The 72,089-nt window shown below is 42.1% G+C and overlaps 1 protein-coding gene and 1 pseudogene across 1 annotated transcript; both read left to right on the top strand.

The window, feature by feature from the left end:
* Positions 1-39,624: 39,624 nt before the first annotated feature.
* Positions 39,625-53,268, top strand: LOC141799448 (voltage-gated potassium channel subunit beta-2-like; annotated as a pseudogene).
* A 1,665-nt stretch (positions 53,269-54,933) lies between these two features.
* On the top strand, positions 54,934-63,047 carry LOC141798994 (tumor necrosis factor receptor superfamily member 5-like). Its single transcript, XM_074681005.1, has 8 exons — positions 54,934-55,050; positions 59,027-59,120; positions 60,076-60,201; positions 60,387-60,542; positions 62,333-62,420; positions 62,491-62,684; positions 62,780-62,816; positions 62,926-63,047. The coding sequence occupies exons 1-7, from the start codon at positions 54,934-54,936 to the stop codon at positions 62,803-62,805; spliced, it is 801 nt and encodes a 266-aa protein (XP_074537106.1). The 3' UTR covers positions 62,806-62,816; positions 62,926-63,047.
* The last annotated feature ends 9,042 nt before the right edge of the window (positions 63,048-72,089 follow it).

Raw genomic sequence — 72,089 nt, 5'->3', positions numbered from 1 at the left:
TAAACCCCAACAAAAACCACATCATCTCCATCTTCATCTTCCTCACCAGAGGAGATGTAGATGGGACCTGGGTGGTCATCCAACATAGGGCCTTCAGGGACGCCGTTGTCCTCAGGAAGCTCCATGATGTCGTCAAGGCCATCTAAAGAGAAGGAGTCAGAGCGTCAGAGAGCAGGATTCAAAACTCTGACTCTTTAAACAATTAATACTTGTTAGAGTTAACAAGGATCGGAGAGGAGATGAAAACATTTCTGTCCACGTGGACATGACCACACGTGAGCGTACCATTGAAAACGGTGAACGGAGCCATGAGACAGTGAGCACAGGCAGAGCTGCAGCATCAGCTGCAGGCTCCAGTGCTGTTAAAGTTCACCCACCTGCTGGCTGCTCTGAGCTGACACACATCAATACTATCTACTGTAACCAAGAAACCCTTTTCACTCCCTCAGATTTTTCTGGAGAAAAAGGAGCTTATGCCCAGTTTACGGTTATCTTTAGAGAGAGAGAGAGATGATGTTTAAAAGGCTTTAACAAAAGATGGTCTACACACAGAGATGCTCTGCTACTTTAAGAAGCAGCACACAATGTGCATCAAGCAAAGACAAGCTAAACAAAATGATCAAGGTCTGACTGATTTACAATGAGCTGTGTTAGACACCAGTCCTTACGCCTCACACTGGATTATGGAAACATTTAGCCCTGACATAAAATACTGTTTAAAAGTTCACCATGCTGACTGAGCCAGCAGCGCGGGTAACCGCAGAGTGCAGATCAAACAGGTCAAAGCTGATCAGTTGGTGTTGTTGGTGTTGTCGGTGTTGCTGTAGTTTTACAGGCTGCTGTCATGGCACGTGATGGGCAGGGGGTCATCCTGGAGCTCAGCGTGCGCTCATCCAGACAGCACACCCACACCGCGGCATCCTAAAGCGGTGTAAAGCCCTCCAAAACTAAAAACCCCGCTGAACGAGCAAAGACCATGCGGTCAAAACAACAATGGCAACGATTCAACCAACAGCTCAAGTCCAAAACCAGTCTAGTCAGACATGTCCACTGGTTTCTCTCACAACACCAGCATCAATCTCTGGGATTATTTTCACTTTAATAAAATATCATAAAATCCTTAAAAGTGATCAGGTTTTACTCTAAAGGGGAAGATGAATTTTGATTTGATCAAATCCAGATACAAACTGAAAGTTCAATGGTGAAAACAAACCATCAAAGCTCCACATCTACACGGGTGAACGTGCCCACACCTGACTTCAGTCATTCATCGTCTCCATGGAGCTCAACTAAAGTACTCTTTTAGCAGTTGTTTTGTTTTGATTGGAATAGAAGACTCAACATTCAACATTCTTTTCTAACCAATCCATGAAAATCAAAACCAAAATCAAAACGTTTTAAACCACCACACCGACTGTCAACAGGTTCCCCTTTGTGTCCCGGGATACTTTAGACACTCAACCACCATGATTTATCATTTCACGCTAACAAAAAAAAAAATTAAAAACAACTACTACTACAACTACTTCAAAAGAAAGTCGGAAAATGGTCTTAAACTCCATAAACTCGCCCCACAACGGGGAAATTTACAGAACTACAGTGGCAAAAGACAGTAGTAGTATATAAGCTACTGCAAGTGAAATAAATATTAAGAAGAAAAAAAGTCGGAAAAAAATCGACTTTAACTCCATTTGATACCAGTTAGCATTCATTCCGTATGCTAAGATTTACAAGATAATGGAATTAACTCGCACTACAACGAGGACATTTACAGAACTACAGTGGAAAAAGACAGTAGTCTATATATTGGAACAAAAATATATAAAGACATAAAAACAATTAGTGTTAGAAGTATAAACGGAGCGATTCAACTAGAAGATATGAACGATCAAAATACTGGATAATACACGGTGCAAACTCTTACATTCAGAAAAGTAACTCAGACTTGTGAACAGATAAAGCTTTAAAGTTCTTTATTGTGCTCGATGAGCCCATCTTTTATGAGCCAAACGCAAAAAGAGACCACTGGTCGGAGTAGTCTCACCTGCAGGGTTGTCCTCCCACTGCTCGATCCTCGGCGGCAGGTGGTCCGGGTCAAAAGGTGATCTTCCAGAGGCCATTTTCGGCACCGTCAGCCGATGGTCGATCCGGAAGAGGGTTATCCAAGCAAAGATGAACTTTTCAGTAGCTTTTCCAAAACTTTGTTTTCCAAAGGCAAGATTTGTAGCAACTCGTTAGGAAATCCAAGTGCAAAAGGGGAACCCGGAAGAGTCAGCCGACCTTTTATAAACTCCGCTTCGGTTTCCATGACGACGACGCACGCACGTGCGTGCGTTAATGTACGTCTTAGAAACAAACATTTAATTAACCTTTTTTTATTATTATTATTTTTTCTCAAATTGAGGGTGAAGTTAATCTGTTTATAGACCTTTTTCACAAAAACCGGAAATGTGTAATCACTGGGGAACTTAGCTTCCGGTCAAGTGCAAACTCTTTTCACTTTCTTCAAGATGGATCGGGTTTTCAGTACATGTATCCAACATTTGCCCAGCATTTCCTTTGCTGATGTGGAAAGGGTCGTGGAAGAGAAATCAGTCACGAAAAAATCAAAAATAAAGAAAGGATACAATTTTTTCCACGAAAACTTCATAGAAAAATATGAAGGTAAGTAGAGAGTAAGCATGTTAGCCTAAGTGCTACTGAACCCTGATAGAGAATAACAAATCATTAGCGACTTTACTTAGTGTAACATAGTTAAACAGGCTCATTGTTAAATCCATGCTTAATGGTTCAGTAGTGACACCTGCTGTTCTAGATATGCAAGTACAGCTCAGCCTCAGGGTAAATATGGTGACGCATCCCGGGTAATTCCTCACTGCTATGGAGGAATTGCCGCAGGTAACTTGCCTACATCTCTCTGTGAGAATGATCAATTAACTTCACGTTAAAATAGACACACAGCTGAAAGTAATGAGAATCGAGTTATTTCTGAGTTTCTTAACTTTCATTTCACGATGTTTATAATGAGTTTACCCTTCCGTTTTGTATGTTTACAGCAATATAAACGATCGCTAGCTAGCGGCTAATGTTAGCAACATCCCTGTTTCAGATTGGAGAGTGTGTATGAATTCCCTGTGTCACCATTTTATCCTACATCTGTCTCTGTTCACACAGGTATGTAATTGGGCTGAGTCTGTCAAAATGTTGTGGGTTTTAAAACATTCACAAATGTTAATTTCATGTATTTTGCACGATAATAATTCATGATGTATTTCCAAGTTAAAAAGTGTTATGAGTTCATATTGTTGAAAACAGTTAAAATGAGGTAAAAAATCCACTATACGATCAATATTTTTGTTTTAAATAAGTATTTTATTTTTAATTTGTATTGTTCACTCACTGCTATGGAGGAATTGCCTCAGATTGGAGAGTGTGTATGAATGCCCTGTGTCACCATTTTATCCTGCATCTGTCTCTGTTCACACAGACTGACATGCATTAAAAGACATCGTGGCTTCCATAAATAGCTCCGGCGAATGACTTCTAGAGAGGACGGCCTGCAATATTACACTGGGTCACATTAGCACTTAAACATACTTTTTTATGTATAGATCCAGGTAACCATACTCAACCATTTAAGTCTCTTTTGCAGCATGATGCCAACCGTTTGTTCTGTTTATGGTTGTTTAAGTCAACTTCTTTTATATTAGACCAATGCTATCATTGATTAGCCCGACAGCTTTCTCTGCTAACTTGTGTTCTTGTGCGTGTCTTATCGTTATCAAAGTATCAAATGTATTAGATGGCCAGGTGACAGTGAGGGCAAGGTGCTACCGGTCACAGAGGAAAAGCGAGGAGCCTCACAAACTAGAGGTTTGACTATAGAGAGCATAAGTTCCCTGTTGTTGCAGGATTTCTCTCCACTGCTGTTGCAGCTCTCTCAGCTGACGTGCTGTCCATCCTAGCCTTATCTTGTACAAGAGCCTCAACTCCGCTCTTTTTCTTTGCCCTTATATTTCACCTAATTCCACAGGCTATAAGTCTCTTCTGCTATATTAACTGTTTCTATAATAGACCTGTGGTCAGTAGAGTGCATCCCCTTCCACCACCTAACCAAACCAACTTTTTGTGATGTATTTCTGTTGTACTGAATAAAGTCGTGTGTGTGTGTGTGTGTGTGTGTGTGTGTGTGTGTGTGTGTGTGTGTGTGTGTGTGTGTGTGTGTGTAAAAATATCATATTATAAAAGTTAGAGTTATTTGGGGAAAAAAAGGGTCCCCTTGCCATGAGTTACTGTTACTGTTACTATCTATTACCACTGACAGTGATGTAATTCCGTGATGCAGTGTTCATCATTCTTATCTATTTTTGTACAGATGACGCTAACTGTTGACAGTGGATGTCTGATGGCATTTTCCTGTAGCTGTGCAGCAGGAAAAGGGTTTTGCAACCATACTGTGGCCCTACTACATCAGACAGCGCATTATTCACAGTATGGCCTGCAGACCGTCCCTCCATCTCTGGCCTGCACAAGCAGTCTACAATAATGGCATAGACCGAGAACTCAGGTGGGTGTAAAATAAGGTAGTTTATTTCCCCTGTTGTCATTAACAGATTGTACACTGTTGTACCATGTGTAGTGAGTGGGGTGTATCTTATGTTTATGTTGCCTTGTTTGTTTGTGTCATAAAATCAATAGGAAAAAACACCACACACAAAGACAGTGTATTACCACAATTCTTGCAAAAATGAACATATTTCATCCTTGATTTCAGGGTATTCATCCAGAACCTGTGAGTGATGTGGTGGTGTGAAAGCCAACAACAGCTGGCAAGAGTGGTCTTCAGTCCACTTTGTACCAGGCATATGCAGGTAATAGGATTCAACATTTCACTTTTGCTACAGCTAAATGGTAATGCCTTTGTATAATGACAGCCAAATGTGACTACATTTTCCCAAAATAGAAGTACAAATAAGTAGGGCGGTATGTATCCTGTTTTTTTAGGACCGTTTCCTGACCCTGATTTGATGGCGGCTGGACCAAAGCTACGTGAGGAACAACCCCAGCCCCTCATTGCTCTTGTATGGGATGGCTTGTCTGAAATAGAGCTGGTTCCATCTAAATTTGGCCCTGTCCCACGTGGATGCCCCATGTCTTCCCTTTGTCCACCTGAAACATCCAGTGATCTTACCCAGCACCACTTGGCTTCTGAATTCCCAGTTCTTCCTCTTCCTTGGTCTCAGCATTCTCTCTCTAACTTGTTCTTTGTTCCCACATTGCACCAGCAATTGCACCTACAGTCATTGCAAGTGTCACTTCAAATGGCCGGTGAGATTGAGAAGGCAACCAGGCAACAATCAAAATGTCCTTTGTGGGTGCAATTACGTCATCCAAGGTTAACTGCCAGTGGTTTTCGAGAGGCCTGTGCCTCCTGGGGCAGGGGTGTGGATTCAGAGGCTTCAGCAAAAGCCCTTGCTGCTAAAATGGTAAGGGGCTCAAGCAAGCAAACAGCTGCAATGAAGCGAGGTTTGCAAATGGAATCAGAGATCCCGTTAAGCTACTCTGAATTCAAACGTGTTAATGTGCTGCCTGTTGGATCTGTCATTCCTCCTGAAGCACCCCATCTCGGGGCCAGTCCTGATAGTAGGGTCTACGACCCCTCAGAGTCACCGCCATTCGGACTTGTTGAGGTGAAGAGCACCACGAAATCTGATGCGTCACAGGTTGCACACCTTAACAGGGAAAATGGGTATACCCTGAGGCAGTCACACCCGTACTACTGGCAGGTACAGGGGCAGTTGGCTGTAACCGCCCTTGAGTGCTGTGACTTTGTAACAGATACTCAGGCAAATTTTTGTGCTGAAAGAATTTGGCGAGATGATGAATTCATACTCAAAATGAAGGAAAAATCAGACCTTTTCTACTACACCACATACATGAATGTGTACTTGCAGTCACACTGAACTGTTGTGGACTAACTGCATCTGTTGTAAATAATTGCTGCACTGCTGTAATGTGATTATTTTTATTATTTTGATATTTTATCACATATTTGTTATTGTTTTACAGTTTTGCATAGTGATCTAACATTGTAAATACTTGTAAATGCATACATGGTGATTAATTACACAGCTCATTTGATATTTCCAGGGCCCTGATTGGTAATAGTCTTACTTACCTTACTGTATAAAATGTATCTTTGGTCTCAGTTTAATTAATTAAAAGTTTGCTTGTTGTAGTGTGTATGATTTCACTTTTTCTTATGTGGTTGTGTGGCTAAATTCAAATCCTATCCCCAAAAAGTAACAATGACAAAAGAAGCAGTTACCTGTAAGACAATCAAACTTTATTTATACATCCATTTTCATACAAAACATTGGAGCATAAAGTGCTTTACAAAAATAACATGAAAGGAGTCATGACCCACATGTTCTCCACCCAAACTGGAAACACCGTGATCTGTACACACTAACGATTACATGCATCATAAGCAGGGCTGTAGTGACTCAAAAAGATGTCTCACAGCCAGTTTTCAAACATTGAATATCTAATACAAGTTGGCATGAATACAAAAAAAGAAGAAGGTATACAGAGTATTTCATGTATGTTTTGAAAGTGTTTCAGAAACCATGAGCTAATTACTCATCACTGGACAAAGGCCCTTGAAAATTAGCCATTACACAACAGTTGTACCAGATTTGGCTAACAGTGACCATCAAAGTGAGTGGTACAGGTGAGTCCCAGATGTGATTGGATTTTATTCTGCCTATTACTCTCTCAACCACTATCCTGAGACGGGCAATGGCCTGTGTCTTCTCAGTGTCCTCTCTGGTAAACTGGGCTGTATGCTTGAAGGGTGGAATGCTGAGTTTTGCTCCAACACCAGAGAGGAGATCATCAATGACGAAGCCTTTGTCTGCCATCACTTCATCGCCTGGCTCCAGCAAGAGAAGGATGCCACAAAGCTTTGTTATCTCTTTGTCAGAGATGCTGCCAGTGTACAGCTTTGAGAAGAATGACACAAAACCATGAGGGGTAACTCCAATAAGTGCCTTCAAGGTTACTGGCTGAAGATGGATGGGGATGGCAGGGAAACACTCTTCAATTTGGCTTCCAAGTCTTCCATGTAATCTGCCACCTCATCCAGAACACCTGTGGTGATTCAGAAGAAAGATTAATTCTGGTCTTTATACAATTTATTAAAATTAAAGACCCTGTTGAGACACACACACACAGACACAGACACACACACACACACGTACATATATTTATATATATTTATATATATATATATATATATATATATATATATATATATATATATAGATATAGATATATATATATAGATAGATAGATAGATAGATAGATAGATAGATAGATAGATAGATAGATAGATATTGCGCGCTCTCTCTCTCTCTGTATATATATATAAGGATTAAACAACGAGGAAGCATGCATATTATGGAATCAGATTTGTGCCAATAGAAAAAAGCAAAGCTTTCTAAAACTCAAAGGAATAATATGGATTTAATCAAAAATCAAATCTACTCAACCAAAAAAAATCTTGTCAAAAGCAAAAAAAATCACTCATTATGAAAACTGTTTACTTTTTTTCTGAATTGTTTCCATTGCTTCATTCTCTCTTCTCTCTCTCTTTTGGTTTTGTTTCTCGGTTTTTTGGTTTTTGATTCCAGCTTCTTTGGTTATTCTTCTGACACAAACCTGTCGTGTGGGCGGGTTCTATGATGGCCGCGTTCCTATTGGCTGATAAGTTTTTCAGTATGGCGGTATACCTTAACGTCACAGGATGCGGAAGTCACTGCGGTTACGCCCACTGAGTGGCAGAAAGTGGGAGACGAGAGGCGGAAAGAGGGAGACTAGTTGTATTGTTTACTGAAAAACATCGACAATGATAAAGAGCTGTTGTGCCATTGACTGCACAAACAGATATGATAAGCAGTCAGAACTTTCATTTTACAGGCTACCGAAGGCAAAAGATTAAAGAAGCAAGTGGATCGCTGCAATTCGCAGACATGACTGGAATCCAGGCAACGGAACGTGGATTTGTAGTTCCAGTTTCGTGTCAGGTAACGTCATTTTCTTCTGTATTTGGGGGGTAAAATCAAACCTTTCATAGCTCATCCTTTGGATAACTTAACTCTTCAGTAAAGCTCTTTATGTAGGCATCTTTCATTTGTGCACTGCTATGACTGTAAACAGCCACTAGGGGTAAAATTTTATCAGTTATTTGACCATAACTTTTCTTGTATTACAGCAAATTGAATGAATTTTGGGCAAGGAGCCCACATGCATTTTGAAAATACGATTTAAAAAATTTTCAAAGGGCTAAAAGTCACTGTGGACAACTTTACTGTACACTCTTACTGTTAAGGCTGTTTTCAGCCACTAACTTTTTGACTGCTCTAAAAACACATCAGATCAATATTTTCTTCTACTTTTTCACACAAATCTCTTAATCCACTTGTGCCCTGCTCAAAACTAGGGCTGCACGATTATCGCAATCGCAATCGCAATCGCAATGTCAGCACATGCAATTACATAATCGCAAAAGAGGATATCGCAATCGCAATCGCAATGTCAGCACATGCAATTCAGATTTTTCTCCATGATAACCAAGCAAATCTGTAGACTCATCATGACACAACCTTTTTTATTAAATCGCAAGCATAATCGCAATCGCAATATTTTCCACCTAATCGCAAATCGCACCTTTTCCCCAAATCGTGCAGCTCTACTCAAAACTTCCAAGCACTGAAAAATAATTAACAAATTTTAATACCTCAAGGGCAATTAAACTGATAGAACATCACAGATTATGGGAGGGTTAAAGAGGAAATGACCTATATAAAAAGCCATCAGAAACCAGAGATTTTTTTCGTGACATCATAGTCTTAGATATGTCAAAGATTTGTCGCATCATTGATTTTTAATCATTTCTAATTTTTTTGTAGCATCAATTTTTTTACAAAAAGTAACGCTGGTGCTGTTATGGCTGTTTTCAGCCACTGACTTTTAACTACGCCAAAAACCCATCCCATCAGTATTTTTTTCTACTTTTTTTTTGCTAAAATCTCTTAAGGACAGACGTGAGTCTGTCCTTGTCAAAATTACCAAGCATTAAAAAATTAATAAATTTGTTTTACTCCTATTCTATACTAGATTCTTTTCTGTGTGTGGTTTTTCTCTTATTCCCTTTCAGTACCATTACATGGTAGTAACATGCTGAGTCAGAATTCAACTTGAGGCGGTGTGTTTTGTTTGTTGAGTCGCGTTGGTGAGAAAAAAGATAAATTACATGATGGGTCTGACCTCTGTGAATTGATCCTGGAAAATAATATGAACATTTACTCCAGCTCTTAGAACTACAAAGGGTCCACTCAGACTAAACAAAAACAAAATGTAGAGGGTGCTTATGAACCTGCCACCTGCTTGCTCCATTCCTGCGCTCAGGTCTTTCACTCATCCTCATGATCAGTTTCTGATGAGAAGAGCAGCTGAAAGCTACATGGAGAGGAAACTCATCATCACTGAAGCTCTTGAGATGGTCATAGCTGATTCTTCTGACTCTGAGCCACAAAAATGGTCGTGTTACCTCACAATCCACATGGTGGCACTAATGCACCAATTCGTCGTTTTCTTTTTTTGGTGAGTGTGTGTTTTTGTGTTTGCTTTCTTTTTTGTCTTTGTTTTTATTTTTTGTGGCCTCAAGTTGAATTCTGATTCAGCATGTTACTACCACATTATGGTACCGAAAGGGAATAAGAGAAAAACCACACACAGAAAAGAATCTTGTATAGAATAGGGGTAAAACAAATTTATTAATTTTTTTAATGCTTGGTAATTTTGACAAGGGCAGAAGTGAATTAAGAGATTTTAGTGAAAAAAGTAGAAAAAAATACTGATTGGATGGGTTATTAGAGCAGTTGAAAGTTATTGGCTGAAAACAGCCTTAACAGCCCGAGCGTTACTTTTTGAAAAAAAATTGATGCTACACAAGATCTAAAAACACATTAAAGTCAACAATGTCACTCATCTTTGAAATATCCAAGACCATGATACCCCGTAAAAAATCTCTGGTTTCTGATGGCTTTTTATATGGAATATAGGTCATTTCATCTTTAACCCTCCCATAATCAGTGATGTTCTTTCAGTTTAATTGCCCTTAAGTTATTAAAATTAGTAAATTATTTTTCAATGCTTGGTAGTTTTGAGCAGGGCAGAAGTGGATTAAGAGATTTATGTGAAAAAAGTAGAAGAAAATATTGATCTGATATTTTTTTACAGCTGTAAAAAATTAGTGGCTGAAAACAGCCTTAACAGTACAAGCGTATAGTCTACTTAAGCAGTGCACAAGGGTTAAGCTTCCTTTTAAAATAAATGAAACGTTTTTGTCTTCGTGTGTGATAATGAAGCTTTTGCTCTACATGCTAACTTAAACTGAGGCTAACTGGGTACTCCAGCACAAAGTAGTTGTAGCTGTGTTGTATAAAGTATTCAAATATCAGGAGTACAAGAAGATAATGCATATACTCACTATTCACTGTATACTTTGAATTGACTTTGTGTCAGCTAGTTGTATTATATGATGATAACCAGCTGTTACAGTCATATATACACAAACATACACATCATAGACTGTATAGTATATATGTAATTGCAGTATATATGTATATGTACTGTATATATATATTTTTTACAGTCTATGATACACATGTATGTATATACACTCTGGGCAGAAATGATGAAAGCATATTTATTTGTTTCAGGCAAAAAGAGTGATGATCCCCTACACCCTGACTTTGTGCCAAGTTTGTTCAGTTTCACCTCCGCTGCTGATAAGACTCGGGCTGTCAACAATCTTGAAAGATATCTGCGATCTCAAAATGTGTTCTACAAGATTTGACAACAGAAATAAAGAGCTGGCTGCTGCAGCTCTTTTGAAATGACATCAAAGTCCTGTGTCAAAGGAGGAGGAGGTACATGCAGATCAACCAGAGGTTTAGACTGAAACTGGAATTCGGGGCACTGAGGTCTGGACAGAGGAGACACATGATGACATTGCCTCACTACATTAACAGATTGAATCTTTAAACACTGAATGTCAAACACTCAGAGATAAAGTTCACAAACTAGAAAATGAGCTTAAATATGGTTCCCTTGATGCCTCATTATTTGATGAGCGTAACATTAAATTTTTCACAGGACTACCAAATTTGCAGACTTTCATGTTATTACTTTTTATGACATGAATCTGGAACTGCACTTGAAAATAGTAGTTGTGTTGCCTGTTAAGTTTCAGTGTTGCATCTGAGGACGAAGATTTAACCAAGCAAAAGTCTTTTTCTTCTGACAGTTGGATCAGTTTTCAGCCTTTAGCTGTGTAGGGACATTTGATTAGAGGTGAGACCAACGACCTCTGTGATGGACACTCTTGCAGTCCTTGATGGTCAAATAGAGGAGGTGGCCCAAAGAAGATCAAAGAAATCCTTGAGGAAAAGGTTCCTGGGCCTATTTAGAAGAAACAGAGGAACCTCTAGTGATGGCCAGTGACCTCCTCACACAAGACCTGTCAGCCCCCCTGAACCCCCTTTGAAACCCCCTATGCTTCCCTATTGTTGCTCCTTTTAACTTTGTTTATTGTAATGCCTGTGTTTCATTGAGTGTGTAACCACTTGATCAGTCGCAGACAACATTACAATAATTCACATTCCCTTTAAATGTTTTAAATGTTTATAAATGTGTGTTCAGCAAACAAAAACAAAAAAAACAATAAATAACAACAATAAATGTGCTTCAAAATGTGATTTTTAACATTACAGTGTGTAACGTAAAAAATGCTGTTAAAGCAGTGTTGATCTTTTAACTGTTTATGTTGTATTTCCTATTTTTGCTCATCTCGATGTGATTGTTTTGTATTTAGGTTTGTGTGTGTGTGTGTGTGTGTGTGTGTGTGTGTGTGTGTGTGTGTGTGTGTGTGTGTGTGTGTGTGTGTGTGTGTGTGTGTGTGTGTGTGTGTGTGTGTGTGTGTGTACATGTGTGTGGTTGAGGATGCTTTAACAAAGCCATGTCCATATCAATCTGATTTTAAATCAGAATAACTACATTAGCAGAATGATCTGTTGGGTTTAGAAATGCATTGATGAAGATACTGAAAATCACTTTTTCTAAACAAGGTGCATCAGAAATGACTCGTTCATTCATCCATTTAAACCTTTATTTATTCTGGAACAAAGACGCTGAGGTTTCACTTGTTTTCAGTGTTGTTGAAAGTATTGATGTGACGTGTAGGAAACATTTCACAAGATCATTTTTTAAGAGCAGCTAAAGGTGATGTGACATTAAAAGTCCTTGTTTACTCAATCTCAACCATGAAAGTAAAATATTACAGTCTTTTTTTCTCTTGGCCTCCATACAGCTGCTAAATAGGAAGACAGAGATTTATTTTCAGTGAACTATTTCACTTTTGGTGTGAGATCAGAAATACAATGTGATGAATTCTACTGTAATATTAATCCACATCTTTTTAAAAGTTTTTCCAGTCAGATCCTGAAGTCACAAAAACACTGTTAAATCAGTCTCTAGTTCTCATGGTGTCTCTTCGTCCTGGCAGACTACCTGTGTTTGTTTATATCCGGCACCGCGCGCACGGACTGATACACTAAGCGGCGAGCGCCTCGTAGCCAGCTGTGGCTCTGCAGCGGAGGTAGCGCCGTTTTACGACACCATGAGAACTAGAGCCTTATTAAGCGGTGTTTTTGTGTGAAAGTAACGCGCTGAAATTTCTCTGATTAAAGCGTGAATGCAGACCTATATCAGAGTTTTTCGTTGGGAGTCCGTTTATTTGTGTTTTTGGTCAAGTAAAAAATTGGCCCCGTCTGAGTGCAGAGGAAACCAGCAGAGGAGCAGGGAGGGGGTGTTTGGTGTGAGCGCTCTGGGCTTCTGCTGCACAAAAACACTGCTGTAGGGGTCATTTCTGCCCTAAACCTTGTGATAGGACCCAACTTGTTCCATCCGGAGTATCACTTTAATGTAATGTCTTAGTGTAATGTCTTATCTGTGCTTTGAATGTGGCCTTTAGGATTATTTCTTCACCCTTTGTTGTCTCAGTCTTGCCTTTTAATGCATCAATTGCTTTGTGTCTGTTCTCATTTTGTGTGATAACTTGTGTGTCTCTTCCTTTTGTTTCAGGGCTTTTTTACAAACATACATTTTATGTATTTTCTTTTATATTTAATTGTATTTTAACTTTCAGTGATAACATTGTAGGCTGCCTATTTTACAACTGGACTACAGCTGGAAATTAGCCGTTCAGGCTAAAGCTGCCTCTTTTACTGCATAGTGAATCAAAGGGGACTGTCCACGAAACAATAAACAACTAAACTTAACTTAACTTAGCTAAACTAAACTAAACTATTTTCTGTCTCATAACTTTTTCAACGGCTGTAAAGCAAAGCAACATGTTCCAGGAATGTGGCTCTTAAAAGAGCCGTTTTGGGTGTGCTTCAGCACTGCACGCCAACTGCTGCGGGACCCTCCCTCTGAGGAGGAGATGGATGCCAAGGTCTCCCCCACCCTGACCGACTCCCTCGTAGACTTGTTGGCAACATCTGGTCCCAGGTGTTTGTGAAGTCTGACCTGGACTCATTTCACCTCTTCATTTTCCTTCCTTTGATTCTTTGCAGATGAGAACCTGGAGGCCACAGCAGAAAGATAGTGGGTCAGAAAGACACAGTCATTTAGCAGCAGCAGCAGCATGAAAAGCTCCTTTGCTCTACAACACACGTAAACCTGGCCAAAGGACAGCAGACGAGCCACTCGCTGTTAGCCAGGCGGCTCTGATCCATCAGCTCCAAACAAAGAACAATGAGATGCTGATGAGGACTGGCTCTGTAGCTGTCAGGGGACTGCCTTTAAACATGGACACTTACATTCACACGGACACAACACCTGAGTCTGAGCTGTTTAACCCCCTGTGGAAGGAAACTCAGAGAGAGAGCAGCAGCAGCAGCAGGACAGCGGTGGCAGGGCAGCAGCAGCAGCAGCGGCAGCAGCAGGACAGCGGTGGCAGGGCAGCAGCAGCAGAACCAGCTGCACCAGCAGCAGCACCAGCAGCAACAGCAGCAGCAGCAGCAGCAGCAGCAGCACGGACACAGTCTCCTTTGCTCTCAGCTTGAAGAACAAACTCTTATTGTGAAATGCTCTGTTTACTGGCTGGACCTACAAAAGGGATCGGATGACCTTTGACCCCATGAGCTCACGCACACAGTTTATTAAGGCTGTTATCAAAGTCAGAGTTTTTAGTGGGACGTTAGCTTGGATGGCATCAGATGATCCGCTTCAGTCCTGGTGTTGGCTTTCACTGTCAAATGTCAGATTCCTACTTTTGTGTTTGACGGGGTCATTTTTCACACTGCAGATGAATCTATGTTTTAGATTTCATGGTGCGTCCCACAGCGCACTCTTTTCTTTCCTATTTGATCCCACCTCCACCCCCTCTCATCAGACGGCTAAGCAACTTTATTTTGCATTCAGGCATTTGCACTGATCTTCCAACTTTGAGAGAGCATTCATATTCTAGTTGAAGCAGAGAGCAGTATCAAAAGTTTTTTCTCTTCTTCTTTTCTTTAAATAAACCATAAACTAACACCATGAACTCCTCTTCCTTTCTTTTGTCTCTTCTTTAACTCTCCATCTCCACCAAAGGTTTGACTTCTCTCAGGATTTTTGATCCTCTTGAATCAGGTGTTAAAATGACAAGCTTCATGTCCTAAACGGTGAAGATGACGGGGGTTGGTTTGTTTGATTTTCACCTGACGAATGTCACGTCCGGTTTTTAAAGGCTGACATTCTTGCAGTTATGAATGAGTCCTGAATTCTTCATTGGGAGCTTTCACTTTCATCACCTGCTTCAGTCCCTCTGCAGCTTTGGCAGAGCTTTGAGCGCCCTCTGCTGCTCACAGGCTGTAACCTACTACATGACAAAGATTTTCACTTCAAGTCTTCTCAGTGCTGTCCAACAGCCACCCAGGGGAAAAAAAGAGTCAATTTAGCTCTTCAACAAAGAGAAAGCACCATCACATGACTGCTATCCAGAGGAAAGAAATCACATTTCACCCAAGGTGAGAAACTTTCAAATGTTTGCCCCGTCTGATTGAAGCAAACTGACTTCATCAGACTGTTTGGTTTTTTAGTCGTCTTCACTCAGTGTTTTATCCCCCTCAGGATTTTTGATGAAGTCAATCACGTCTTTCATATCTTTGCTGTTCATTATTGACCTCTGGTTGGTTCAGCCACTCCATGCCAACATAAGTGGAGAGTCAAAGACCTGATCTTTTTTCTTTTTCTTTTGTTGGAGGATGGAGTTCATTTCACCCCTTTGGGAAATGACATATTTTTAAATAACTTTGCTTTTCAAAGGTCAATGTAAGGCCCTGGATTTACACAACTAGATAATACAGAGCCTGTGTCTGCAGTCTGAATCATCTTTCACCATGTTTTTTGTGTGTTTTTGTTTTTTTGATGTTTCACTGATTTTATCATGAAGACTTTCCAGACACTGGGTCTTTATTTTATGCCTCTTCCCTTATTTGACTTCAGTAAACGATTGTGTTTTCTCTCCTCCTCCTCCTCCTCCTCCTCCCCTCCTCCTCCTCCTCCTTCATGGCTCCTGACAAATGCTTCAACATATCAGACACCTGGGGTCCGTTTCACAAAGCAGTTTCAATAAACTCTTGAGTCTAATTCTGAACTGTGAGTTGATCTACTTTGAGACAGAAAACTCTGAGATTTCAGTTTCAGAACGGTTGATTTGAGTTGGTTTAATCAACTCAGAGTAGTTTCACCTGGAGTTAAGCCTGTGCAGCCGAACCCAAAAAAAGCCATCATCAATGGAGCCCTGATTCAATGATACACCACGGCAACAGAGAGGAGAAGGGACGCGTTTGTCACCCCAATTCAAGCAGAAATGTTAATGCGCTCATATGAAGAGGTCAAACATAGAAATAAAGACCAACGCAGCTGCAAGAGAGGGAGGCAGCATGGGAGAACATTGCTGCTGGGGTCAATGCGTTAGTATAAATGTAGTCCTTTGCAATCTAAAAAACATTACAGCTGTTTGAATTGTTGCATATTAGTTGAAGTTATTTAACATAAGTGCAATCCTGCAGGAGTGAAGCGCACATGGCAGCAGATAAGGATCAAATATGCGCCAGGAGACGAAAGGTTTCTGCTCTGGGTTTAAGTTCCCAGGATTAGGTGAGATCTTCATTCTTTTGTCTCTTATTCCTGGTATACCAGTGTTTTTGTTGATCCATCAAGTATTTTTGGTTTGGGCTGTTTTTCTGTGTGGGTGTATCTTTCCTCTCCTTGTGGATTTAATGGCGTTTTGCATTGTGTGCGTCAAGGACCAAAAACTGAGTCAAAGATCATTTAAAATAGCTTCAAAAAGGACACGTAGGTTATTTTGGTCAGTTTGGGACTTTTGTATAATTTGGGATTGAAAAACACTGAGACTGGGGGATTATTTTGCTTGAGATGTACTTTGGATTTGTCATTATGCCTGGGGTGCGCAGGAGAATGATGAGTTTTTGATTAAACAGGAAATATTTTGCTTTACAGCACAGTCTCTGAGAGATTCATTGGATACATTAGTTAACTAATATTATTTTTTGGATGATTATTGAACTTCTTACAGTCAGGGTTTTCTACTTAAACTTTTCTGGGTGTTTTTTTAACGCTGACTTGATAAAGGTTGTGTTGTTATAGATATTAAAAAACATTGTTCAAGCAGGTAAAATCTCAGCATAATGTCATTGAGGGGAGGGGGGCAGCTCATTTTGAACATGCTCTACACTGTAGAGTAAATATCAAGTGGCTATTTGACCGTGTAGTGGTTTTATTCCAAAAATAATGCTGCTTTCACACACGCAAATGGCTTTCTGATCAATATCACGTTCTGTTAAAGAAGTAAGCCCAATGAAACTAACACAGACTTCTACTCAGCCAACAAAAAGAAGAAGAAAACCACAAAGACTGGTAAAAACCGTTTCATTGGGGAGGCGCACTTTTCAGACCGCTCTGCGTACAGTTGCCTTACTTAAATGCTCAGCATCTCCGATATTATAGAAAAAACTTCTGTTTACAAAGAAACGCAGTGCAACACACAATATCTACTGAGAAGTGAGCGCATGACTGTGAGCTGTAATGTTTCAAATGTAAATACGGATTAAGTTGTGAATGCAAACGATTGAGACGGGAAACTGTGCCGCTCAATAAGGTAACTGTGTGGAAATGCGAGTACATGTGCCGTCTGATGATCAACTCCTGACGCATTTTTAATCCTCTGTGCAGTAATGCTGCACCTTCATCCACGGGGTCCTTGACAAAGGAACATGCCATGTCAGTAAAAAAATATTTGGTGACACCTACAGTGCCTGACCAACTACTGACTGTGATTTTTTTATGCTACGGATAATGACAGATGGCTAAAACAAGGCTACGCCAAAACTCACTGCTGACTGGATGAATGAGGAAATGAAATGGTGTGTGGCTCTGAAAGAGGGCAGAGACAGAGAAAAACTCAAAGTTCCGTGAGAAAAACCTGCCCCCCCCCCAGGTTAGATCCAGAGTTTCCCCTATTTCAGAGTTAATAGACTCCAAGTTTTCATTAAGCTGCTTTGTGAATGGGACCCCTGAACCTGAGGGCTGACTGAAAGTTGTTTGTGAAGAAAAGCTAAATCCAGTAAATCCTGGGTTTAAAGTGTGTTTCTTTAATTCACGGTGCCACCCATAGTTTGATCAGACTTCTGGAGCACATCAAAGATTTGTCTTCTCGTCATGGCCACGTTGTAGGTTGGTGTGTGTGTGTGTGTGAGGAGCGTCCCAAACCCTCCAGCTCAGAGAAGAAGCAGAGGCAAACAGCGTCCTCTGTGCTGGTCAGGTGGGGGCGCCCCTCCTCCTCCTCCTCCTCCTCCTCCTCCTCCTCCTCCTCCTCATTCTGTGGGCTGGCAGCTGCAGATGGTGGGTTGAGGGGCCTGGTTCAGCTCCACTCTGGGCAGCTAAAGAAGAACAAGTGATGAAGAGTTTAGTCACAGCTTCAGCCCCGGTCATTCTCAGGAGGACGTCTTAATGGACTCCTAAAAACGGCTGGATGCTGTAAGAGGGATCACTTACTGAGCGCGCTCAGAGAGAGGCTGCCACCGCTCTGCAGCTGGTCACTGATCCATGGTCCATCCTCCTGCTCTGGTCCAGAATGGTCCTCTCTCCGTGTCAGCTCCTCCTCCTCCTCCTCCTCCTCCTCCTCCTCCTCCTCCTCTTCCTCCTGTGGGCTGGCAGCTGCAGACGGTGATGTTAGGGGCTTGGAGGATGTCCGTGGTGGATCTGTGGTCTTCCTGTGACTGTCTGTTGGTTCAGCTCCGCTCTGAGCAGCTACAGAAGAACAAGTGATGAAGAGTTCAGCCAGAGCTTTGCCCCCCGTCTCCTCTGGAGGACGTCTAAATGGATTCCTACAAACGACTCTACTGTCACTGCTGTAGTGTATGAGGGGATCACTTACTGAGCGCGCTCAGAGAGAGGCTGCCACCGCTCTGCAGCTGGTCACTGATCCATGGTCCATCCTCCTGCTCTGGTCCAGAATGGTCCTCTCTCCGTGTCAGCTCTTCCTCCTCCTCCTCCTCCTCCTCCTCCTCCTCCTCCTCCTCCTCCTCCTGTGGGCTGGCAGCTGCAGATAGTGGGATGAGGGGCCTGGTTCAGCTCCGCTCTGGGCAGCTAAAGAAGAACAAGTGATGAAGAGTTTAGTCACAGCTTCAGCCCCGGTCATTCTCTGGAGGACGTCTTAATGGACAAACTGCTGGATGCTTTTCACTGTAATCTCAGCATGCTTTGAAATGGAGCTGATCTCTACTTTACCACTCTACTCTCACTGCTGTAGTGTGAGAGGGGATCACTTACTGAGCGCGCTCAGAGAGAGGCTGCCACCGCTCTGCAGCTGGTCACTGATCCATGGTCCATCCTCCTGCTCTGGTCCAGAATGGTCCTCTCTTCGTGTCAGCTCCTCTTCCTCCTCCTCCTCCTCCTCCTCCTCCTCCTCCTCGTGGTCTCCTCAGCTCTCTGTGAAAATAAAGAATGGAAAACGGCGTCAGATCCTCAATGACTCCAGGTGTTACAGTCAGTTCGATCAGACCATGGAAACTTGAACAGTTACTCACTTCTACTGCAGCCATCCACATTTTACACAACAACAACAAAAATCACTACAAAAATCTCAAAAATCTTTGCTTGTTATTAGTGTGTGAGCGTGTGTCAGTGTGTGTGTATACTTCCCTTCCCAGCAGCAAACAGAGTCTCTGTCTCAGTCAGAGTCACTGTCATCGTTCCATCCCGTGTGGTGAGATGGAACGTGCCAGAACCTGCTGTTTGCGCCAGAGCTGAGGCCCGAGGATGTGGAAGGAGCCGAGTCTTCCTGGCTCGTCCTCTGCCTCTTGGTACTTACCTGCTCCTGCTCCTGCTCCTGCTCCGGGCCGCTCTCCTCCCTGCTCCTCTTAAGAGAAGAGACGAGGCCAGAGGTGGAGGGGACACACTCGTCTGGCCTCTGAGGAGAGGGGGAGAGGGTGCCTGGAGGACTACCAGCAGGGGGACTGACAAGTACAGAGGGACCAAGAGGAGGAGAAACAAGAGGAGGAGAAGCAAGAAGAGGACTAATTGCACGCATCACTCGGTGCAATTCCTGCCAGAAGTCCTGTGGTAGATGCTCCTGGTCCTCTTCCTCCTCTTCGTCCTCAGTCATGGATCCATATCCAGAGTCTTTACTCTCCTCCCCCCATTCGTCACTGTTGTCTGTGTCGTTGTCGTCTGTGTCGTTGTCGTCTGTGTAGTTGTCATCTGTGTCGTTGTCGTCTGTGTCGTTGTCGTCTGTGTCGTTGTCGTCTGTGTCGTTGTCGTCTGTGTCGTTGTCGTCTGTGTCGTTGTCGTCTGTGTCCTCGTCGTCTGTGTCGTTGTCGTCTGTGTCCTCGTCGTCTGTGTCCTCGTCATCTGTGTCCTCTTCGTCCGTGTCCTCATCATCCCACTCCATGGGCGCCATCATTTGGTGATAAACTCCAACAAAAACCACATCATCTCCATCTTCATCTTCCTCACCAGAGGAGATGTAGATGGGACCTGGGTGGTCATCCAACATAGGGCCTTCAGGGACGCCGTTGTCCTCAGGAAGCTCCATGATGATGTCAAGGCCATCTAAAGAGAAGGAGTCAGAGCGTCAGAGAGCAGGATTCAAAACTTTGACTCTTTAAACAATTAATACTTGTTAGAGTTAACAAGGATCGGAGAGGAGATGAAAACATTTCTGTCCACGTGGACATGACCGCACGTGAGCGTACCATTGAAAACGGTGAACTGAGCCATGAGACAGTGAGCACAGGCAGAGCTGCAGCATCAGCTGCAGGCTCCAGTGCTGTTAAAGTTCACCCACCTGCTGGCTGCTCTGAGCTGACACACATCAATACTATCTACTGTAACCAAGAAACCCTTTTCACTCCCTCAGATTTTTCTGGAGAAAAAGGAGCTTATGCCCAGTTTAGGGTTATCTTTAGAGAGAGAGAGAGAGATGATGTTTAAAAGGCTTTAACAAAAGATGGTCTACACACAGAGATGCTCTGCTACTTTAAGAAGCAGCACACAAAATGTGCATCAAGCAAAGACATGCTAAACAAAATGATCAAGGTCTGACTGATTTACAATGAGCTGTGTTAGACACCAGTCCTTACGCCTCACACTGGATTATGGAAACATTTAGCCCTGACATAAAATACTGTTTAAAAGTTCACCATGCTGACTGAGCCAGCAGCGCGGGTAACCGCAGAGTGCAGATCAAACAGGTCAAAGCTGATCAGTTGGTGTTGTTGGTGTTGTTGGTGTTGTCGGTGTTGCTGTAGTTTTACAGGCTGCTGTCATGGCACGTGATGGGCAGGGGGTCATCCTGGAGCTCAGCGTGCGCTCATCCAGACAGCACACCCACACCGCGGCATCCTAAAGCGGTGTAAAGCCCTCCAAAACTAAAAACCCCGCTGAACGAGCAAAGACCATGCGGTCAAAACAACAATGGCAACGATTCAACCAACAGCTCAAGTCCAAAACCAGTCTAGTCAGACATGTCCACTGGTTTCTCTCACAACACCAGCATCAATCTCTGGGATTATTTTCACTTTAATAAAATATCATAAAATCCTTAAAAGTGATCAGGTTTTACTCTAAAGGGGAAGATGAATTTTGATTTGATCAAATCCAGATACAAACTGAAAGTTCAATGGTGAAAACAAACCATCAAAGCTCCACATCTACACGGGTGAACGTGCCCACACCTGACTTCAGGCATTCATCGTCTCCATGGAGCTCAACTAAAGTACTCTTTTAGCAGTTGTTTTGTTTTGATTGGAATAGAAGACTCAACATTCAACATTCTTTTCTAACCAATCCATGAAAATCAAAACCAAAATCAAAACGTTTTAAACCACCACACCGACTGTTAACAGGTTCCCCTTTGTGTCCCGGGATACTTTAGACACTCAACCACCATGATTTATCATTTCACGCTAACAAAAAAAAATTAAAAACAACTACTACTACAACTACTTCAAAAGAAAGTTGGAAAATGGTCTTAAACTCCATAAACTCGCCCCACAACGGGGAAATTTACAGAACTACAGTGGCAAAAGACAGTAGTAGTATATAAGCTACTGCAAGTGAAATAAATATTAAGAAGAAAAAAAGTCGGAAAAAAATCGACTTTAACTCCATTTGATACCAGTTAGCATTCATTCCGTATGCTAAGATTTACAAGATAATGGAATTAACTCGCACTACAACGAGGACATTTACAGAACTACAGTGTAAAAAGACAGTAGTCTATATATTGGAACAAAAATATATAAAGACATAAAAACAATTAGTGTTAGAAGTATAAACGGAGCGATTCAACTAGAAGATATGAACGATCAAAATACTGGATAATACACGGTGCAAACTCTTACATTCAGAAAAGTAACTCAGACTTGTGAACAGATAAAGCTTTAAAGTTCTTTATTGTGCTCGATGAGCCCATCTTTTATGAGCCAAACGCAAAAAGAGACCACTGGTCGGAGTAGTCTCACCTGCAGGGTTGTCCTCCCACTGCTCGATCCTCGGCGGCAGGTGGTCCGGGTCAAAAGGTGATCTTCCAGAGGCCATTTTCGGCACCGTCAGCCGATGGTCGATCCGGAAGAGCAAAGATGAACTTTTCAGTAGCTTTTCCAAAACTTTGTTTTCCAAAGGCAAGATTTGTAGCAACTCGTTAGGAAATCCAAGTGCAAAAGGGGAACCCGGAAGAGTCAGCCGACCTTTTATAAACTCCGCTTCGGTTTCCATGACGACGACGCACGCACGTGCGTGCGTTAATGTACGTCTTAGAAACAAACATTTAATTAACCTTTTTTTATTATGATTATTTTTTCTCAAATTGAGGGTGAAGTTAATCTGTTTATAGACCTTTTTCACAAAAACCGGAAATGCGTAATCACTGGGGAACTTAGCTTCCGGTCAAGTGCAAACTCTTTTCACTTTCTTCAAGATGGATCGGGTTTTCAGTACATGTATCCAACATTTGCCCAGCATTTCCTTTGCTGATGTGGAAAGGGTCGTGGAAGAGAAATCAGTCACGAAAAAATCAAAAGTAAAGAAAGGATACAATTTTTTCCACGAAAACTTCATAGAAAAATATGAAGGTAAGTAGAGAGTAAGCATGTTAGCCTAAGTGCTACTGAACCCTGATAGAGAATAACAAATCATTAGCGACTTTACTTAGTGTAACATTGTTAAACAGGCTCATTGTTAAATCCATGCTAAATGGTTCAGTAGTGACACCTGCTGTTCTAGATATGCAAGTACAGCTCAGCCTCAGGGTAAATATGGTGACGCATCCCGGGTAATTCCTCACTGCTATGGAGGAATTGCCGCAGGTGACTTGCCTATATCTCTCTGTGAGAATGATCAATTAACTTCACGTTAAAATAGACACACAGCTGAAAGTAATGAGATCTGAGTTATTTCTGAGTTTCTTAACTTTCATTTCACGATGTTTATAATGAGTTTACCCTTCCGTTTTGTATGTTTAAAGCAATATAAACGATCGCTAGCTAGTGGCTAATGTTAGCAACATCCCTGTTTCAGATTGGAGAGTGTGTATGAATGCCCTGTGTCACCATTTTATCCTACATCTCTCTGTTCACACAGGTATGTAATTGGGCTGAGTCTGTCAAAATGTTGTGGGTTTTAAAACATTCACAAATGTTAATTTCATGTATTTTGCACGATAATAATTCATGATGTATTTCCAAGTTAAAAAGTGTTATGAGTTCATATTGTTGAAAACAGTTAAAATGAGGTAAAAAATCCACTATACGATCAATATTTTTGTTTTAAATAAGTATTTTATTTTTAATTTCTATTGTTCACTCACTGCTATGGAGGAATTGCCGCAGATTGGAGAGTGTGTATGAATGCCCTGTGTCACCATTTTATCCTGCATCTGTCTCTGTTCACACAGACTGACATGCATTAAAAGACATCGTGGCTTCCATAAATAGCTCCGGCGAATGACTTCTAGAGAGGACGGCCTGCAATATTACACTGGGTCACATTAGCACTTAAACATACTTTTTTATGTATAGATCCAGGTAACCATACTCAACCATTTAAGTCTCTTTTGCAGCATGATGCCAACCGTTTGTTCTGTTTATGGTTGTTTAAGTCAACTTCTTTTATATTAGACCAATGCTATCATTGATTAGCCCGACAGCTTTCTCTGCTAACTTGTGTTCTTGTGCGTGTCTTATCGTTATCAAAGTATCAAATGTATTAGATGGCCAGGTGACAGTGAGGGCAAGGTGCTACCGGTCACAGAGGAAAAGCGAGGAGCCTCACAAACTAGAGGTTTGACTATAGAGAGCATAAGTTCCCTGTTGTTGCAGGATTTCTCTCCACTGCTGTTGCAGCTCTCTCAGCTGACGTGCTGTCCATCCTAGCCTTATCTTGTACAAGAGCCTCAACTCCGCTCTTTTTCTTTGCCCTTATATTTCACCTAATTCCACAGGCTATAAGTCTCTTCTGCTATATTAACTGTTTCTATAATAGACCTGTGGTCAGTAGAGTGCATCCTCTTCCACCACCTAACCAAACCAACTTTTTGTGATGTATTTCTATTGTACTGAATAAAGTCGTGTGTGTGTGTGTGTGTGTGTGTGTGTGTGTGTGTGTGTGTGTGTGTGTGTGTAAAAATATCATATTATAAAAGTTAGAGTTATTTGGGGAAAAAAAGGGTCCCCTTGCCATGAGTTACTGTTACTGTTACTATCTATTACCACTGACAGTGATGTAATTCCGTGATGCAGTGTTCATCATTCTTATCTATTTTTGTACAGATGACGTTAACTGTTGACAGTGGATGTCTGATGGCATTTTCCTGTAGCTGTGCAGCAGGAAAAGGGTTTTCCATCTCTGGCCTGCACAAGCAGTCTACAACAATGGCATAGACCGAGAACTCAGGTGGGTGTAAAATAAGGTAGTTTATTTCCCCTGTTGTCATTAACAGATTGTACACTGTTGTACCATGTGTAGTGAGTGGGGTGTATCTTATGTTTATGTTGCCTTGTTTGTTTGTGTCATAAAATCAATAGGAAAAAACACCACACACAAAGACAGTGTATTACCACAATTCTTGCAAAAATGAACATATTTCATCCTTGATTTCAGGGTATTCATCCAGAACCTGTGAGTGATGTGGTGGTGTGAAAGCCAACAACAGCTGGCAAGAGTGGTCTTCGGTCCACTTTGAACCAGGCATATGCAGGTAATAGGATTCAACATTTCACTTTTGCTACAGCTAAATGGTAATGCCTTTGTATAATGATAGCCAAATGTAACTACATTTTCCCAAAACAGAAGTACAAATAAGTAGGGCGGTATGTATCCTGTTTGTTTAGGACCGTTTCCTGACCCTTATTTGATGGCGGCTGGACCCAAGCTACGTGAGGAACAACCCCAGCCCCTCATTGCTCTTGTATGGGATGGCTTGTCTGAAATAGAGCTGGTTCCATCTAAATTTGGCCCTGTCCCACGTGGATGCCCCATGTCTTCCCTTTGTCCACCTGAAACATCCAGTGATCTTACCCAGCACCACTTGGCTTCTGAATTCCCAGTTCTTCCTCTTCCTTGGTCTCAGCATTCTCTCTCTAACTTGTTCTTTGTTCCCACATTGCACCAGCAATTGCACCTACAGTCATTGCAAGTGTCACTTCAAATGGCCGGTGAGATTGAGAAGGCAACCAGGCAACAATCAAAATGTCCTTTGTGGGTGCAATTACGTCATCCAAGGTTAACTGCCAGTGGTTTTCGAGAGGCCTGTGCCTCCTGGGGCAGGGGTGTGGATTCAGAGGCTTCAGCAAAAGCCCTTGCTGCTAAAATGGTAAGGGGCTCAAGCAAGCAAACAGCTGCAATGAAGCGAGGTTTGCAAATGGAATCAGAGATCCCGTTAAGCTACTCTGAATTCAAACGTGTTAATGTGCTGCCTGTTGGATCTGTCAATCCCCCTGAAGCACCCCATCTCGGGGCCAGTCCTGATAGTATGGTCTACGACCCCTCAGAGTCACCGCCATTCGGACTTGTTGAGGTGAAGAGCACCACGAAATCTGATGCGTCACAGGTTGCACACCTTAACAGGGAAAATGGGTATACCCTGAGGCAGTCACACCCGTACTACTGGCAGGTACAGGGGCAGTTGGCTGTAACCGGCCTTGAGTGCTGTGACTTTGTAACAGATACTCAGGCAAATTTTTGTGTTGAAAGAATTTGGCGAGATGATGAATTCATACTCAAAATGAAGGAAAAATCAGACCTTTTCTACTACACCACATACATGAATGTGTACTTGCAGTCACACTGAACTGTTGTGGACTAACTGCATCTGTTGTAAATAATTGCTGCACTGCTGTAATGTGATTATTTTTATTATTTTGATATTTTATCACATATTTGTTATTGTTTTACAGTTTTGCATAGTGATCTAACATTGTAAATACTTGTAAATGCATACATGGTGATTAATTACACAGCTCATTTGATATTTCCAGGGCCCTGATTGGTAATAGTCTTACTTACCTTACTGTATAAAATGTATCTTTGGTCTCAGTTTAATTAATTAAAAGTTTGCTTGTTGTAGTGTGTATGATTTCACTTTTTCTTATGTGGTTGTGTGGCTAAATTCAAATCCTATCCCCAAAAAGTAACAATGACAAAAGAAGCAGTTACCTGTAAGACAATCAAACTTTATTTATACATCCATTTTCATACAAAACATTGGAGCATAAAGTGCTTTACAAAAATAACATGAAAGGAGTCATGACCCACATGTTCTCCACCCAAACTGGAAACACCGTGATCTGTACACACTAACGATTACATGCATCATAAGCAGGGCTGTAGTGATTCAAAAAGATGTCTCACAGCCAGTTTTCAAACATTGAATATCTAATACAAGTTGGCATGAATACAAAAAAAAGAAGAAGGTATACAGAGTATATCATGTATGTTTTGAAAGTGTTTCAGAAACCATGAGCTAATTACTCATCACTGGACAAAGGCCCTTGAAAATTAGCCATTACACAACAGTTGTTCCAGATTTGGCTAACAGTGACCATCAAAGTGAGTGGTACAGGTGAGTCCCAGATGTGATTGGATTTTATTCTGCCTATTACTCTCTCAACCACTATCCTGAGACGGGCAATGGCCTGTGTCTTCTCAGTGTCCTCTCTGGTAAACTGGGCTGTATGCTTGAAGGGTGGAATGCTGAGTTTTGCTCCAACACCAGAGAGGAGATCATCAATGACGAAGCCTTTGTCTGCCATCACTTCATCGCCTGGCTCCAGCAAGAGAAGGATGCCGCAAAGCTTTGTTATCTCTTTGTCAGAGATGCTGCCAGTGTACAGCTTTGAGAAGAATGACACAAAACCATGGGGGGTAACTCCAATAAGTGCCTTCAAGGTTGTCCTGCTTTTGTAATGGGAGAACATCTGAGATTGCAAGGTGAGTGAAGAGGCTGCAGCCACAGCAATCTCAGTACAGTCCAGTATCACCCGGACGTTGGGACAGTGATTCTTAAAATTCTCAGGCATGACCGACCTTATTTTGTCCCTTGTCTATATATATATATATATATATATATATATATATATATATATATATATATATATATATATATATATATATATATATGTAAGGATTAAACAACGCGGAAGCGTGCGTTATATGGAATCAGATTTGTGCCAATAGAATAAAGAAACGCTTTCTAAAACTCAAAGGAATAATATGGATTTAATGAAAAATCAAATCTACTCAACCAAAAAAAATCTTGTCAAAAGCAAAAAAAATCACTCATTGTGAAAACTGTTTGACTTTTTTTCTGAATTGTTTCCATTGCTTCATTCTCTCTTCTCTCTCTCTTTTGGTTTTGTTTCTCGGTGTTTTGGTTTTTGATTCCAGCTTCTTTGGTTATTCTTCTGACACAAACCTGTCGTGTGGGCGGGTTCTATGATGGGCACGTTCCTATTGGCTGATGAGTTTTTCAGTATTGCGGTATACCTTTACGTCACAGGATGCGGAAGTCACTGCGGCTACGCCAACTGAGTGGCAGAAAGTGGGAGACGAATGGCGGAAAGAGGGAGACTAGTTGTATTGTTTTCAGAAAAACATCGACAATGATAAAGAGCTGTTGTGCCATTGACTGCACAAACAGATATGATAAGCAGTCAGAACTTTCATTTTACAGGCTACCGAAGGCAAAAGATTAAAGAAGCAAGTGGATCGCTGCAATTCGCAGAAATGACTGGAATCCAGGCAACGGAACGTGGATTTGTAGCTCCCATTTCGTGTCAGGTAACGTTATTTTCTTCTGTATTTGGGGGGTAAAATCAAACCTTTCATTGCTCATCCTTTGGATAACTTTACTCTTAAGTAAATGTCTTTATGTAGGCATCTTTCATTTAGCTTCTTTTTAAAATAAATGAAACGTTTTTGTCTTCGTGTGTGATAATGAAGCTTTTGATCTACATGCTAACTTAAACTGAGGCTAACTGGGTACTCCAGCACAAAGTAGTTGTAGCTGTGTTGTATAAAGTATTCAAATATCAGGAGTACAAGAAGATAATGCATATACTCACTATTCACTGTATACTTTGAATTGACTTTGTGTCAGCTAGTTGTATTATATGATGATAACCAGCTGTTACAGTCATATATACACAAACATACACATCATAGACTGTATAGTATATATGTAATTGCAGTATATATGTATATGTACTGTATATATATTTTTTACAGTCTATGATACACATGTATGTATATACACTCTGGGCAGAAATGATGAAAGCATATTTATTTGTTTCAGGCAAAAAGAGTGATGATCCCCTACACCCTGACTTTGTGCCAAGTTTGTTCAGTTTCACCTCCGCTGCTGATAAGACTCGGGCTGTCAACAATCTTGAAAGATATCTGCGATCTCAAAATGTGTTCTACAAGATTTGACAACAGAAATAAAGAGCTGGCTGCTGCAGCTCTTTTGAAATGACATCAAAGTCCTGTGTCAAAGGAGGAGGAGGTACATGCAGATCAACCAGAGGTTTAGACTGAAACTGGAATTCAGGGCACTGAGGTCTGGACAGAGGAGACACATGATGACATTGCCTCACTACATTAACAGATTGAATCTTTAAACACTGAATGTCAAACACTCAGAGATAAAGTTCACAAACTAGAAAATAAGCTTAAATATGGTTCCCTTGATGCCTCATTATTTGATAAGCGTAACATTAAATTTTTCACAGGACTACCAAATTTGCAGACTTTCATGTTATTACTTTTTCTGACATGAATCTGGAACTGCACTTGAAAATAGTAGTTGTGTTGCCTGTTAAGTTTCAGTGTTGCATCTGAGGACGAAGATTTAACCAAGCAAAAGTCTTTTTCTTCTGACAGTTGGATCAGTTTTCAGCCTTTAGCTGTGTAGGGACATTTGATTAGAGGTGAGACCAACGACCTCTGTGATGGACACTCTTGCAGTCCTTGATGGTCAAATAGAGGAGGTGGCCCAAAGAAGATCAAAGAAATCCTTGAGGAAAAGGTTCCTGGGCCTATTTAGAAGAAACAGAGGAACCTCTAGTGATGGCCAGTGACCTCCTCACACAAGACCTGTCAGCCCCCCTGAACCCCCTTTGAAACCCCCTATGCTTCCCTATTGTTGCTCCTTTTAACTTTGTTTATTGTAATGCCTGTGTTTCATTGAGTGTGTAACCACTTGATCAGTCGCAGACAACATTACAATAATTCACATTCCCTTTAAATGTTTTAAATGTTTGTAAATGTGTGTTCAGCAAACAAACAAAAAAAATAGATTCAAACAAAACCCCCAACATACAATAAAAAAAACAATAATAATTCTGCATTAAAATGTGATTTTTAACATTACAGTGTGTAACGTAACAAATGCTGTTAAAGCAGTGTTGATCTTTTAACTGTTTATGTTGTATTTCCTATTTTTGCTCATCTCGATGTGATTGTTTTGTATTTAAGTTTGTGTGTGTGTGTGTGTGTGTGTGTGTGTGGTTGAGGATGCTTTAACAAAGCCATGTCCATATCAATCTGATTTTAAATCAGAATAACTACATTAGCAGAATGATCTGTTGGGTTTAGAAATGCATTGATGAAGATACTGAAAATCACTTTTTCTAAACAAGGTGCATCAGAAATGACTCGTTCATTCATCCATTTAAACCTTTATTTATTCTGGAACCAAGACGCTGAGGTTTCACTTGTTTTCAGTGTTGTTGAAAGTATTGATGTGACGTGTAGGAAACATTTCACAAGATCATTTTTTAAGAGCAGCTAAAGGTGATGTGACATTAAAAGTCCTTGTTTACTCAATCTCAACCATGAAAGTAAAATATTACAGTCTTTTTTTCTCTTGGCCTCCATACAGCTGCTAAATAGGAAGACAGAGATTTATTTTCAGTGAACTATTTCACTTTTGGTGTGAGATCAGAAATACAATGTGATGAATTCTACTGTAATATTAATCCACATCTTTTTAAAAGTTTTTCCAGTCAGATCCTGAAGTCACAAAAACACTGTTAAATCAGTCTCTAGTTCTCATGGTGTCTCTTCGTCCTGGCAGACTACCTGTGTTTGTTTATATCCGGCACCGCGCGCACGGACTGATACACGAAGCGGCGAGCGTCTCGTAGCCAGCTGTGGCTCTGCAGCGGAGGTAGCGCCGTTTTACGACACCATGAGAACTAGAGCCTTATTTAGCGGTGTTTTTGTGTGAAAGTAACGCGCTGAAATTTCTCTGATTAAAGCGTGAATGCAGACCAATATCCGATTTTTTTTCGGCGGGAGTCCGTTTATTTGTGTTTTTGGTCAAGTAAAAAATTGGCCCCGTCTGAGTGCAGAGGAAACCGGCAGACGAGCAGGGAGGGGGTGTTTGGTGCGAGCGCTCTGGGCTTCTGCTGCACAAAAACACTGCTGTAGGGGTCATTTCTGCCCTAAACCTTGTGATAGGACCCAACTTGTTCCATCCGGAGTATCACTTTAATGTAATGTCTTAGTGTAATGTCTTATCTGTGCTTTGAATGTGGCCTTTAGGATTATTTCTTCACCCTTTGTTGTCTCAGTCTTGCCTTTTAATGCATCAATTGCTTTCTGTCTGTTCTCATTTTGTGTGATAACTTTTAAGTCTCTTCCTTATGTTTTAGGCCTTTTTTATAACCATACATTTTATGTATTTTCTTTTATATTTAATTGTATCTTAACTTTCAATGATAACATTGTAGGCTGCCTATTTTACAACTGGACTACAGCTGGAAATTAGCCGTTCAGGCTAAAGCTGCCTCTTTTACTGCATAGTGAACTAGAAAAGCAATTTCTGATCACACCGTAGGAATCCTGAGACCCTGAGGAAGCTGTCCTTGTAAATTTCATGTCTGAAGACGCAAAAATGGGCCCATGAGAGTGATAGATAGATGAGGGAAATTTCACGTCTTCATTTTCCTTCCTTTGATTCTTTGCAGATGAGAACCTGGAGGCCACAGCAGAAAGATAAGTGGGACAGAAAGACACAGTCATTTAGCAGCAGCAGCAGCATGAAAAGCTCCTTTGCTCTACAACACACGTAAACCTTGCCAAAGGACAGCAGACTATGGAATGAATATCCTATCTTTAATCAAGAGCATTTTTGAGAGCAGTATTTTATTGATTTCACTCTCAGATTTTGTGATATTGTCTCTCAAAACTCTGCTCTTGCGCTCAAATTTCCTCTGCGCGAGCTCAAACTGTGTCCTTGCGCTCGGATATAATGCTGCTCGCGCAGATTTCCTGCGCTCAAACTCCGGTTCTTCCTCTCGCGCTGAGGGATTTTTTGCTCACAGATCTCTGTGTGCGCTCGAAATTTTTTGTGGATCAACCAATAGGAGGCTGACTAGTATTGACCAATCAGATTATCCCTGTTTGTTTATGGATGTGTTTGCTGTTGTTCACGGAGTGTCACATACGGGCGGGCACTCTTTCAACTTGGTTTATCAGCCCCTGACCTCCAGGGCAGTAATAAATGTGATTTCTTTCATTTTTTTGTCCACTGTTAAAATCAAATATCATTCAATAAATACACGAGCACCCGTGTTTTTAACTGAAATAGCTATACTGTATACCCATAGCTGCATGACACAGTGCTCTTTGCGGTGTGCTGGTAGAGAAAACAGTGTCACCATCATGAAGCTAGCGACACAACAGCTCTCATAAAAAAATGGACCGACAGAGTCAAGAAAATCAGGCAAGTTGTTTTAAATTCATTTTAATGAAAACTATATTGGGCTGTGCACTGAATATTTGATCATATACCTAATATTATGCCTGAACAATACTACACCTGTATGACAGTTAATAAGCTACCTTACCTTGATTAGCCAATGCATTAAGTAAGGTATAAATGCCCTTATGCCCTTCGTTATCAGCTATAAATGAACATTAATTGCTGATATTAGGAAGCCTCTTCCTGCTGCCAGGATATTACTGTTAGACTAATAAACCGTGTAAAATAGATGTTTCATATTCCAGTCTACAGCATGATTACTAGAGATTGAGATAAACATGAGGAGCACACACGTTAGAGCCAGGCACCGTTTTAACATGGTTTGTAAGCATTAATCAATAGTTAACGTAATGATGACTAATTGATAAGCATAATGTTCAGATAAGCCCCTTTCCAAGTCCTCCTAAAGGATCACATCTTGCATACAGTATGATCATACTTTGCATTTATCAATGTTATAAATCATTTTCAAAACAAATTAAACAAATACAGGGTTAGCCTACATAAATATATTTTTTGATTAGTTTCCATGTATCTATAACCCAAGGTATATGATCAAATATTCAGTGCACAGCCCAATATAGTTTTCATTAAAATGAATTTAAAACAACTTGCCTGATTTTCTTGACTCTGTCGGTCCATTTTTTTATGAGAGCTGTTGTCTCGCTAGCTTCATGATGGTGACACTGTTTTCTCTACCAGCACACCGCAAAGAGCACTGTGTCATGCAGCTATGGGTATACAGTATAGCTATTTCAGTTAAAAACACGGGTGCTCGTGTATTTATTGAATGATATTTGATTTTAACAGTGGACAAAAAAATGAAAGAAATCACATTTATTACTGCCCTGGAGGTCAGGGGCTGATAAACCAGGTTGAAAGAGTGCCCGCCCGTATGTGACGCTCCGTGAGCAACGGCAAACATACCCATAAACAAACATGGATAATCTGATTGGTCAATACTAGTCAGCCTCCTATTGGTTGATCAACAAAAAATTTCGAGCGCACACAGAGATCTGTGAGCAAAAAATCCCTCAGCGCGAGAGGAAGAACCGGAGCTTGAGCACAGGAAATCTGCGCGAGCAGCATTATATCCGAGCGCAAGGACACAGTTTGAGCACGCGCAGCATAATAACTGAACACGAGGAGACAGTTTGAGCACGTGCAGAGCAAATTTGAGCGCAAGAGCAGAGTTTTGTGAGACAATATCACAAAATCTGAGCATGAAATCAATAAAATACTGCTCTCAAGTCAATTTAAAATGCTCTTGATTTAAGATAGGATATCAATCCCCCCCCCCCCCCCCCCCAAACCTCAACCGGTAAGTTATCCCAAAGAAGAGGAGCCTGATAACTCGACCTCTCATACTACTTTTAGAGCCGAGGTACAATGAGCAGACCTGCATGTTGAGAATGCAGTGACCGAGACGGATTATATGGAACAATTAAGTCTTTAAGATACGATGGCCCAATGCCATTAAGGGCTTTGTAAGTCAGAAAAAGAATTTTAAACTCTATCCTAGATTTTATAGGTAACCAGTGTAGAGACGCTAACACTGGAGAGATGTGCTATCTCCTCCCAGTCCAAGTCAGTACCTGAGCTGCAACATCCTGAACCAGCTGAAGAGTCCTAATAGACTTATCAGGACAGCCGGATAGAAGAGAATTACAGAAGTCAAGCCTAGAAGAAACGAAAGCATGGACTAGTTTCTCAGCATCGCTCTGAGACAAGATGTGTCTAATTCTCTTGAGGTGACCTTCTGTCAGTGGGACCAGCACTTATTTTTACATGTGACCAAGAAATGGTTGAACTGAAACCAGCAGATTCTCCAGTCTTCATTCAGGGGTTACCAAAAGAAAGAACTTGGGGTCAACTGAACAGACAGGAAGAGGAGCTGAACAGAAAGTTGTACTGCACTGGATGCACCGGAGAGCAAAGCTGTTCCCCCTGGTCTTCCTTCATCTCTGCTCACTCCTCAGTCTGTTTCAGTTTATTTTCAGGTCTGGGTCAGGACCCTCAGACTTTGTGTGTGTATGTGTGTGTGTGTGTGTGTGTAATTTTGCCAACCTTGTGGCTCACCACGCTCCAGCCCACAGTGGGCTGGACAACTGCCAACCTGACCTTAGACTGGGTCTGGGTTCTGCCTACAGGATGTTCCTGCAGTGGAAAAGCAGCTTTTAGATGATTGTGAACCTTCTGATCTGCAGGAAGCTGCAGCTGACCCAGTGTGGAGTGGTACCATCCACTGACACAGGGCTTTACATACCCTGATCCTGTTTATAGTTCAGAGTGAGTAAAACGGACTCCCTGACACTGTTAAACTTGATGGGTTGGGGTGGGTTGACTTTTGGAGGCTCTGCCTCCTTTCTGTGTCTATGGACCCAGTAGGAGCCTCCACAGTGGGTCCTTCAATAAATACACAGTTTGTCTGAAGACAGTTACATAACTGTGGAACAAGCAAACATGCAACGAAGCAAAATGTCTTCAGCTGCTTTCTGCTGCTCCACACAATCACAAGCTTTTAGTGCAGAGTCTGGTTTTAGTGCCTGGATCAATTATTTACTCCTCAGATGATTCTCTGGCCTCCGCACTGCAGACAGGGTTTCTAATTGGCCTGTGTGGGAGTCATGTGACCCGGTGGGAGGGTGTGGGTGTGTCATGTCACTGCTACCACTGTCTACCTTTCCAGTTCTCCAGAAGCAGCCGTGCATGGCATCAGAGTGAACCGCACACAGCTCCATTGGGCCTTCAGCAAGCTCCACCATGAGCAGCGTCGTCATTGGCCGGACCACCACCAACACCCGGGTGAGTACGGCTGATTTCAGACAGGACGCATGTTGATGCTGCTCATGTGTGGAGCTGAGACGTGTTGAGATGTCAGGAGATAACCAAAGGTTGTTGGCCAGCCTCTCTTTGCTGAGCTGCTGGTGTTCAGCCTTGGTGAGGGAACAGGATGATATAATCCATCTCTGTCAGCATCAGCACGATGAAAATAGAGTCTTCAATTATTGAGTGGTTGGGGATTTTCTGGGCGGCATGCTCAAGCAGAGCAGGAGAGGAGAGAGGGAGAGTGTATATGCGTGAGGACAACTCAGAGGTTGTGTTTAATGTTGTTACACAACTGTTTTTAAACCTGGTGTATTTATGAGCTGTACGGGCAGCGTCTGCAGGAAGGCTTACAGCTTTCAGGGCTACAGCTCCTTCCAAGGTGGTGAAACTGACGATTGTAGAGTTGTGCTTTGAGAAACACATCTTCAGCATGTCACACCTGGGCTACTCCACTCACCTGTGCTTTCTGGACTGTTCCTAGCAGTTTATTCTGCAGCAAAGAGTCAGCCTCCTTTGTTTTTATCATGTCTTACATGTTGTTCTCTGCATAAACTAACTCTGAGTTGTAATACCAACATCAGACACCTTCATTACACCTGTCCTGTCTCCTCTCAGCTCCATGCCCCATCAGGTTGTACACCTGTAGGGTCGAGCACACCTTAAACCTCAAAGTTTGCGCTTTGGATGACTTCTGTGCACCTGGGCCAACACTGACGGATCAGAAACAGAAACACCTGACACACTCGGTGGTCGGTACCTGGTGGTCTGGAAAGATTCATCAACTGTAGCGTTATAACCACCGTCAGATGAAGCCACAACCACTGAACACCTTTGCAGAGGTGCCTGTTAGTCGGTGGGGTATGTCAGGCAGCAAATGAAGCTTCTTTTTTAAGTTCATTTTTGGGAGCGGGGAAATAGGTCTCTCCAGTCTGGTGTCCCTGTCCCTGTCCCTGTTCCTGTCCCTCCACCTGTTGCAGGTAGAGGTGAGAGGCTGGCCTGTGTGGTGGGATGGAAAGGAGTCTGGTTTTGTGCACGGGGCCTTGTTGCTACAGAACAGTCATGGTGTTCATACTGGCCCATCTACCACTGGAAGCTCCAACAACAAACACGCGAACACCAGAGTTGGACCATGGATCGACGGCAGAAGGTGACCCAGAGGAACAAGGACTTCAAGGTGTTGACTTGGCTTCCGATTCTCCAGATCTCAATCCAGTCTAGCAACTGTGCGGTGTGCCGGACAACAACCTGATCCACTACGGCTCCACCTGACATAGTTCAGGAGTCAGAACTTGAAGTGTCTGCTGCTAACGTCTGAGCACCTGATACCACAGCACACCTCCAGATGTCCAGGGGAGTCCTCTGGGGTCTTCTCAGTATTAGATATCAGTGTTGATGCCACAGTCATCTCAAAGACCTCACTGTGAGAAGAGGCCACTACTTACCCCTGAGCAGTCCTCTGGTTTGAACTGCTTTGGAGTACCTGTGATCCAGGTGTTCTAAAGCCGCTTCAGCATAGAGATACAAACAAACAACATGTTGAGTAAACACTGGTCACTAATATGCAAATTAATCCGTAAAACAATTAAGAGTTAACAAGCTCCTTAAATGAAAACAAAGCTCAAAACCAGCACTGCCACAAAAAGCTTTTCAGGAACCAAGCAGGAGACCCCCAAGAACACACAAAGGATAGCCTCACACAGAGCTGGGCTAATAACAAGACCAAGACCAAGACGGGTAATGTGGAAGTGAGGGGTTCTTGACAAGACAGTAAACTGAGGAACGCTGAGGGATCCTGAAAACAATGACGGACCCTGAGAAACACAGAGGAACCCTGAAAATCACTGAAAAAAACTAATGGTCACTAAGAAAGACTGAGAGATCCAGGAAACACCAAGAAATACTGAAGGATCCTGGGAAACACTGAGGAACACTGAGAAACCCTGAGAAACTCTGGAAATCACTGGAGAACACTGAGAATCACTCAAGTACACTGAAGGATCCTAAGAAGCGCTAAGGAACACAGAAGAACCTAGAGAAACACTGAGGGATCCTAAGGAACACTGAGAAACACTGAAAACCACAGGAGAACACTGAGGAACCCCTCTCTTAAAAGGTGAGACTAAATGAGTCAGCACCAGGAGCTTGAGCCAGAGTTCATATATACACTGCTCAAAACAATAAAGGGAACACAGTGTAACTCAAGCAACACTGATTGACAAACAGTTTCACTTGTTGTTGGAATAGACAACAGGTGGAAATTATAGGCAATTAGCAAGACACCCCAACAAAGGAGTGGTTCTGCAGGTGGTGACCATGGACCACTTCTCAGTTCCTGAGCTTTCTGGCTGTTGTTTTGGTCTCTTTTAAATGCTGGCGGTGCCTTCACTCTAGTGGTAGCATGAGACGGAGTCTACAACCCACACAAGTGGCTCAGAGAGCAGCTCATCCAGGATGGTACAACAATGTGAGCTGTGGCAAGAAGGTTTGTTGTGTAGTGTCCAAAGATTGGAGGCGCTACCAGCCCTGGGTTCCTCCTAATGCAAGACAATGCTAGAGTTAATGTGGCTGGAGTGTGTCAGCAGTTCCTGCGAGACGAAGGCATTGATGCTATGGACTGGCCCGCCCGTTCCCTAGACCTCAATCCAGCTGAGCCCACCTGGGACATCATGCCTCGCTCCATCCACTAACGGCACCACAACGTTGCACCACAGACTGTCCAGGAGTTGGCAGATGCTTTAGTCCAGGTCTGGAGGGAGATCCCTCAGGGGACCATCCGCCACCTCATCAGAAGCATGCCCAGGCATTGTAGGGAGGTCATACAGGCGCGTGAAGGCCACACACACTACTGAGCCTCATTTTGACTTGTTTTATGGACATTACATCAAAGTTGGATTAGCCTGTTGTGTGTTTTTCCACTTTTACTTTGATTGCCACTCCAAATCCAGACCTCCATGGGTTAACAAATTTGATTTACGTTAACTATTTTTGTGTGATTTTATTGTCAGCACATTGAACTATGTAAAGAACAAAGTATTTAATAAGAGTACTTCATTCATTCAGATCTAGGATGTTATTTTAGTGTTCCCTTTATTTCTTTGAGCAGTGTATATAAGCTCCCCACAGCTGCTCCACATCAGCAGCAATCACACACACACACACACACACACACACACACACACACACACACACACACACACACACACACACACACACACACACACACACACACACACACACACACACACACACACACACACAACTGACCCTGCTCTGAAATGATAGTCTGGCAGACTCAGACCATGTCCACATGTATTAGTGAGAAGTTAAAACATTTTTTCTGCAAATTTGGCCAAAGCGAAGATTTAGAAAACTCTGGTTTCATGTAATAAAAACGGTGGTCATGGCCTCAGAAGGGCCAAACTGAGTGCTAGATCTGCACTGATTGACTGGTGGTTTCCTTAATTTTGGGGGGGGTTGGTGATGAGGGATCGGCCTATCCTTACAAATGAAATTGATCTTACACACCTCCAGGAAGGTCTGCCTGCCAGCCTTTCTTGCTTTTTTGCTCTCAGACCTAAAACTCAGGACACTTTATTTGTTGTTTAAGTTAAAATATTTTCAATAAAATAAGATTGGAACATTTGGCAGGTAAGGCTTTTTAAAGATCAGTGATAGGTGATCTGCCAGAAAATTGTGATCGGTGCACCCCTACTGAGTACCTCTCACAGGAACACTTGTTTTTAGCTCTTAGCTGAACTTCCTGTCCTCATGCTGTCACAGATAAAGCTCAGTAATGTGTGGTTATGCTGTGGTTTACCTTAAAGGAACAGGCATGGGATCCCGTCCATCTGAACTGCTCTCTGCTTGAGTAAAGACGTACTGCTGGGGGAGGATCGGATCCTGACACACAAACCTCTGCAAGGAGAAAGAGGAAAGTGTGCACAGTCATTCCCCTGCACTTAAAACTCAATCTGCACATAAAGTCTGCAGGAAGACTACCTCAGAATGAGACATTTAAAGCTTCATCCTGGATCTACTCAGATGGTACTCTAATTCCAGCATGAAGTCACCATGCATCTGGATTCCCCATGACGTCTGAAAGCTTCATGTTGATTCAACTTTTTAATTTTTAAGCAATGAAACTCAACAAATGGAAGAAGTTAATGAAAAATGAATGCAGGGTGTCCTCACATCTCAGCTCAATCCTATGCGTGCCGTCCTAAGCCTTCAAAGGACCTTTCTGGGGGCAGAGGAGCCTCGCTGGCAGCCGGCTTCGAACGGGGCATGCGTGAGGGATGGGTTTTTAGTCAATGCTCAGACTCCTAGTGCTTTATCACGTAAATCACAGACTCTTAGCTTCATTATGGGACTGTAAAACCTGAACACCATCCTGTCTTTCAGTTTGTTCCCAGACAGCACTGAATTCTCCTCATGCATGCCACAAACGCACAGATGCCAGCCCAGGCACCTCGTACGTGAGTACTGATCCTGCACCGTCTGAAACAGCATTGTCCTTTGCATGACTGCATGTCCATCTTCTAATCTCCACAGCCCAAAAAATAAAGCACATCAATACTTCACTCAGACATCTATTATTCAGTGTTTGTACTTCAATAATGCAGACGGCAGAGACGCAGCGGAGAGGCAGACACAGCGTCATTAGCTTATGGAACAGAGATTCAAACAGGTCCACACAAGATTCTGTACTCCTGGATCTTCCATGATCCTGCTTCACTGTGACTTCTTCCCTTTTAATCCTCCTCCAGATGCCCAAACCTGGGGGTGGTGGAGGAGCACCGCCTGGGGGTCGAGACAGCAGTGGGATATGTCGGAGCAGCAGCATTAGCAGTGGTTCAGGAGGAAAAATCATGTCCCTGTCGTCGATGAGTGAGAGTGTGAACAGCGGCCTGAGCTGCTTCCTGTCAGAACAAGCTCTGGAGCAGGAGGAGCGGCAGCAGCGCAGCAGCCATCTGGCAGAGTTTCAGCGCCTCAGAGAGGTCAGAGCAGCCGCTCAGCTCAAAAACCTGGAGGACTTCCTCAGGATGAACCACGTTTCACTCAGGGACACGATGTCCTACTCCACAGGCATGATCTACAGGTGAGACAGGGACACCTGTACACACTCCAACACACCTGGGCATCATTAGATGGTGAAAGCTCACAGGTCTACGCTCTGACCACCCTGAACTCAAAGATCCATGCTCTGACCACCCTAAGGGTCAGTTATCATCCAGTTAGCTTTAGATTACCGCCAGGAATATCAGCCTCAGCTTCCAGTGATCTGCAGACCTTCACTCAGATATAAACCGCTAAGGGCCTGATCTACCAAAGGTCGGTGTGTATAAAAACATGTGCTAACCTGATAGCGCCTGCACTGCTGATGTGGTAACCTATCCATCAAATGAGCAAAGTGACACAATCAATCCACATGGCTTGTTTGCCTTCATGAATATTCAGAATATCCGCAGATCATCTGAACACACAGAGTTCAGGGAGGAGAAGATGGAAAAATGACCGTTCATCAGCAAAGGGAAAAAGAAGATCAAACTAATGTGACACCTTTATGTCACTATCAAAACAGCATCACCCTGAATAACCTTAAAGAGGCAGTGCAATATATGAAATACAAGTCTTTGAACTTAACTTAAGAACTCTGATAAAAATAAACTTACCTTCATGTTAACCCCTGAATTAATAATTGTGATAATTGCAGAACTGTGATTATTCTCCTTACAACAACCGTACAGTCAAAATCTGTAATCAGTGCATCCCTAACGCCCACTAAGAGCACATGCAATTTAGCCCTGGTTGTCTAAGATCTTGGTAGATCAGGCCCCGAGTGTGTGACAGCTCTGTAAAGGTGAAGCTGAAACATTTAAAACACCCTCTACTGACTGTCTGCAGAATTTCTTTAAAAGAGAGAACAATAGAGCTTTCTTTCACCTGGCTGTGAAACAGATGGAAAAATACTGACACCTCTGTATTATGTGGATCATAGTCAACAAGCCCTACCATTTTCTTTGACCTTTGACCTTTCACTTGGGATTCTGACTTTTTTATTTCCAACTAGTAAGTAGAGATGCATAATCTATCTTGATTTACAGTCTATATGTGTCCTCAGACTCTTGCTGTGTTTTACTGACATTTAATTCAGAATAAAGCGGTTGTATGGTACAGACTTTATAGTCTGCTATAAGCTGTGACCTGTGATTTCTATGTCAACAGGAATCTGGGGAAGTCTGGTCTACGGGTGTCCTGTCTTGGACTGGGTGAGTGTGATGCTCTACAATAAGACCACAGATTTAAAAGTGCTTTTGGATCTGGATCGTTCTGAGTGTTTCCTCTTTTTGACCCAGGTCATTCTGATGTCTGTGAAGCTGTTGCCAGCTCTCACAACAACAAGCACTTCTCAGTTTGCCGGTCCACATGGATGAGCTATGATGCACACACTGGAACTCTTGAAACTTTGGCTGAATTTTTAATCAAATTCCAAGATCAATGCTTTTAGTACCTTTTCTGTTCAGTAGATGTCTTTGAAATCACAAAATAAGAGTTGGTAAGCAAGTCTTAGGGAGCAGTTTGGAGATATTTTTACAAACCTTAAATCACTTTTAAAAGCTTTGCATTACGGGTTCATGTGAATTTAGACAGAGGAACCCGATCCATTAAACTGCCAGAGAGCATCATGGTACTCCACTAAAGGCCCTGTTAGAGCAGTAAATCAGGTGACTGAGATTAAACTTTCTGCTAATCATCAGTTCATTATCACAGTGTAGTCTCACATCAGCACCAGTAAAGTGTCAGCTGGTTTGTGATCACTTACGCCAACATTTAAAATGAGTATGTCAGAGTTCAGAGCCTTCTCCTCAGCTCAGACTGAAGGACCACAGAGCAAAGCACTTTATTCCCAGCTAGCACCATGAACACTTCATGTATTATTCAGTATCTCTATTAGTCAGCAGTTACTAACCCTCTGACCTACAGCCAGGCATGTCTGTGACATTAACAGAGTTATCTTTGTAATAGGTGGCTTTTGCGCTGGTCTCTGGCCAGAAACCCAAAATAGAGTCATCAGAGGGTTGTGTCAGAGGCCCCCAAAGGGAAATGCCACAGGAGTAAGACGAGCAGATTGGCTCACCACTGCAGCTCTGACCCTGAGTGAAACACCGTCATCAAAAACACGTCAATCAAACCCTCCCTTCACTCAAAATTGCAAGTAAAAAAAATAACAATTTTAGACAAAATTTGATCCAAACCATAGACTGTATAAAACATGGACGTAGTCTCCTCAACATCACCTGTCTGTTTCTGAAACAGGAAAAGAAGCACGTTGGCCATCATGGCCATATTGGTAGTGGCAAAGGCTTTGTGTACAGTTATAGGGCACCCATCTGTCATGTGACCCTGATTTGTGCCTCTGATTGGGCGAACTCGAGATCCTAACAGCCTCTGAACGGCCGAGTAAGAAATAAATTCACCCCCGTACAGTGTGTGCTGATAGAAAATTAGCGACTCAGACAGGAGACGTTTTTTGGCAGGCTGTAAATAGGTTAATTTCTTCTTTGAAAACGGCTTTTGTTGGCTTGGTGTGTATGTGACTTCAGGTACCCCCGGAGCCAGCCTCAAGTGGAGACTGGAGAAACAGCAAATTTTAACACTCTTTTCCTCATCTTTGATCCTCCTCTGGAAATGTCCTGTCAAGCACATGCACACAGGGAGTTATCATTGTGCTTTTGTTGCAGGCACATGGGTCACCTTTGGAGGCCAGGTATCAGACGAGGTAAGAGAGAGTATCAAAAACCTGAACAGCTTCATGTCAGGCAAAATATCAAATCAGTTGATGTCTTACTGCAGGAAGAGGAACTCATCTGAAGCCACCTCTGGCTCATTATGGTCTGTTGGTTCCTCCTAAGAGGAAAGAGGAAGTACAGATCAAGCAGCTTTCATCATCCTCATCTTGTTTAACTTCTGGTTTCACAGGTAGCAGAGGAGCTGGTGACTGTGGCGTATGAGAACGGCATCAATCTGTTCGACACGGCTGAGGTCTATACGGCAGGAAAGTAAGTCTGCCCTTTCTTTGACACCAGGAGCAACTAAAGACACTTTTATTTTTGCTTAGTCACATTAATCCTCTCTGTCCTGACCTCAGTAAAGACATTCTGCTTAATGAATAGTTTCTCATAACCTGTTCCTTCTGTGGACCCACCACCAGCAGAAGGAACCATAGTGGTCTGATGAATTGCAGATTGGGCAGTGGTGAGAGGCGAAGGCCTTGCCGGCCCGATCCCCGGTTACGGAAACTGGCTTTTGGGACATGGAACATCACCTCTCTGGTGGGGAGGAACCTGAGCTAGTGTTGGGGGTAGAGAGATACCGGCTAAATGTAGTCAGGCTCACCTCAATGCACAGCCAGGGCTCTGGAAACATCTTCTCAAAAGGGGTTGGACTCTCTTTTCTGCTGGAGTTGCTCTGGGTAAGGCAGAGAGCAGGTGTGGGCTTACTAAAGCCCTGTTTCCACCAAGCGGTTCAGTTCAGTTTGTCTCAGCACGGCACACATTTTTGGCGTTTCAACCGACTGATCGTGGGACAGACCCCCAAATAACCGAGATGAGCCATCCCTCTGTGTGGCTCTTGTGGTCACTAAGGCAAAATTTTGGGCTTGGAAGAAGATTGGTGAGGCTATGGAAATTGATTTTCAGTCGGCCTCAAAGAAATTCTGGCAAACTGTCCGGCATCTTAGGAGGGGATGGCAGCCCTCTGTCCACACTGTTTACAGTGAGGATGGGGGAGCTGGGATGGTGGAAGAAATACTTCAAGGATCTCCTTAATTCCACCAACATGCATTCCGTGGAGGGAGCAAAGCCAGAGGACCTAGGGTTGGGCCTGTCCATCACTGTGGCTGAAGTCACTGAGGCAGTTTGACAACTCCGCAGCAGCAAATCCCCGGGGCTGGATGAGATCCGTCCTGAGTTTCTCAAAGCTCTGGATGTTGTAGGGCTGTCCTGGCTGACATGTCTTTGCAAGGGCCAAAGGGTGTGCTCCAACTACAGGGGAATCACACTCCTCAGCCCCCCTGGTAACATCAACTCCAGGGTGCTGGAGAGGAGAGTTCAACGGTTGGTTGAACCTTGTATTCAAGGGGAACAATATGGTTTTTCGTCCTGGCTGTGGAACACTGGACCAGCTATATACCCTTGCAAAGCTAGGTTCTAGAGGGGGCATGGGAGTTTGCCCTACCAATCCACATGTGCTTTGTGGACTTGCAAAGGGCTTTTAACAGTGTAACAGGATTGCTGCTGAGGTGCTCCGGGAATTTAAAAAATTTCAAGACGGGGTTGACGGTGATACAGACACTATTCCGGTCCGTTGTGGTGAATAGAGAGTTGAGCCAGAAGTCAAGGCTCTCAGTTTACCAAGCAATCTACGTTCCGATCCTCCCTGATGGCCACAAGCTGTGGGTAATGACCAAAAGGACAAGATGGTGAATAGACGCGGCTGAATTGAGTTTTCTCTGCCAGGGGTCTGGACACAGGGTACAGAGCTCAGACATCCATGAGAGACTCAGAGAGATGCTGCTCCTCCACATCGAGGAGCCCGATGAGCTGGTTTAGTGGGGAAACCTCCCCAGAGGTGTTTTGGGCATGTCCAGCTACAGGAAGTGCCCAAGGTAGGCCCTGAACATGGTAGAAAGATTATATCTCTCCGGTGGCCTGGGAACGCCTTGGTATCCCCCCAGATGATTGATTGATTGATTGATGGATGGATGGATGGATGGATGGATGGATGGATGGATGGATGGATGGAGATAGGGGTCACTGGACTTTGTTGATAGCACTGCCACCCTCGCAACCTGGACCCAGATGTCCTGTATTAATGGTGGAAGGGATGGGACCTTTTAGTTGATAAGTTGTTTTGTGCTGTATCATAAAATCTGTCAGTCTGTCCCTCTCTCCATCCGCAGGGCTGAAGTCATCCTGGGCAGCATCATAAAGAAGAAAGGATGGAGGTAGAGTCTTTATGCTAACTGCTAATAATCAAAGTTGTACTGTCATATGGTCAGAGGTCAAATGTCAGGTCATACTACTGTTCTCCCCTAAAAGTCACTTTGTGGCTGCAGACGTTAAAAGATCAGACAGGTTCATTTTTTTTTCGCTGAACTGCTCTTTAGCAGCCACATCACTTTTTGAGACCTTGCTCTAATATCTTATCTCAATAATGTATCTTAATAATGTAGATAATTATGGCTATGGATACAACAGTGATGTATTTGACGTAATTTCAGACGTTTATATATTTGATGAATTGAATTTGAATTTAAATTGATTTATTTGATAGGGACGATGCAGTTAACATAGTTCACAACAAAGCATGAATCTGGTGTGCTGCACAGGGAGTTCATAGCGAGTGCTAATTTCCAACTCCCTAGTGGAGCCTTTAAGTAACTAGATCATAAAATGTGTATTTACCATCAATAAAATGGAAAGAAAGAATTCAAGGATTACAGTAAAATTACAAGCCTAAACCTACCTAAAAAAACAACAAATTCCTAGTTCAAAACAGGAAATGAAAAACATGACTAAAATGGTTACAGCTCTGTTCTACTTTCAGCCAGTTTGGTTTCAGTTGGTAATGAATTCCAAAGTTTCCCCCTTTTAACGGAGAAGGCTGACTGCCCAAATGTTGATCCGCGTTTTTGAATGATATAGTTTCCATTCACTGCGCTTCTTGTTATGCTGCTGCTGCTGCTGCTGCTGCTGCTGCTGCTGCTGCTGCTGCTGCTGCTGCTGCTGCTGCTGCTGCTGCTATTGCTGCTGCTGCTGCTGCTGCTGCTGCTGCTGCTGCTATTATTGCTGCTGCTGCTGCTGCTACTCTGCCTTTCAACAAATTTTCTCAACCACCTTTGACGGAACCGGGAGAATAGAGATCGGGTGGTAATTATTGACCATACCACAGTCACCTGTTTTTCAGATTGGTGTGACAACTGCTTTTTTTTCCAGTTATGTGGAAATGTATTTTCTTTAATTGACAGATTAACCATTTGAGTCAGGGGTGCAGCCAGTGCAGAGCTGTATGTCTTCATTAATTGTGCATCTTTTGCCTTAGAGTTTGACAACTTATTTATTATTTCTAAAACCTTTGTTTTATTTTGTTGTGAAATGGATTACTCAGTTCTGTAGCTCCTGTATTGTTTGTTGTTGCACAATCAAAACTGAGAGTCAACTCCTCAACTGATATGATGAAATACATATTAAATTCATGAGCCATAGTGGCCTTATCAGTGATGATTTTTCCATTTGACTTCACTTCTTTGATTTCTTTTTGACTATGTGATCTGTTTGTTGAATTTTGGTTAAGTTTGGAGAATAACTGTGTTTTTAGGGCTAGGTCTTGTTTTTTCATTAGTTTATATATGTTACTGTTCAGCCATGGTGGGGTGCTCTTCTTTTGTTCACAATTTATATTTTCAGAGTATTTTTTCTAAAAGTGCTGTAAGATCTCACAGTTTGAATTCAATAGATCTTACCTTTTTTTCCATGTGCAGGCGATCCAGTTTAGTCATCACCACAAAAATCTTCTGGGGTGGAAAGTAAGTCTGACAAAGTGAACCGTTCACCGTATGTCTGGAGAAATGAGCTCATGAGAGTGGTTTGATTTGTCTCTGTGCATCAGTCTGACATGTTTCACTCGAGAACGAACTCTTTGTCTTTCAGAGCAGAAATGGAAAGAGGATTATCTCGGAAGCACATCATAGAAGGTGAGAGTGGTTTCATTTGTGACAGCTGAGTGTGGCTGATTGATGACATAGATAAAATGATAACTTCAAACTGATCTCTGGAAACAGGTCTAAGAGCCTCATTACAAAGACTGCAGCTGGATTATATAGATGTGGTTTTTGCAAATCGACCTGATCCAAATACACCTATTGAAGGTGAGTGACTCCTCCCTGTTGAGACCGTTTCTGCTGTTCAAAACCTTTGGATCTGAAACTCCTTAACTGAAGGTCATGTCTGTTCCTGTAAAGAGACGGTGAGGGCGATGACCCATGTGATCAACCAGGGGATGGCCATGTACTGGGGGACATCAAGATGGACGTCCATGGAGATTATGGTGAGTTTTGGCTTGTCCAAGAAATAATGGCACCCTCTGGACCTTGATGGGACTTTTCCTCTGGTTTGCGTTTTGATTTCATGAAAAATGTTGGACTCATGAAGACTTGCTTGATGCACATGTGCTCATGTGTTTGCTGTTTTTTGCTGCAGGAGGCGTACTCAGTGGCTCGACAGTTCAATCAGATCCCTCCCATCTGTGAACAGGCTGAGTATCACATGTTCCAGAGAGAGAAGGTGGAAATACAACTCCCTGACCTCTTCCAGAAGATAGGTGAGCTCCTCAGTTTGACACAGCTGTCAGACTGCAGCTCTTTAAAAGACCACCAACTGGGTCTGCTCCATTCATTCATTCATGAACTAAACTCTAGACAAATGCCTGAGATTTTCAGGGTTCATAAATCAATGGAGGAAAAACAGTCAAACATTTTACACTCACTTTACAAGACATACTAAAAGAAAGAAAGATGCTGTGATCACTTCTCTTTATCAGTAATGATGATGTTAACCCTCAGGAGTCTTTGCCTGTGTTGTTTTGCATTTTTTCTTGTTGTTTTCAATGTTTTGTATTCTTTTCTTTTTGCTCCAGTAAATGACTTAAAAATCATTTTTTCCATGCCTATGTTTGGCATCATTGTTTAGCACATCAGCTTTTGACTTTTAGGTATTTTAAGCTTTCAAGGTTTTTTTTTATTGTAGCTGAAGAGACTTGGATCAATGTCATTCTAGAGCCACAAAATCTACTTTATCTTCACCATAAAGACTAAAAAAATATATTTAGTTTATTGAAAATAAAAAAATGAAGACATCATATGAACAATTGCATGCATTAAAAAACCTTCTGGTTTACATATCTATTTATTAGTTTTTAACTATGTCTTGAATTTTTTAAACTTTATAATTTAAGTTTTAAAAAATAGGCAAAAAATAAAAAATAAAATAAAATTAAAAAAAAAAAATCAATTTCCAAAATTTACAAAAGTTTTGTTTTTCAATTTTAGAATATGCGAAGATTTTAAACAATTTTGAAATTAGTCAGATTTGCAAAACTTTCAAACAATTTTGAGATTTCAAAAATTTGCTTAATTTTATTTTGTTTTTTAAACTTCAATTTTTTTTATTTCCGAAATTTACAGAAAATTCAAAATTTAATTTTAAATCGAATGAATTTGCAAAATGTTTTAACATTTTGAAAAAGCACTTGAACGTGATAACATATATTGATAATTTTGCTCAACTCATCATTTTCTGTTCTTTGCTAATGTCTCGCTATGTATCAAGCGTGTTCATTAATTTGGCACATTGTCAGTTCAATGAATCCATCCACACAGAATTAAAATCTGTATTTTCTTCCAGATTAGTCTTTTTGTAGATGTAGTTATCTTCCCAGGGCTGTAAAACTTGAGGTTAGCCACAGGTGCATGGAAAGTTGGTGGGCTGTTGATGTTGTAGGAGGTGAAGTAGAGCGGTGGCAGGCTTTATTGACAGATGGGATGAAGATTTAGTTCAACTAAATGTTAACACAGGATTTTATTTAGTGTCTTTAACCATCAATACCCTCTGTAAGAAAAAAAAACAAACATTTTTTCTATAGCATTTTTTTTAAAGCTACAAGGGGCCACTGCAAAGGAGTCAAAGAGCCGCATGAGGCCCCAGAGCAGAAGACCCTTGTTCTTGACCCCAAAACACAAATAGATGTACAAATACAGGTGAATATCACATAAGATCAGGCTAAAAATGAATATTTACTTTTTATTTAACTTATTGCTGACACTCTAAAAAACAGACTGTCTACACAATTCTAATGTCAGCCATATCCTGTGATTTGAATTCATGGTCCCAAACATTGCAAATGTAACTTTTGGATATTAATATTGAGGAAGGATCAATCAGTCAACTTCTACAACAAAAAAGTATGAAGTTCTTTTGGCACTTTTCTCTTTTGGTTGCCCCTCTTCAAAATAGTCTTTTATATATTTGTACAAAAAAAACCTTCATCATGTTTTTTTTTTTTTTTTTTTTTTACAATAGATCTATTCCAATCATAACACAAGTATGTACAATAATATATATGAGCAGCAGGTATCATTTTTTGATTTTGATCTTTTGTTTCATATGTACCATTTCAAACCATTTCTGTCTTTAATGACACAGAGAGCCACGCGACAACACTCGCATTTCCATGGGCTTAAGGTTTCTCTGTTTGTCTAGAATTGGACTGGTTGTTTCTTGGGTTTTATTGGGCCTGTCAACACCAAAACACTGAGAAAATGTTAAATCTACCCCTTCAACAGGAGGTGACAGCAACGCAAAGCAAACCTGTACCATTTGGTGTTTAAAAACATGTTTTGATCAAATTATCATAAACCCAATAGTGTTAAAGCAGAAGCTGTCATCATGGTTTGGGACTTACAACAGCTGGGTTCCTGGTGGAATAAATGTGTGTGTATATGTGTACTTTTCTACAAATATCCGGGGTTACAACTACTAAAAAAGCCCAACAAGCTTGAGATACTGCTGAGCGTTTTAGTGCCTGTTTAGCGCACTGCTGACCTATGTTAGTTTTATTAATTTGATCTGGTATTTTTAATGTGTTCAACTGAATCCTGATGATGATTCCAGACTCACTGTCCTCTCTATTGTTAAACTTGAAATCACTAACCTGAGTGCTTCCCCTGTCCTGATGGTTTCCACTCAGGGATTGGAGCAATGACGTGGTCTCCTCTGGCATGTGGGATCATCTCAGGCAAATACAACAACGGGATCCCCCCAAATTCACGAGCCTCTCTTAAGGTAAAGTGCTGCGTAGCATTCACAGATATTCATATTTTCCCACATCAGTGATCTTTACCCTTATCCTGATGAAATCTTTACAGAAAAAAACAGAAATGTCTGCTATTTAACCCTTTGATGCCCGAGCCTCAAAATGCTTGCCTGGACCTTTTTGCTTGTTTCAACAATAAAACGGTCAAAAAGTGTCCTGTGAATCAATGCTTTAGCCCATTTTTTTAAAAATAGTTGGAACTTAAAATATCTGGAGTTATATCTGACTAATACATGTTATTTAAAAAATATATAACAGTTTAAAATGTAGAAAAACAAAAAAAACTGAATTGGGTATCAGAGGTTTAGGGCACATTCAGACCTTGACTGTTTGGTCCACTTTAAACGGACCAGGGTTCGTTTCCCACGCTGGTGCAGACTTTTCATGCAGGTGTGAATAGACACAAACGAACCCTGGTGCGAACCAAACAATCGGACCGAGACCCACTTTTTGAGGTGGTCTCGGTCCGTCTTCTGTTTAGCCACACTGTTGCTAGCATGTTGTGGGTCAGGACACGCAGAGCATAGCGTCTCCTTGCTGCACGCATTCGTCTTCGCTGTTCCAAAATTGTAAACAGTGTTTTTAAGCCTTCTTTGAAGGAGCTACTCTTGAAACTGAAAATGATTTAGTAGCTCTAATAAGAGCACAAACACACATGTTTACCTCCATTTCCAGGTCTGTATTCTGTGTGCGGCCCTTTGTCAGTGCTGTCCAATGAGAGCACAGATCGTCACACACGTGGATGTGTTTACAGAATATTGTCCACTTGCAAAAAGTACAATCTGAATACGAACTGCACCAAATGAAAAAAAATAAAGTCTGCTTTTGGTCCGGACCAAACAAGTGGACCAAAGGACTTTTCTGGTCTGAATACAGCCTTAGATGGAAAGACCGATAGAAAGCCTTTGTTGTCATTACTTGACTTGCACACAATGAAATAAAGAGCACAGCTCCAACTGGTGATCCAACAGGGAATGAACAATGGTGGAAAAACAACGGTACAAACCAGGAAGTAGCTTCAGCCTGAGAGCAACAGGTGAATGAGTGGTGACCAGGGTGGGATGTGTCCATAACAATGTTTGTAGCCCTGTTTAGGAAACGAGAGCTGGCAATGTTGTGCTGGTAGGGTTGAGAGCAACCCATGATCTCCAGTGCTGTGCTGATCACTCTGCAGAGATCTCCTGTCTGCTGCTGTGCACCCAGCATGCCACACTCTGATACAGTCTACCACAATGCTCTCACAGTGGCTCTGTGAAAGTCCACAAGCTCTTTATCCTGCAGGTTGTTTCTCCTGAGCGTCCTCAGGAAGTGGAGTCTCTGCTGAGCTTTCTTTACCACCGCCATGGTGTTAACAGACCAGGAGAGGTTCTCTGTGATGTGCTCCCCCAGGAATTTGAATGTGTCCCCGAGTCACCAATACCTGGTACCTGGCAATTGACATCAGTAGTATCAGTACTCAACGGTACCAATTTTCAGTACTTTGTTGTGTGTTTATGTGGTAATAACTATTAATTTATTCAATAATAAAATCTCACAGTTTTTCAGTTTGACACATTTATTCCTCATCACATAACCTTGCAGTTCTGTGTTCATGCCTAGTACAGAAAAGCTCCTACTCATCCACTCTTTCCCAGTCAGAAGGATGCGTTTGGGTACCTAAACATGGTACCTTTTGATTTTATGTGAATCTCCACACAGTACAAGGCTCAATTAACATGTATAATTACACATATGAGGTAAAGTCTTGATAGAGCTTTATTCATGCTGAATTCATCCCATCTAGTGGAAACATCATGACGTCACTCCAGCAGATGCCCCATCAGTCTCAGAGTCATGCAGAAGCCTCAGTAGAGGTTTTCTAACCAGGGAGGATCTTCTTTTTGGCATTTTTAGGAGAACTTAGCTCCATTCTCTCTGTGCGCTCCTGTCATCCCTCTGCTCTGCACTCTGTGTGTATTCACAGGCTTCCTTAAATGCCTGGGTGAAAGTGACATAACCATGTACTGGCTGAAAGAGCCGGTCTCAGCTTTATCAAACTTTTAGAGTTTTTCAGATTGTGTAAGGGCGCCTGAACAAATATGTCAGCACTGACGCATCCAATGTTAAAGGGTTAAATCACCTACGTGTGCTAAAAAGTCCAGTTTATCTCTCAGGGGATTAGGAAAGACTGAATTTCTGAAATCAAGGGTGTGAACCTCTTTTTTCCTCCCAATTTAGATTCTATTGTTTGAAATATGATAAAACATTATTTTTCTATCAATTTGCACAAAAAAGTAAATTTCCAACTGCCTCCATCTGCACCCTGACCTAGGGCTTCAGATACTGTCACAGCGTCCTCCTGTGGCTTAGGAAGGTGACTCTCAGAGTCAGGGTGGTCTGTGCCTTGTGTTGATCTCAGACAGCGCTCATCTCTGTCTGCTGCAGGGCTACCAGTGGATGAAGGATAAGATCCTGAGTGAAGAGGGACACCGTCAGCAAGTGAAGCTAAAGGAGCTGCAGGCCGTCGCTGAGAGACTCGGCTGCACTCTGCCCCAGCTAGCCATCGGTAAAACACGCCACTGGTTTCAATCCAATCTTACTTTGTATTTACTTGTTCTCGTGTTGTGTTCAGGTCTGAAGGACTGCTTAAGGTTTCAATCATGTCACTTTGCTGTTCATTTTTCCCAGCTTGGTGTTTGAGGAATGAAGCAGTGAACTCTGTCCTGCTGGGAGCTTCAAGAACTGAACAGCTGCAGGAAAACATTCGAGCAATACAGGTCAGGAAAGAAATGCAGTTCCAGTCCCAATACTCTTATCGCTCTACCTTGTACCTAACAGTTTTTTGGGGGGTGATGCTTATTCATCCCAGTTTCTAACAGAAGCCTGGTGTGTAGAGTATCATGAGTTCATAAAGAGGTCAGTGTTTTTTTTTATTGATAACAGTCAGTGCTTCTTTCTTCTTCTGCAGGTTCTTCCAAAGTTAACCCTCTCCATCATTTCTGAGGTAGACAACCTATTGGGAAACAAACCATACAGTAAAAAGGACAGCCGCTCATAGGAGCACCTGTGCAGAACACACATGGCTGTCACAAGAACATGAGAGTGCGGCTAACATTAAATAACCATGAACATGTTTTTAGAGACACAACAACCAAAAAAGACAACCATTCACCAAATCATACACTCCAGTTCACTTTCTTCATTTCTTCACCTGATGCCACAAAAATATATCGACCTCTTCAACATGCAGCGCTTGGTCTTCTCTTCCAAATAGATAAATAAATAAACAAAAAACCAGCTGGAGGCAATGCACTGCTGACTCTGTGGACGAGAGTTTGAGTCTCGCTGTTCTGGACCAAGTTTGTTTCTTTGCTGCAATATACAAGATGTAACTTGAAAATCACCATAAATATGTTTGTGTGTGTGTGTGTGTGTGTGTGTGTGTGTGTGTGTGTGTGTGTGTGTGTGTGTGTGTGTGTGTGTGTGTGTGTGTGTGTGTGTGTGTGTGTGCGCGCGTGTGTGAAGATGTGATGAATAATGTGACAGAAGCAGATTTCACACTGAGAGAAGCCACAACACATGCATGTTACATGTGTGTGCTTGTTTTCCACGTTCTTGAGCACACTGAGTGAGGACTGGATGCTTTAGTTTGTGTAATATTAATGATAATAATAATGATAATAATAATAATAATAATAATAATAATAATAATAATAATAATAATAATAATAATAATAATAATAGTAATAATAATAATAATAATAACAAGAAGAAGAAGAAGAAGAAAAAGAAGAAGACAGTTCAGCGCTGGCATTGGCTGTGGTTGGAGTCAAAGGAAAGACTTAAATGATTCCTGCACTGTGTTGATCATTGTTCCATTCATTCAGCTGCTTTTTGTCTGACGTGTCAAACTTTGGTGTAAAGAAAAAAAAAACGTTTTAATAAAATTTCTCCAGCAAAGCTTTGTCAAACTCCCTGTGGTTGTTCCAGAAGTTTCCCATAGACAAAGGAGAGCAAACTTTCTCACACACTGTAGTGAATGCTTAATACATGACACATGCTGCTTTAAACAAAGCAGAAAATCCAGATTTAGATTATTTCTCTATCAGATTTCAGTGACAGTCAATATTCAGGTAATAGCAGGTCCTGAGCTCAATTTTATTACTTATATTAATATTATTATCACTTCTGCGTATTATTAAATTGTTTTTACATGTGACAGATCAACCGGTAAGAGACAGCAGTGGGTCTGCTGTGCGTCATGGCTTTAGGGGCCACTCTGGGAAACTGGAGGCCCCGAGCTAAGTTAAAAGATGTGCATCGCTGAAAGTTTGCAGGCTGTGACAGACACACTGGTTATTGGCTCTGATTCTGCTCTACTCAACCCCGAGGGTGAACGTCCACAAATATATTTTTCCAGTGACTGAACGTAAGTACTGTTGTTCTCCAGAAGCTAGAGGAGAAAAAAACTGAAGCAGGTGCTACAAGAGAAAAACAAACAAAACAAAAACAAAGTTAAAAAGTGTTAAAATAATGGAAATCAAACATGGTTTGTAATTTTGGAAAGGATTACCTGTTTGTAACATGGAACACATTTTAATAAACCAAAGAGGTGTTTGTCATTTTTTCTCATAAAAGGGTGATGAGTTACTGTCAGAAAGCCCACTGTGTGATGTGTTTGTAACTTGTTTGTTTAGTTGGATTGGACACCTTGCCACTCTAAACCAGGTAAACTCCCACAGACGCCTTCTCCTTTTTAGTTACATATTTTTTTTCTTATGTCCAAGTTGAATTCAGCACTTCTCCTTTATCTACTTGGTTCCTTTGCTTAAAATACAGAAACAAAGCTAACCCATCTGACAGCATATCCTATACATTGAACAGCATTTGAAGATGATATTAACATATACTTTATCTGAAAAGACTGAAGGGCTGTAAAAGGAAAGAAAAAGGATACTGGCAGAGACCTCAGACACACCTATGGTGAAACATGAAAGCCCATGATACGAATTGGGGCTTAGTTCTAGCAGAAACAAAAGAAGGCACATCAGAGTCTGGAAAGCACATTTACACAGATATGAGATTTATACGTCAATGCAAAATACAACCACAGCCCCATGACTCCCATCTATAAAGTCCAATCCACCAGCCCACCACAAGAGGAGAGCCAGGTGGAGTTGTTTGGATTTCATTTCAACAGACGTTTATGCTACTTACAAGGTCACTTGGAAATGACCAAAAAAGCCACACCTCACTGGAAACCAGGGGTTCTCACTGCTCTGAGTGGGGCCTCAGAGTGGGGCCTCAGAGTGGGGCCTCAGAGTGGGGCCTCTGAGTGGGGCCTCAGAGTGGGGCCTCTGAGTGGGGACAGAAATTTGCAGACTGCTATGTCTTTGTTCAAACTGACCCCAAAGCAGAGGTACAGGTACAGGTACGGGTAAGTGAAGTCAAAAAACCAGAAGTCTTTAATAAACCAGAAAATTAGGCAGTGAAGGGCCACAGGGATCAGTGATTGGTCCAACACTGTTTATGCTTTACATCAATGACATCTGCAACGTAACAGATTTTTTTTACATATGTAATTTTTGCAGATGATACCACTTTGTTTTGCTCTGGTAAGAATTTAAAGGAGCTTTTGTCTTGTGTAGAAAAGCTGGAAAATCTCAAAACTTGGTTTGATGTCAATAATTCTCTTCAAAAGCTAACCTGAAAACAACACATTGAATTCATTAAAAGGAAAATCTCAAAATCACTTGCAATCCTGTCTAAATCCAGAAATGTATTGAATTTCAAGGCCTTGCATTTAATTTTGTACTTATTGATTGTTTCCTACATATCATGTTGTGTTGAATTGTGGGGATCCACCTTTAAAGCCACCATAAGTTGAATAATAAAACTGCAAAAATGAGCCATACATAGTATCAATAAGGCTGACTATTATGCTCAAAGGGAGCCATGGTTACTAAATTCTGATGTGAAATTTTCTGATCTGTTTTATTATAAAATGATGCAAATTATGTTCAGAACAAACTCAAAAATGCTCCCTGACTCAACACAAAGGTTTTTTTCAATTCAGGATAGTCGTATAATCTCAGAGGTGTTTGCAGATTTACTGTACAAAAAGCTAAAACAAAGGTATGAAAAGGAGATGTATCTCAATTATTGGAGTTTAATTCTGGAATGATGCCAACAGAAACTAAAAACCATGTCATTTTTCCCAAGAAAATGGTCTGTAATGTTATTTTTGAAGCTTATAAGTGCGATTAAACTTTTTGTGTTGTTTCTTTGCTTTTCTGGAGTTTGGTAGCCTACAAAGTTGATAGTACAGAATAGGCCTTTATAAGCAGTCTGCTTCTGCCTATGCCTTTCTGTTATTATTCAACACATGACTCTTGATTTTGTGATTTTGTGTGAAGTGTCAATACTGTGTACAATATTTGGTGTTGACATGACAGAATAAAGTGAAATGAAACTAAAAACCAAATGAAACGTGAGCTGCTACTGACCTTTTGGACAGATCTCAATCTAAACAAGTTATCTGTTAATGACATTGATAAATTTGAAACTATAAGTGTGGTGTATAAAAAGAAAAGCATGATGAGCAGAAGTGCAGTTATTCAAGGATCGTTTTGGGATACCAGGTTGTTTTATATAAATGCCACTAGATGGCAGCGGCGTAAAAAAAGGTGCACTTTCCCCCTTGGAAGAATAAAGAAGCCGTGGGAGTGAACCAGTCCTCTCCTGTTGTTTTCAGGCTAACGAATTTGGATTCCCACACTTTTATTCTGTTCACACACAACACTTAGACACAAAATGAGACTGACAAGGACCAACGAGAGGAGAGGAAGACACTATATCAATTTCATAAAAACTGATATGAAAGCACAGTTAGGTGTTCAAAGGAACTTTAAAATCAGAAAGAAGACAAATAAACAGGAAAATTGAAAAACTTCTGGACCAGACTGAAGACGTGTCTGTAAGAAGTGGCTAGAAGAGGAACAGATCTACATTAAGCCACATTAAGCACATCTGAGACCAGCTGAGGAACACAAACAGTGATAACCTGAAGTTTTATCTTGGATCTGTTTTAGAATTCCTTTTATGATTGATATCCAGGGTCATTGTCTTATGAGGACCATAAAGTCCAGTGACTCCGGGTGATGTGAGGCTGTCTGACTTTATATCATCCTCTGAGTGTGTTGGTGACAGAAGGAGCTGCAGCTTCAGTCTCTTTGGACAGGTGTGTAAAACTCTTCTATCTTCTTTAAAGAGTCCTCAGGTAAACGTTAAATGTCTCCTATTTTTGTGTTCATGGAGGACTAACTCTAACTTTGACCTGCTGTCAGTCTTTCTAATGTTGTGATTATCACTAACTGAACACAGACGCTCGAAGCTGCTTTTAAACCTCTGATTGAGCTTTAAATTCATATTGTTTCCAGAGATAAATAAAACAGATCAACACATACATCTGATTCTTTCTTTCTTTCTTTCTTTCTTTCTTTCTTTCTTTCTTTCTTTCTTTCTTTCTTTCTTTCTTTCTTTCTTTCTTTATTTATTTATTTAATTTTAGCCAATTGAGCCATGAGTTTATCTTTGACAAAAACAACAATAATAGTAATAATTATTATTATAATAAAAAAAACAAAAAAACAAAAACGAGAGCAGATATTTCACACAATGACGCAAAAAATCTGATTACAGCAATTAATCCGACTTTTAAATTAAGAAAATGAAGAAGTGAAAGTTGTTCATTGGTGAGTAAATGTTCAGTTCAAACATCCAATATCATAAAAAAAATTAACTGATGAAGATATGGAGCGGCTCTGTTTCCTTTTTATATCATAAAGTCAGATCTGTGATTTACAAACAGATGAAACTGTCTCATTTTTCATTGACACTGATGGAAACTTAAAGGAATATTCTGTTCAAAACCATCTCAGTGTCTTTGATAAGGTAAAGTCTTTGTTTGTGAAATGCAGAACTGTTTTGGTTTGAGATCAGATAATCCTCTGGGTCAGCCATGGTTAATATTTAACTGATAAGACATCGGTCATAGTGGGTTATAATGAAGCACCTGAAGGTTTGATACCTTTAACCAAGAGAGCAGCCGTTCAGCTCTGAGGGACCCACACAAAAGGTAAGATCTGATGTCCTTTAACAGGATTTTGATGATGATGATAATAATAATAATAATAATAATAATAATAATAATAATAATAATAATAATAATGATAATAATAATAATAATAATAATAATAATAATAATAATAATAATAATAATAATAATAATAATAATAATAAATAATAATAATAATAATAATAATAATAATAATAATAATGATAGAAGATGAACAAAAACAAAAACCATAATCATATTTAAGAGGTGTCTCAGAGGCATACATTAAATCACAAAGAGACAACTTTCAAACGAGCCAAAAGTATCATTGTTACATAAATAAAACCAATTCTTATTGCAAAGTTGCAAGAACCATAATACAACGAAGGGTGTTAATAAATTACTCAAAGAGTTATCAGGTCCATACACAGTTTAAAGAGCACAGATCTGAGGTGGTGTCTGATCAGCTTTTAAAAATGACACATGACCGTTCAGCTGTGTCTCAATGAGTGAAGCTTGCATCTTAAACTGTTTTGAACATGTAACCTATATCTGTTATTCTCCTACTGATCTTCACTCTGGCCTGTTGAAGAAGAGATCATTTTATGATGCTCTGTTTGTTTGATTGTGCCAGATATCCAGAACCACACCTTTAATGATGTTTACAGAGCAGTCTGTCTGGTTTCACTCCTTTTATTGATTTGTGAGAACAAACACTGATTTTACTCAGATACTCCTGCTGAATGTCTCAAACCTAAACAAGTGATTAGTCTCAGAAATGAGATGTGAAATATATGTTGTCCTGGTTCCTCTCTGAGATTCTTTTACTTTTTTTTTTTTACAGTAAAATGCCCTCCACTGCTGTAACTGCTGTGATCTATCCTCCATCCAAGAATCAGGACAGTTTGTGTTTGTGCTCAGTGTGTGTGGTCTCCATCCAGAGGAAGCTGTGAGCCTGGATGTTAAAGATGAGAATGAACTGTGGACCAGCTGCAGCAGTGCTGGTGAATATGTCATTCTTAAAATCAGTTTGAAATATCAGCTGTTTTTCTCACGGTCTCAGGTTTCTTCTCACTGTAACTCCTCCTGTAAAGGATCAAGAGGACAAACCGTTGTTGAGCTGAGCTATTAATATTGTTATTATAACGGCAGTCTGAGCCTTCACAGCGTCTCTGCAGGTTTGCACTGAGATCTTTCTCTCCTCACAGACACTCCTGATGAACATCCTCTGTGGTCAGACCCTGTCATGTGGTCCATACCAGCATCAGATAGGGGACAGGTGCTGTCCTCTGTGTCCTCCAGGTAAGACTCACCTGGATGTTTAAAGGTAAATTAAATGTGCTTGATGACAGGAGCTGTAAGAAACACACATTTAGATCACAGTACATCAAAATGACTATTCTGAGTTATTAACAAGAATAAAATCTGACATTGTTTTAGACTCAGCCTCTGAGAATTAAGAGCAGGGGCAGATACAGAATGTCACACATTGAGTCCTGGAATTTCTCCAGCCTCTGTTTTTGAAGTTTACACACAGACGCACATACATATTAAGGTATTAGAGAAAACATGATGATAGAACATCTTTAATGTCCCGTATGCTTGTGTCAGAACACCATACACCAGTCTATCAGATTAATAACACACTTTAAGATAATAAACTATAACAATAGATCTAAAATCTCATAACTCTCCTCAAGAGTGACCAAAACAAAACAAAACAAAACAAAACAAAACAAAACAAAAAACTCTTAATTTGATCAAATAGGTTCTGAATATCATTTATTTATAGCAAAGACTGTAGCCATATTAAATTTCTCCAAGAAACACACATTTACACATTAAATTAATTGTTGTTTTTCAGTCTTTCATTCATACAATCATAGGATTATTAAGTATCTGATTGTCTGGACCAGCTGTCACACACTCAGGCCCACTCAATGATCCAGCCCTGGTTTAAAGTGACTGTGTGTGAGTGACTCTACTTTTCCCATCAGCATCACTGACAGTTCAGTGGGCTGCTTCATCTTCCCTTGTTTCATCCAGAGATGACTGAAGCCTTTCTGCTCTGCAGCAAACAGCAGACTCAGTTAGTGACAACAGTTCAACAGATATAAACATTTAGTCAGACAGAAACTCTCTGTTGGTTCAGACCAAAGACTGAGCTAAAAACATTCAAACCGGGTTTTCCATCGCAAACACACAAAAGTCAGATCTGTTGGATCCATTCTCTGTGCTTGATTTTGTTATGTGGCAGGAAGTCGAGTTTCTGAAGACTGCACAGAGTCCAGGAGCACTCACTGTCTGCTCTGCCCAGAGGGAACCTTTATGGACCAGTTGACTTACCGTAGGCGCTGCTACAGCTGCACAAACTGTGACACAGGTACATTTCTTTATAAACTCTGGACTCATCCCTCAGTGTGAACTCAGTGGGTCAGTGTTAGTCCCTGCACCCTGCTGGCCTTAAAGATGGAGGAGAGCCATCATATCGGCATCAGATCAAAGAAATGTCTCATTTTATCCAACAGAAGCTGATCATCCCTATACAATCTCTCTTTGCACTGACAGCTGCTGGACTGAAGACGAAGGCGTCATGCTCTCAGAGATCAGACTCAGTCTGTGAACCCCTGGAGGGGTTTTTCTGCACAGAGCCTGCAGAAGACGACTGTCTGTCTGCTCAGAGACACAGGAGCTGTGACCCAGGACATTACATCAGTCAGAGAGGTGAGTTCATTGATCTGCTGTAAGATCTTTGGTGAAGTTGTAGCTTAGAGAAACTCATAGGGCTCCAATTTCGTGGCGCAGCACAGGGGGCGCAAGCCTGACGCACCCTGCGCAGTGTTAATTTCGTGCGGCGCACCACCCTGCGCTGTCAATTTGACAATTTGGTAGACCATCTGTGCAGAGATGGGTGTGACTGCGCGCCAGGGGGAGTTGACCAGGGGGAGGTGTCAGCAGATTCATGTTGGCGCAGTGACAATTTTGTACCAAAAACAGCGCAGAAAGTGCGCTGAAAGCTCGCCAGCTCCAACCTGGTCTATCCTCAGCACAAAGCGGAGCGCACCCTCCACAGCTGTAATTAGGTGACAGGTGCACATGTCGCTCACGTCAACAAAGCCTCAGAAGCAGGTTTCCAGAGTGTCAGGCACATTTTAATGCAATAAACAATCACAGCAATCACTATTTAATGTAACCGTCTGAACCAGCATATACATTTATATCTATATTAACTGTCCCGTCACATCTGATGTCAGATTAAAGCCGTTTGTCATAATGGAAAGTTAACCTGACGGCAGCTGGAAGTTTGATGCACATCTTACAATTAAACAATAAACAGCCTTAACATCTGATACTGAGTATATATCTGGTTCTCTCATTTCATTTAATTCAAAGAAAAGAGGGAGAGAAAAGACGAAGAAAAAAAGAGACAAAATAAATGTTTGTCACTCAGGATTTACCCGTGATTTCCCATATTTCTCTGTTTTAGTCTTTATTTTTAACCTGATCTAAAAAGATGGAGTACATTATTGTAAGGAGGATGAGGTGGAGACACTGGGAGAGTATACAGTATATCATCAAATGTTCTGCTATTTGGTGATGACAAACCAGGAGTGCAGGTGGATCAAAAGTATTCTGAATGGATAAGCCAGCTGTGTTACTGTCTCTTAATGTTGTACTCCTATTAATGACAAAGGATTACATCTGTCCCGGGAGCTGGCCCACACGGTGACGCGCTTTGTGTCCTCCGATGAGCCCCACTGTCCATTCTTCTGCTGCAGGGACAGCAGCTCTGACCGTCTCTGCTACCAGGTCTTTCCAACACACCGTTTCCGCGGTGCTGGGGATCAGTCAGACCAATCAGACGCTGCGCCTCAGTCGCAGGGCATTTAAAGGCGAGGAGAGGCGCTCATTTGATTGGTGAAAACAGCACTCGGCTGTGTTAAACCCACTCATTGCTTTTCTCCTCCCTCTCTAGTATTTGCGCGGAGGGAGGCGTGGACGCGCACCTCTGCGCTCATCTGCGCCTTGACTGCGCCTCTCTTGGCACTGCAGGAAACTTGCAAAGTGCGCCGGTCACGCCCTGTTCGCATGGTGAAGGCCGGCACAGGGCAGGTGCTCCTGCGCTTGCGCCTGGTCTACGAAATTAGAGCCCTTACAGTTATAACACAGACTTTAGAAGATGAACAGTCAGTGACCTCCAGGATAGAAATGATCTCTGGATGTTTTTGACTTAATTCAGTGTTAACCTAACATGTTTCTAATCAGACAGCTCTCAGAGGAAAATAACAAACAAGTGATCTCAAAGACTCCTCATTTTTTAAACTAGAGTGTTAACATTTTAAAAAGAACTTGATTCATTCATTTTTCTGAGGAAATTATTTCTAAACTCAAACAAAATTAATACCTTCAATCCCTCTGTGTGTGTGTGTGTGTGTGTGTGTGTGTGTGTGTGTGTGTGTGTGTGTGTGTGTGTGTGTGTGTGTGTGTGTGTGTGTGTGTGTGTGTGTGTTCAGGAACCCCTGTGTCAGATGCTGTGTGCTCTCCCTGCCCAGCTGGAACGTTCTCTGACGGGACGTTCACGTCTTGTCGACCACACCAACAGTGAGTGCCTGATCCTTCTTCATCAGATCCTCCAGGAGTTTCTCTGAGTAATGCCCCTCTGCTATTCCAGATGTGATCCACTGAACCAGAGGCTGAAAGCAGCAGGAACTGAATCCCAGGATGCGACGTGTGGAGGGCTGAGCTCAGGCATCATAGCATTAGCAGTCACTGTTTTTGTGTTGGCTGGGTTTGTCTTTATCATGTGTGCGGTTGTTTATCACTATAGAGAGATCCATGAGGGATGGCTCCCACAAGATACCAATGGTAAGATTTCATATTTAGACAATAAAAACACATTTACCTACTTGTTACATCAGTGGGTCATGAATACTGTTTTTTAACTTGTTTTTTGTTTTCAGAGTTAAGAGGAAACACAGCACTGTAGAGGAGGATCAGGTACGACAGCATAGTTTTTAATCAAAATGTTCACTGATTGAGATAAACTCAGTCTCATCTTTAGGAAGGAACCACTGTTTGTCTGAAATGAGTCTCTTCTTTCTTTCAGGTTAGATGGTCTGTCAGACTAAACCCTCTCCAGGATTCAGGTGCAGTTAGAAAACACATGAGCTCAGTCTGAAACTGGACTTGATTATCCATCACTGGACAGAGGACAGCTCTAAACATTACTAATAAGACTAAGGAGAAACTTTTGCTTTCGGTTGCTGTAACCTCTGGACAAAGTACATGTTCCCTGGGGATATGGTTGGTCAGTGTGCCACCCTCTCTCCTCCTTGTCTGTCTGCAGAGTAACCCTTTTTCTGTTCTGGTCCAGTGAATCCTATCCCCTGTCCACCGTGAGCAGGTAGATCTGCGTTTTCCCTGACTTTACTCCAGGATTAAGAAAAAAGAACAAAAACAAAGAGCTGCCTCGCTAATATGAATAGGATCACCTGTCTGATCACTAACTTTGGACTCCTCTCTTATTTTACAAACAGCTTTTTAAACCCATCCCTGCCTGTGGACTTTGTTGATTGTTTTTATATTTCTACTGTGCTGAGTTTAATTCACTTTCTTTTTGACCGACTATCCTGATTCTCTAACCTGCTGATCACCTGCTGTTTGCCCAGTTTTGCCCATTTGATCAGTTATTACATGCACAGAAACACAAACAGCTGTTTGAGCTGACTGACAGATGATCCAGAGGAGATCAGCTGACGCCGAGTGGTGGTTTCATGTGACACTCCAGAGAAGAGGATGTCTCATTTCTCAAATATTGAATCTCCTCTTTCCTCTCTCGTTTCTTCATTTCCTTTATCCCTCCACCATCTCTGGAGGAAGAGAGGATGAAACCTTGGAGCTTTGAGACACAGCCATTCATCCTTGTAGTGATGCTGGTGCAGCTGTCTTTTATAATATTGACGATGTTTTGTCTGAATGTCTTCTTTTCTTGTTTTTTATTTACTTTTGCTTGTTTATTTTACAGTGGACTCCCAGTCTGCCCATTAAGATGATGATCATTTTATCAATTTAATGAATTTCAACGTATTTGCACTGAAATACAGTTTTTGAAATCATATAAGTGCTTTCAAAGAAATGACACACAGCTTTTGTACGTCAGGGGTCTCATTTTATGAAGTAATATTATAATTATTAAAATGAGCATATGTTCATTTTGATAATAATCAAAAAACACTATTTTTGTTTGTCTTTTTTATCCTTTGTGAAAATATACTATATAATATAATATTAATAAAAGATTAATCTATCCCTATTTCAAAGTGTTTTACCCTCTATTCGAAAAGAAATGAGAGCAACCAAAAGAAGACTGAACATACATTGTTGTATTCCTGTGAGGTTCTTCCATTTAACCTGTTTTACCGGAAACGCCGCCCAGACTTGATGGAGAACCGTTGAGAAAAATTAATACTTTAATGAAAATATGTCATTTTAGAGCAGAGGGGTGGTTTATGTTTTCTGAATAATATCAAAATGCTTGAAGCTTAACCACAGCCTGCTGTTACAGGGGTGCTCACCTGCTGACATTCTTATGAGAAAAGCTGGCTGAGTTATGCCATCAACTTAACAGGTTGGTCACTTAAGGAAAAGCTCGTAATTTTTTAAAACTTGAGAAACTTGGGAATACTCAGGAAACTTTGACTTACTTAACTTTTCGTCGAAGAAAAAAAAGTCCCTCCTGATGTCCACCTTTAAGTCATTGATCCTACTCAGTCAAGCTGCATGATGCTGCTGTGTGGTAGGAAAGCAGGAAAATGCAGAGTGGAGTTCTACTGATATTTGTATTCCCCTACTGCTAAAGTGGAATGGATTTTCATGTGAAGTGGCTTTCTGTGGAAAACCAGTAAATCACAGAGTGTATTTCTATTGATGTGGGTATTCTTTACATTGAAAATGCAATGCACTTGAAAACAGATAACAGAATTGATTTTATTTTTGAAGACAAGACGGACACTTAGCGTGAGAAATCGGGGATTGCTCTAAGGAGGAGTTTCTGACGGTGTTTCTGTCAGTCAGACAGCTGCTCTGACTTTGAGCTCTCAGGATGAGAATCCTCCTCTGAGCTGGAATCATCTCAGCTTTAATTCATTGTGCAGTTATTATTTGATCTCCAACATGTTTCCACTGGAACAAACAGATCCTCCAGATGAACGTCCTTAGAGGTCACGCCGTCAGATGTCCTTCATCAGAGTATCCAGTAGGATACCTCTGCTGTCCCAGGTGTCCTCCAGGTGAGAGGCACATGACTGAGCGCAGGCTGGTTGGATGTGATGAACAGGTGACTGCACAGGTTCTTTTATACTTCCTGAAAGTTTAAGTAACGATTTTGTTACATATTTCTGTTATAAGGTCAAAGCCATGTTTAGCAAGCATCCAATTAAAGATGTTCAACGTGATGATGTCATGTGTCACGCAGGCCACTTTGTTTTTGTACGCTGAATAAACAGCGGATGTTATATGCTCCAGCCAACAGAGAAGACAGTTGTCGGGTGTCTCTGTCTCGATGCTAATCGATAAAATTGTTTCACTGTGTTCAACCAGGAGTAAAACACAAGTGCTGCTGTGCAGGGATGGCAAACATCTCCACAGTTTTGGTTTTGCTTTGAATACAGTAAGTTATATCCTGCGACACTGCACAGAGTCTGAAGGAACCCACTGTGAGCCGAGGGAACCTTTGTGGACCAGTAGACTGATAGTGAGCGCTGCTTTCCCTGTAAAGAGTGTGATGAAGGTTTGTTTATGGCATCATCTTAAAAACCTGACTGGGAAACCAGTGTATGTGTGTGCACGCAGAGTCTGTGAAGGCTTGTGTTTCTGTTAATTAATAAAACAAACATCAAGTTGGTCTGCAAACTGTCCTCTGTGTCCTCAGCTTCTGGTTTAAGGATAAAGAGGCCATGCATGCTGATAGTAGACACAGTCTGTGGAACCCTGGAGGGGTTTTTCTGCACACATCCTACAGAAGACGGCTGTCTGTCTGCTCGGAGACACAGGAGCTGTGATCCAGGAAATTACACCAGTCAGAGAGGTGAGTTTTATTGAGCTGATTTAAAGTGATACTCCGGGATGGAACAAGTTGGGTCCTATCACAAGGTTTAGGGCAGAAATGACCCCTACAGCAGTGTTTTTGTGCAGCAGAAGCCCAGAGTGCTCGCACCAAACACCCACTCCCTGCTCCTCTGCAGGTTTCCTCTACACTCAGACGGGGCCATATTTTACTTGACCAAAAACACAAATAAACGGACTCCCATCGGAAAAATCTGATATGGGTCTGCATTCACGCTTTATTTAGAGAATTTTCAGTGCGTTACTTTCACACAAAAACACTGCTAAATAAGGCTCTAGTTCTCATGGTGTCGTAAAACGGCGCTTCCTCCGCTGCAGAGCCACAGCTGGCTACCATAGATATTATATACATAGACGCCTCATTGACTGGCGCTGCCTATTGGAGCTGACATAGCTGCCGCCGCCATCTTGGATGGGTCTCACACGCCGCCCCAGTGCGTTTATTGTACTGAGAAAGGTGTAGAATGCTCAACTATTTTTACACGGATATGTTTGTTACAAACAACAGAGATGTACTAATAATACAGGCCACGGTCACACATTGTAATTCATTCTTTCAAATTAAAATACTTTTTATTGTGCTATTTTTTGTTGTGCAATGAGACTGGACAGTGAGACGGACAGACAAAACGTACGAGCAACAACATTTTTGTGGTCATACATATATGCTTATATTTACATATATATTCACAATGCCAACTTTACACATATTTTCTAATATAATAATAATATTAATAATGATAATAATAAAATAATAATAATAAGTATTTCTTTTAACTACTACTTAATCATAGTAAAATTATTAATAACGATGGCAACATCAGCCACTATAATGATGAAATTAAATTCAACTGTAGTATGGATGCTTATAAGAACAAAGGGTAAAAAAGATTTTGAGAGGTGCTTGGGATGATGATTTTAATTGATTTTACTTTTGGTATGGCTACCATAATGTTAGGTCTTAGTTCAAACTGACCCCAAAGCAGAGACTGACACAGGTAAGTAAGGTCAAAAAACCAGAAGTCTTTAATAACTCAAAAAGTCAGGCAGTGAAGGCAGGGAGCTGGCTGGCCGACGAGAATCCTCCGAAGACAAACAGGAGCACAGGTACAGGTGAAACCGAAAAAACGCCGCGAGGCACACCGGGACTTCAAGGTGAACGGAATTATCTGGCAGAGCAGTGACGTGAAGACCAGGCTTTTATAGGTGAGTAGATTAGCTGAGTGGACCCAGGTGTGCCTCTGCTGCAGAGAAGAGAAGCCAGCCACACCCCCTGCCACTCACCTACCTGCAGGAGAAAGAACAGAAAGGGGAGGGGGAGGAGGAAAAACAGAACGAAACCCTACAACAAAAACAAAGCCAAAACAGAATCATAACAGTACCCCCCCCTCAAGGGACGCCTCCTGGCGGCCTACCAGGTTTGTCAGGGTACCGTGAATAGAAGTCTCTAAAGAGAGCAGGGTCCAAAATCAGAGAGCGAGAAATCCATGAACGCTCCTCCGGCCCATACCCCTCCCAATCTACCAAGTACTGGAATCCACGACCCCGCCTCCGGACATCCAACAACTTCTGAACAGTGAAGGCTGGGTGATTGTCAATGATCCGGGGGGGTGGAGGGGGTTCGGCTGGAGGGCTCAGAGGACTGGTGGTAACTGGCTTCAGGAGCGACACATGAAATGATGGGTGAACATTCAAAGAGGGAGGAAGCTTTAGACGAACCACACTAGGGTTGATGATGCGTTCAATCTCATAGGGACCAATATACCTGGGTGCCGGTTTCCGGGATTCAGTCTGAAGAGGGAGGTCACACCTTTTGGCCGGGCTGATAATCTGGGGCTGGAATGCGATGGCGGTCTGCCAGTCTCTGGTTCCGAGCAGCAGTACGGGTGAGAGCCGCTCTGGCCTCCCGCCAAACTCGGCGAGCACGTCGAAGATGCCCCTGCACAGAGGGGACTGCCACATCTGCCTCCTGGGCTGGGAAAAGTGGAGGCTGAAAACCGTTAGAGGCCATAAATGGAGACATACCTGTGGCAGAGGAAACCAGGGAGTTGTGGGCATATTCAACCCAGGGAAGGTAGGTGGACCAGGAAACTGGGTTACGAGCAGTGACACATCGAAGGGCTGACTCCAGATTCTGATTCACTCGTTCAGTCTGACCGTTAGTTTGAGGATGGTACCCAGAAGATAGACTGGCCGATGTCCCCACAGCCTCACAGAAGGCTCTCCAAACCCGTGAGGAGAACTGTGGACCTCTGTCCGACACAATGTCCTGTGGGATGCCATGTAGTCTGAAAACATGCTGGGTTAGCAAAGAGGCAGTCTCCAGGGCAGAAGGCAGTTTGGGTAAGGGAATGTAATGCACCATCTTGGAAAAACGGTCAACAACAGTCAGAATGGTAGTGTTACCTTCTGATGGAGGCAGGCCTGTGACGAAGTCCACAGCAATGTGAGACCAAGGCCTGTGAGGAATGGGAAGAGGGCGAAGGAGACCAGCTGGGGCCTGGTGAGAGGCCTTGCCACGGGCGCAGACGGAGCAGGCAGAGACGTATTCCTTGGTGTCAGCAGACATAGATGGCCACCAGAAGCGTTGCTGAAGAAGGCTCAGGGTCCGATGAAAACCAGGATGACAAGCAATCCGGGAAGCATGTCCCCACTGTAGTACCGAGGATCTAGCAGATGGGGGCACAAACAGACGATTTGGCGGACAACCCTCAGGAGGCTGATGATCCACTTGGGCCTCCTGGACCACCCTCTCAATCTCCCAAGTAGCTGCTCCCACCACACATGAAGATGGCAGAATAGTCTCAGAAACAGAAACATCCTCAACAGGCGGAGCAAACTGTCGTGACAGGGCATCAGGCTTAACATTCCTAGAGCCAGGACGGTACGTCAGAGTGTAGTTAAAACGTCCCAGAAACAGAGCCCAACGGGCCTGGCGTGAGTTTAGCCTGCGGGCAGAACGAAGATGAGACAAATTCTTGTGATCTGTCCATACCACAAATGGGTGCGTAGATCCTTCCAGCCAGTGCCTCCATTCTTGAAAGGCCAAAACGATAGCCAGCAGTTCTCTGTTCCCAACATCGTAATTCTTCTCTGCTGGGGTGAGCCGTCGGGAGAAGAAAGCACAGGGGCGCAGCTTCTGATCAGAGGTGGAACGTTGAGAAAGAACAGCACCAACGCCAGAGTCTGAGGCATCAACCTCCACCACAAACTGAGCTGTAGGATCAGGGTGGGACAACACAGGAGCAGAGGAAAACAAACCCTTCAACAGAACAAAAGCAGCCTCTGCCTCAGCAGACCAAACAAACGGAACCTTGACAGAAGTTAACTTGGTAAGAGGTGCAGCAACTCTGCTATAGTCTCGGATAAACCTTCGATAAAAATTTGCAAAACCAAGAAACCTCTGGAGTTGTTTCCTAGTTGTAGGAGCGGGCCATTCGGCCACTGCCATGACCTTGGCAGGGTCGGTCTTTATTTGGCCCTTCTCCACAATGAAACCAAGAAAACTAACAGAGGAAGCATGAAACTCACATTTCTCTGCTTTAACATAAAGTCTGTTCTCTAATAGTCTTTGCAGCACCAATTTTACATGCTGAACATGCTCCTGGAGAGTGCGAGAAAAAATCAGAATATCATCCAAATATACGAACACAAATCTGTTGAGCATGTCACGCAGGACGTCATTAATGAGTGCCTGAAAAACAGCAGGAGCATTAGTAAGACCAAAAGGCATGACAAGATACTCAAAATGTCCCAAAGGCGTGTTAAAGGCCGTCTTCCACTCATCCCCCTCCCTTATCCTCACCAAGTGGTAGGCATTGCGGAGATCCAACTTAGAGAAGATGGTGGCTTGGCTGAGGGGAGCAAAAGCAGAGTCAATGAGTGGAAGAGGATACTTGTTTTTCACTGTAATGTCATTTAAGCCCCTGTAGTCAATACAGGGGCGCAGAGTCTTGTCCTTCTTCTCAACAAAAAAAAATCCTGCCCCTACTGGGGAAGTAGAGGGACGGATGAGTCCAGCAGCCAAAGAGTCAGTAATATAAGTCTCCATGGCCTCCCTTTCCGGCCTTGAGAGATTATAAAGCTTGCTGGAAGGTAAAGGTGCACCAGGGAGCAAGTCAATGCTACAGTCATAAGGTCTATGGGGGGGCAGCGATAAGGCACGGTCCTTGTTGAAAACTTCTCCAAGGTCATGGTACACAGAGGGAACAGAAGAGAGGTCAACAGGTCTAGGTGAATCAGACGTGGTAGTGGCAGAGGTAGGTATAGCAGAGTGCAAACAGTGTGAGTGACAAAACAGGCTCCAGTTGGTGATGGATAAGGTTGACCAATCAATGTGTGGATTGTGAAGCTTGAGCCAGGGAAGACCTAACACGAGTTGTGAGGAGGGTGAAGAAATTATGTACAGTGAAATCGTCTCGTGATGGTTACCCGAAACAACCAGTGAAATAGGGCCAGTGCGATGAGTGACACAAGCAAGGAGCTTTCCGTCTAAAGCAAACACGTCCTTAGGCTCAGGAAGGGGCTCTGAGGGAAGGTTAAATCGAGATACAAAACCAGAGTCAATGAAATTGTCATCAGCACCTGAATCTACCAAGACTTGGAGGGGATGAGAGACTTGAGACCAGGAAACAGTACCTTTAAGCTGCAAGCGTCTTGAGGGGGATGAACCGTCTGCAGTATGGCTCACCAGCGCCCCCTCTGTTACTGATGAGCCTGCTCTTTTGGCAAAACAGGACAATGAACCAGGATGTGGCCAGCCTGACCACAGTAAAAACATAATCTCTGGCGGAGGCGACGTTGCCGTTCCTCAGGAGTGAGCCTCATTCTCCCCAGCTGCATGGGTTCCTCAGAGATGGGAGGAGATGATGCTGTAGGCGGAGAGACACTGGTGGATGGTGGCTCCAAACGAGTAGACTGATGAACTGAAGGTGTAGACTGGTGAGGAGGCTTGGAGTTGGAGAGGGAAAAAGGGAATCTTTGCCTGCCTGCTCTCTCCCTACGCCTCTCACGGAGGCGGTTGTCTAAGCGAATAGCCAAGGAAATTAACTCCTCTAAGGAAGTTGTTTCATCTCGAACAGCTAACTCATCCTTTAACTCCTCACTTAGCCCACGAAAGAAAACTCCTTGTAAAGCCTTCTCATCCCAACCACTCTCTGCTGCAAGGATACGAAAATCAATGGAGTAATTGGATACTGAATCAGAACCCTGACGTAAGGAAAGAAGCCGGTTACTGGCTTCCTTACCCTGTAGGGGATGATCAAACACTCTGAGCATTTCAGTTGAGAATAACTGAAAAGAATCACAGATGGGTGAGTTACTATTAGCCATAGCTACAGCCCAGGCTGAGGCCTTATCAGTTAACAAGCTCATAATGAAAGCTACCTTCGACTTATCAGATGTGTATGTTAAAGGTTGCTGATCAAACACAAGAGAACACTGGTGAAGGAACTGACTGCATGACCCTAGCACTCCTGAATACCTGACAGGTGTGGGGATAAAGGGTTCACGGGGAGCGCTGGGCTGGATGTGGGTTGAAGCCAGAGCAGGTGCTGGAGCCGTAGCTGTAGCAGCAGTGGAAGCAGAAGCCGGACCTGGAGCAGTAAGTGTGGAAAGATGAGTGGAGACCTGGTCAAGATGGCTGCCGAGTTGTGCCATACCGGTGGTAAGGGTTTGTAGGGTGCTCATTATTTCACAAAGGGCCTTTTCATGCTGTCCAACCAAAGCTCCTTGTGAAGACAAAGCTTGCCTGAGTCTATCAGTCTCTGCGGGGTCCATTTTGGCCAGATAATTCTGTTAGGTCTTAGTTCAAACTGACCCCAAAGCAGAGACTGACACAGGTAAGTAAGGTCAAAAAACCAGAAGTCTTTAATAACTCAAAAAGTCAGGCAGTGAAGGCAGGGAGCTGGCTGGCCGACGAGAATCCTCCGAAGACAAACAGGAGCACAGGTACAGATGAAACCGAAAAAACGCCGCGAGGCACACCGGGACTTCAAGGTGAACGGAATTATCTGGCAGAGCAGTGACGTGAAGACCAGGCTTTTATAGGTGAGTAGATTAGCTGAGTGGACCCAGGTGTGCCTCTGCTGCAGAGAAGAGAAGCCAGCCACACCCCCTGCCACTCACCTACCTGCAGGAGAAAGAACA

This window comes from Halichoeres trimaculatus, unplaced genomic scaffold, assembly GCF_033239565.1.
Source record: "Halichoeres trimaculatus isolate MK-OKI-2021-1 unplaced genomic scaffold, fHalTri1.1 fHalTri1_scaffold_11, whole genome shotgun sequence".
In the NCBI taxonomy this organism is placed as follows: domain Eukaryota; kingdom Metazoa; phylum Chordata; class Actinopteri; order Labriformes; family Labridae; genus Halichoeres; species Halichoeres trimaculatus.
The sequence above is the reverse complement of the archived record's forward strand: the minus strand, read 5'-3'. Positions and strand labels throughout refer to the sequence as shown.

Bases quoted from the DNA above. Each gene is read 5' to 3' on its own strand.
- LOC141798994 (XM_074681005.1), top strand. From the start codon at position 54,934: ATGACCAAAAAAGCCACACCTCACTGGAAACCAGGGGTTCTCACTGCT. The intron at 60,202-60,386 runs GTACATTTCTTT...TTGCACTGACAG, and splicing joins CTGCACAAACTGTGACACAG to CTGCTGGACTGAAGACGAAG. The intron at 60,543-62,332 runs GTGAGTTCATTG...GTGTGTGTTCAG, and splicing joins ACATTACATCAGTCAGAGAG to GAACCCCTGTGTCAGATGCT.